Below are 60948 nucleotides of genomic sequence, written 5' to 3'. Positions count from 1 at the left end.
GGGAGTTGCAGGAATGCCTACATGAAGGAACGCCCCCCGAATTGCGAGGTGCAGTTGCACAATATTGGCGGAGTTCGTGGTGAATGTGCTGTGTAGGCCTATGTTGGTTGGAGAAAAAAGTAGTCTACATTAGGTCAATTTACCACTATGTTTAGTAAAACTGTGCAAAGTTTTTACCGGTAGCTTGCAAACAAAAACATTAACATCTAACAGTACTACACCTACAATTGTGCCCTTCTGCTGCTCGTCAGGCAGAGCCCATAAGGACGGGAAATTAACCTAAACCTCTCATGACTGCCGATTAAAGTTCATTTTTATTTTATATCATTCAAATATCAAAGTTATGGTGGCCAATCTTGAGGCTACCCTCACTTATCTGACATGACATGATCAGTTGATGTTTACTGATCATGAAAAGCAGGCAGTTACTTGCTGTATAAATGATGATATAGCAAAATGTGTGCAATTATTTTGTATGGAATAATCGGAAATGTGTAGTTTTAACTATGCTGTTCAAGAGGTGATGATATTACAACCAAATAGTTTATTGTGACGTTATATTGATAAGGACCTACATGCAATGTGCTTTACACTGAGGTAATCTATTCTCATTGTATAATTTACAAAACCCAAACCCTTTCTGTCAATCTGACGTGTTCCTAGTGCACCCACATGAAAATAGACTCCAATAAGCTTTTAAGCCAATAAATACACAGTAACAGCCATGAATACTGCCGCTATATAGGCCAGCAGGCTAGATGAGGTGTTCCTCAGGTGGCCAAGGTGTGCACAGGTAGGCTTACATGTTGTTCTGAAGTGATTCAGCAGTGCTTGAATTAAAATGACTAATTCATGGCATGACATAACGGTGTGGTGTAAAGCTTTCATCATGTGTTTTGATGCTTCTGTAGTATATAATAGTGGGCAGACCAAAAACACAAACACACACATACACACATACACACACACACACATACACACACACACACACACACACACACACACACACACACACACACACACACACACACACACACACACACACACACACACACACACACACACACACACACACACACACACATACACACACACACACACACACACACACACACACACACACACACACACACACACAACCTGTAGTTTGTAGGTGCCACTTTCATCTCCACACACTATTTTCCTTACATGTTATCATTAGCAACTCTTTAGCAGGATGAATCAGTGTGGCAGGTGGCTCAGCATCCATAGCATCGTGTGACCTTCCATAGGGCGCTACTATCTCTCACTATCCCCTACACGAATGTCTCATCTCCAGTGGTTAGTGTTATTTGGATGCTTTCGAGAGACAGTAGCGTTCGGATCAAGGGCAATTTTCATGTCCAACGCAATCAAGAGGAATGAAAAGGCGTTAAGCCCTACCGCACATTCCGTGGTTGTGGCTGGCGGTGCTTGGTGCTTTGAACATTTCCGTGGTTTTAGCTGGCGGTGCTTGGCACTTTGAATGTTTCCCGCTTCTATCCAGTTCGTGTGAAGTCGTTTGCCTGCAATAATTGGGAATTCCAGAGCAGAATGCTTTTCACCTAAATTAAGTTCATCTCGGGATACTGGTATTTTTCCTCGCATGACTTTTAACTTATTCTGTTCAAGTAACCAAATATAATAGTTTTATTTCAACATTTATTCCATTTTTATTAAGCTATAATATTTCATACACAAAATAAAAACCCTTTTTCTAAAAATAAAAAATAATTATATTATAGAATATACAAAATAAAAATTGAATAGAATACAAATATATATGCTGTATGCCTATTTACAATAGGTTTTATTCAACATAATTTTCATCTCCAGTTGTAGACTAAATAGCTGTCTATTTTATAGCCTGGACAGCCAATAGTGGACAATATTCTCAACCATCTTCTGGATATGTGCCCAGGTGATGTCTCCCAGAGTTTGCACATAAAAAGGCATCGGTTTCCTCTTTAACTTGATTTAATGGCCCGTCTGTGGAAAAAACAAACATGGAAAATATGCGTACTATCTTACCAAAACTCATTTTCCACCACCATTTTCAGATTTTCTGACAACTTCCGGATGTTGCACACTGCGTGACTGTTATTTAACCCTGGCTGAACATGGTCAGAGGTACTGTATAATGACGAGATGGTCTCCGCCCTAACAATGGGAGTTGTCCCGAAGGCAGGCGGTCTGCTTATCGTGGACAGATTTTTACGGGTGTAAACCCTCTTGCATCACGTCTTCCTCTCTGATGTGGTCCTCAACATCAGGAAGTAGCATCAGCCACCCTAGGATGATGGTGAAAATGGTGTTTTATTAAGACAGACCTACTTGTGGATTGCCCCCTAGACATTTCATTTTATATTAAGAATAGGCATACAGAAACATTTTCGAGCTGTTTGTGGCAGTCTGACAAGTGTGGGACAATTAACAATTTGCACCCGGTGACAAAACAATAGTGGGTGTTTTAATCGATAAGTTGTTCAACAAGCTGTAAGAACTCATGCTCCGAAGGAATATTTTTAAAACACGTCCGTGAGCTAAATTTGGATAAATACATGTCTGTTCATATTGTGTAAACTGGCTAGAATGATAGATTTAGGCCTAAAAAAAAGTTGACTTCATTTGTAATTAGCTAAATAAATGCTAGGCTATGGTTGAACTCATTGATTTGTAGGCCTACATTTTGTTTTATCTCAGATCACAGTTAACTACTGCTTGCAACTTATGTCAAGGAGTCTGTCAATAAGACAGACGATGTCCATATCTTGATGCTTATATGGCTGCGTTTAATTAAGCAGGCAGTCAAATGATGTTTTCTTCTTCGCACTAATTGGTCCTTTAACCAATCAGATCAGCTCTGAAAAAGATCTGGTAAGAAAATATCTGATGTGATTGGTCAAAAGACCAATTAGTGTAAAAACAATCAGAATAGGTCTGGCTGTTTAAACACAGCCTATATGGCTTAGGCATTGACCAAATAGGCTGCACTTGCACAGGCAGCACAATTCAGTACCTCTATTTGATATTTTCCCTAATGTGTAAACAGCAAATAAAAACATGGAATCTGATCTTTTGGATATATACCACCTCCATATGTGGATCTGCATCCTGGTACAAACCCGATCCTCCATATGCGACTTCTGTCTGGAAACCTTCTGGGTGGGGGGGGGGGGGGGGCACATGACCGACTGTTACCATGACAACCACCCTAACATTTAAAGCAACATGTGGCAGAAAATGAGCATTGCATCTGTGTGCTACTTCAGAGGCTACATTAGTGTACAAATGCACAAATCTGATATGGGTCACATGTAAAATGATTGGATATAGGTAGAAAATCAGAGTTGGATTCTTAGGGTGGCTGTGTAAACAGCCATTTAGACTCTAGATCATGTGTCCGCCCCGTTGGTTTTTCATAGCTGTTTTCCAAACCGTTTCTCATGATTAGCCATAGGCCAAAACAACATGTACATTTCTCTCTTTGTCATATCCTCCAATTCTACTCTCTTTCTTTCAATCTCCCTTGATCATTTATCCTCATCCATATCATCTCTCTTCATCTGTCTCTTCACTCTTTCTTTCTTTCTCTCTATCTCAAACTCTCTCTATATACATATATATTTTCTCCATCACTCTCTTTCTCTCCTTTTATCTGGTTAGTTAGATCTCACTCGGTACAGGTCTCTAATTCCTGTAGATCCTCTTATCCTCAGAACCTCAGATCCCCGGAGCTATTTCTGTTTGGTCCCATCGTAATGCCCAGAGCACCTTCTCTCAAATCTCCCTCAGGCCTAGTGATTGGCTGACTCACACACACACACACACACACACACACACACACACACACACACACACACACACACACACACACACACACACACACACACACACACACACACACACACACACACACACACACACAGCGTCGGACCCCACTCTATTCACAGCATTAGACATCCCGGTTGTGTGACTGACCACAGTCCAGTGTGAAGGAAGCTGACGACAACAGAGGAAGTGCTTCATTGTGACCGTAGGCTCACAGGTAAGGACAGAGCAGTAGATAAATACCTGATTCCAGGGACTTATGAGGCCAGTCTTTGACTCTGCAGCTTGGTATAGATAGATGGATGGACAAACATGTTGTTGATGTTGGACTAACTTCATTCTACTGATTTATTTTCTGGTTAAAGAGACCCTGGTGAGATAGTAATCAATTGATTGATTGATTTAATTGATTAAATATCAAATGTAGCAGGCTGCTCCAGCTGGACACAACATTACATATAGTTAGCTGGTAGAGTAAAACAGAGAAAAACACTATATTATTTGGGGTGTTGGATCCCATATAAAGGAAACTCATTTTTATGTGATTGGTCATTAGATTATTTTTACTTTCTACTATTTTGTATTGTGTTGGAGTTTTTTCCCTCGGGAAATGAGGTGGAGGAAAACAGACAGACAGTGTTGGAGCTCAAATGAAGGAAACTCATGTGCTTATATATGATTTTTATTTGGGCGGCACTTGGATTTTTTGAGTTTGTTTTTATTTTGTATATTTTGGGGGGTTTTCGACCCAGGAGATGAGGTGAGTTAAAGAACGGCATGTATGGTTTAATAATTAAGACAATTATTTATATTTTCGTGGCCAATATTCACAAAGAGCCCGATTCAGACGTCTGTCCTATGCAAGCCTTTCCTACGCACCTCTCAGTAGTTGTTATTCAAACCTACCTTATGCAGGTGTGGTTCCCTTGCACACTGAATAAATGTCATTTAACTGCTAGAAATCCTCCCATTTGCGTTTTCATTCCATATGGTTTTTAGTTTGTTGATTTTTAATCCATCCCTTTAAATTTGGTGCACCTTTAATTAGAATTTTCTCGACAGACTCACTAGAAAATATGGAGCCATCTAAATATATGCATATTCATCTCCTTTTCAGCACCAATTGGAAGATATAAAAATGATCAGACCTTGTATATTATTTAGGGTTAGGAAACTGTTTATGAATAATAACTAAAATAACTTGTTCGGAGAGCCTTTGTGCACAAATATATTGGTGAATCAAAAATACAGTGGTTTGATTCATTCTGACAATTACCATATTCAATTGTTCAATCCATTTAAATATTGTAAGTTTAGAAAAGTGTACAATAGGGGTGGAACAGTATTCTTCAAAATCTACCCTAATAATCCTCACTAATCATGGAAGTGTGATGACAACTGTCCAGTAGTTGTGACCCGTGTACCAGGCTCCAGGTTTAAACTGATACGTATGGCCTGCTTCCATAATGATTCAAATAGGCTACATGTCCCAAATTATTACTTGAAATACGTTAGCCTGATATGATCCACTACTGCTATTGATCCACAGGAACAACCACATGAACGTGACAGAGGAAAGAAAGGTAAGCTAACGATGGAATGGAATGATGCAAAATGTAAGGAAACTAATACTAAAGTGACAGTTATAAATGTAAGGAAACTAACACTAAAGTGACAGTTATAAATGTAAGGAAACTAACACTAAAGTGACAGTTATAAATGTAAGGAAACCAACACTAAAGTGACAGTTATAAATGTATGTAGGTATAAATGACTGTGACTACTGATAGTGGCTAACATCTAACAAGATACAAATTGTAAAAAAATACAGTAAAAAGTCTGGGCATTTAATCAAAACATTGTAGAAATCATAAATCAACTCGGTAAGTTTGGAGCTATACTGTCATTGGTGCATGGCTACAGAAGCATATAGCTTGGGTCTCCACATTTCATGCCAAGTTACAAGGCCAGCATTTCATAAACTTGCTGTGGAAAAGGTGCTATGTGTATATGCTTCAGTTCCTTGCCATATGACTGGTTTCACATTTGTCTCCAGCGATTATAAGGTAAACCAGATCTAAAACAATTGTTATATATATTTACAATCCCCTTATCCAAATGGATTACTCATTTACGTAGGGCTCCCTAGTGGTCTAAGGCACTGCATCTCAGTGTAAGAGGCGTCACTATAGTACCTGGTTCAAATCCAGGCTGCATCACATCCAGCCGTGATTGGGAGTCCCATAGGGTGTCTGGATTTTGCTGCAGTAGGCTGTCATTGTAAATAAGAATTTATTCTTAACTGTCTTGCCTAGTTAAATGAAGGTAAAATTAAACAACTTAACAACTTGTAATTTACAAATTACAGTGCATGTAAAATGGTGTTATTTCAATCAACAGGTTGCCTGACCATATTCATCGTTTCATAGTGTGTAAAGATGGTATAATTATGTCGAGGTTAGAATACGGCATATCTGTAGACACATCTCCGACCACACCTTCCTTCCTTTGATCTCCAACCCCAAATGAATAGAGGGTGAAAAGCATGCTAACCTCACGCTTCAGTTCAAGGTCAGAATATACATAGAGAAAAGTGCATCAAAATGTAGTTCCATTTACGTGAGCTTAACTCGGGTCGGATTTCCCCCAAGAGTCAGATTTGCCGTTTAGATAATAATGGAAACGATTAGATGGACGGGGGGGTATCTGATCCTAGATCAGCACTCGTCCTCTGAGACACTGTTTAAATATGGGCCCAGATCTGATATTTTGCTGTTTGTAATAAAGGACGGTATGTGTTTGTGGTGCTGAACATCAATGGTTTAATAAACTGTTTATCGGTGTACAGTAACCTATTGGTATTAGGTACCATTACATGAACATTTTAGTCATTTGGCAGACGCTCTTATCCAATCTACCATAAATGCATTGGTACACGCACAGACGTTTTCTTTTCAGCTTTAGCAGAAACAATCTATATAATTGTCTGCATCATTTCCAATCCTCCATATATTTTTTTCTGTAAATATACCGTATCTATAATTTTAGATATATACAGTATATTTGTTTTATATAAACTCAGCAAAAGAAAAAGCGTCCCTTTATCAGGACCCTGTCTTTTCAAAGATCATTTGTAAAAATCGAAATAACTTCATTGAACTTCATTGCAAAGGGTTTAAACACTGTTTCCCATACTTGTTAAATGAACCAGGTAGCCTAGTGGTTAGAGTGTTGGACTAGTAACCACAAGGTTGCAAGATCGAATCCCCGAGTTGTCAAGGTAAAAATCTGTCTTTCTGAATAAGGCAGTTTACCCACTGTTCCTAGGCTGTTATTGAAAATAAGAATTTGTTCTTAACTGACTTGCCTAGTTAAATAAAGGTAACAAAACAAACAATTCATGAATGTGCACCTATGCACCTTGTTTAAGACTCTTACAGACGGTAGGCAATTAAGGTCACAGTTATGATAACTTAGGACACTAAAGAGGCCTTTCCCTGACTCTGAAAAACACCAAAAGTACCTGCTCAACTATGTGAATGTGCCCCCCTAGGCATGCTGAAAGGAGGCATGAGGACTGCAAATGTGGCCAGGGCAATAAATTGCAATGTCTGTACTGTGAGACACTTAAGACAGTGAGACAGGGTGGACAGCTGATTGTCCTTGCAGTGGCAAGACCACGTGTAACAACATCTGCACAGGATTGGTACATCCGAACATCACAACGGCGGGACAGGTACAGGATGGCAACGACAACTGCCCGAGTTACACAAGGAATGCGCAATCCCTCCATCAGTGCTCAGACTGTCTGCAATAGGCTGAGCGAGGTTGGACTGAGGGCTTGGAGACCTGTTGTAAGGCAGGTCCTCACCAAACATTACTGGCAACAATGTTGCCTATGGGCACAAACCCACTGTTGCTGGACCAGACAGGACTGGCAAAAAGTGCTCTTCAATGACAAGTCGTGGTTTTGTCTCACCAGGGGTGATGGTCGAATTCGCGTTTAGCGTTGAAGGAATGACAGCCCTGTACTCTGGAGCGGGATCGAGTTGGAAGTGGAGGGTCCGTCATGGTCTGGGGCGGTGTGTCACAGCATCATCGGACTGAGCTTGTTGTCATTACAGGCAATCTCAATCTCAGCCCGGATCTCAATCCCATTGAACACGTCTGGGACCTGTTGGGTCGGATGATGAGGGCTAGGGCCATTCCCCCCCAGAAATGTCCGGGAACTTGCAGGTGCCTTGGGGGAAGAGTGGCATAAGATCTCACAGCAACAACTGGCAAATCTGGTGGAGTCCATGAGGAGGAGATGCACTGCAGTACTTAATGCAGCTGGTGGCGACAACAGATACTGACTGTTACTTTTGATTTTGACCCCCCTTTGTTCAGGGACACATTATTCCATTTCTGTTTGTCACATGTCTGTGGAACTTGTTCAGTTTATGTCTCAGTTGTTGAATCTTGTTATATTCATACAAATATTTACACATGTTAAGTTTGCTGAAAATAAACACAGTTGACAGTGAGAGGACGTTTCTATTTTTGCTGAGTTTATTTTCCTTCTTTATTGTTTTCCCCTAACCCTACCACCCCTCCCCTAATTGGAGTAAACTAATGGACAACAATAGGCTTCCACTTCCAGCTTATACATACTACATACATTTCACGGTCAAGTCCCAGCCTTTAGCTCCCCTCAACTACTCCTATCTATCTCTGAAGAACATCCGGTTTTTATTTCTTTTTGCCATATATTTTTTAAATGTGCTGTGATATTTCACAAAAGTTCAGAACGTTTCTTTTTTCAAAGTTTCTACAGATTTTAAATGAAAGATAAACACCTTTGCTAAGAGTACAATTATATTATTGATCGATTGATTGTGACTTATCAAATCCCCAAGCAGTGCTATTTGCAGAGTTAGCGCCAAGTAAATGTTGCATCTTTTCAGCCATTCCTGAACCTGCGATCAAAAACTAGCTACATTTCGGCATTACCAAAATAAGTGATCTGTCTCTTCGCAGCAAAACCTGCAGAGCTGGAATGGTTGCAATAATTTTGTATAGTCATTTATATTGAAAAACTCTACGTTTTGAATCCGGCGTCGTTTTATGTATCAGTTCATGTGCCATGGAATCGGTACATCAATAATCTCCTCCCAAATATTTTGCAACTTGTATGGTACAGCTGCCAATTTTTTGGTCCTTAACTTAAACTGGTATACTTTTTTATTTATCAGATTTGACTTTAGCGAATGTTGGTCCTTAATGTAGGGCAGACAGACAAGTTCCTTACCACCTCCCATTTCCACTTGCCTCCTCCATTTCTGCGGTAATACTGCAATCAGTTGGTTCTTTACAGATGTTCTTTATAAATGGCTCATCATGCTACATGAGGCTGTGGACTCACTAAAGTTCCAAGGACTTCACTACTCCAATCAGGGAGATGAATCATTTAAGAGGAGTGCATCAGGGCTAATACCTGCATAGCCTGGACCCTTAGAGCTGGGGGTTGGGGGGGTTGCCATGGAGACATCCGTCCTTGTGGTAGGCTGTTGGACAGGCCTACAGGAAGGAGGGATATTGTGTGTGGTGTGCTAAGATCAAAACACTGGAGTCAGTTTAATCCATTGACGTATTGGTTTAGTGTAAGCAACACTGTACGAGCCCAACCGCAAGCTTTACCTCAGTGTCCTCGCACACAAGGGAAGAAGGTGTCGGAATGCCTTGGAAAATCAGTGTAACTCTGGGGTGGGTGATCTGTCAGTTGGAAAATCAGTGTAACTCTGGGGTGGGTGATCTGTCAGTTGGAAAATCAGTGTAACTCTGGGGTGGGTGATCTGTCAGTTGGAAAATCAGTGCAACTCTGGGGTGGGTGATCTGTCAGTTGGAAAATCAGTGTAACTCTGGGGTGGGTGATCTGTCAGTTGGAAAATCAGTGTAACTCTGGGGTGGGTGATCTGTCAGTTGGAAAATCAGTGTAACTCTGGGGTGGGTGATCTGTCAGTTGGAAAATCAGTGTAACTCTGGGGTGGGTGATCTGTCAGTTGGAAAATCAGTGTAACTCTGGGGTGGGTGATCTGTCAGTTGGAAAATCAGTGTAACTCTGGGGTGGGTGATCTGTCAGTTGGAAAATCAGTGTAACTCTGGGGTGCGTGACCTGTCAGTTGGAAAGTCAGTGTAACTCTGGGGTGGGTGATCTGTCAGTTGGAAAATCAGTGTAACTCTGGGGTGCGTGACCTGTCAGTTGGAAAGTCAGTGTAACTCTGTCAGTCACAGGTTAGACTATATGGTGTCCTGGTTAACATCTGGTTAACATCTCTATAGAGAGGTTTATAGGATAGAGAGAGACAAAAGAGAAAAACATATTTAAAACATGATGATTTGGTTAAAGCACTCAGATGGATACATTTAAGTCTAAAAATCTGTCTTGTGGCTGTTGGTTTTCCAGTATTTTTCCAGGAATGGCACCTTAGACCCTTCCTCCTTTCCATTAGCCCCTCCTCCTTTCCATTAGCCCCTCCTCCTTTCCATGACTAACAATCCAGAGAGAATCTAACCCTCACGTGCCAACCACTAACAAGAGGGATCGGATACCAGAGTAATCCACTCAAACCACATTAACTTGATTAGCCTTTCCAGGAAAGCTCTATGGGCATACAGGGCCAGAACCTTTTCAAACACGCTTGATTACATAATGTTATTGGGGGACTAGTCTCTCTTGACAGACTGAGATTTGGTTTTGGGAGCTAAGATTATTTGGGGATCACAGAATTGAAATAGGTAGAGCAGTCATACTGTCTGATACCAATGGCCCTCAGTCCCAAAAAGGATTATATGGTGTCAACATGTACTAGCTCAGCTGTCACTTTTGGCCACGAGCACACTAAACACCCCTCCAAATGGCCGAACTGCAAAATATGATAATCCTGAATGATCTTCAGCTTTATTGTCACAATGTTCCTTTTGTTCAACAAATGATGGTTTAGGTTCTGAGAGAGTTTTAAAACATCCCCTCCCCTCCTGTGTTCTGTTCCCAACAGCTAACTCTCAAACATAATGTCTGGAAACGTCGATGAAGAGGAGGCCAACGTCACCCACACAGGTGAGAATGAGGCTAATGTGTGTGTGTGTGTGAGTGTGTGATTAAAGTGTGGAGGTGGTGTCTTGTACAGTTACAGTTCATCCTTAGAACATTTAGGTCTATCTGAGATCAGACCAATATAAGACAGCGGCAACAGTCTGTCTGCCTTTCCACAGCAAGCCTGATAGGATATATAGCATTATTCCTTTAAATAGGGCCCAGGTCAAATACAGCATACAGCCGAGGAGCGGCCACCCAAACTAGAAAGGGATAAGCAATGTTAGTAGCAGGTTGAAGAGAAACACAGAGCTCTGTGGTGTTCTGGCACTTTGACACACGCTCTAAGCTACTTTCCTACCTGCTCCTACGCAACCAAGGTGCAATTAGAAGACAGCCTTAAGCGTCTAGTTTAGGCCATAATCCATCGGAGGGCGGGCCAACCCATCCAGCACTGCACATTGTACATCTGTCAATCACACACACACACACACACACACCGCACGCACGCACACACACACACACAGACACACGCACGCACGCATGCACACACACACACACACACACACACACACACACACACACACACACACACACACACACACACACACACACACACACACACACACACACACACACACACACACACACAGTGTGCTGTGTTCATCTGAGTCACAGCCCCAAACAAAAATGGCTGACGCCATGTATAAATCCTATTTTGGTGGTCATGGCACATGACATCAAGAATATACTGTCCTGAAATTCTGTGTCAATTCGGCACACCATGTCAAGGCAGTAGGACTACAAACATTACAAACCATTGAGGATGACAAGACAGGAGTCTGGAGCTTACAATAGTTCCATATGACCACAAATGAATGACCATTGTCCTGTTTTTCTTTCAGGCCCAAAGGGAGTGATCAATGATTGGAGGAGGTTTAAGCTTGAGAGCATGGACCAGGAGTCCCTGCCCCCCCAGAAGAGAGAGCTGCTCAGGCAGATGTCCTCCCCACACAGGCCCAAAGACGACGGCAGGGGAAGCCTGAACCGCAAGGTGGGATTAGATTAGGTTACAGCACAGTTTAATGTGTATTTCTATGGTCCAAACGCAGAAACAGAACCACACATGCTGACAAAAGTACTCCTTAAATGAGTTCACTTAAGTGTCCCTTTCCAGTATCTTGGACCGGTCAATTGAACACCCAGGCTAGGTCTCTCTATACAGATGGCTAAGATACTCAAAACAGGTGTGAGTCTAAACAGGTGTGCTGTGTAAACTAACTGACTTCACTGAGCTAAAAACAGGACAAGACATGACTGTCTTTGTAATGTTATTGTACACAGCAAACAAAACAGTGTGACGATCAATAAACTGTAAATCATTCTTTGTTTGTTGTCATGGTTTCAGATGAGTGTACAGGAGTATGAGCTGATTAAGGAGGATGACGAGAAGTGCATGAAGAAGTACCGCAAGCAGTGCATGCAGGAGATGCACGAGCGCCTCAGCTTCGGTCCCAAGTTCGAGGGCGTGTACGAGCTGGAAAGCGGCGAGGCATTTCTGGAGGTCATTGAGAAGGAGCACCGGCTCACCGTGGTGGTGGTGCACATCTACAAGGAGGGGATCAAAGGTTGCGATGCGCTCAACTCCTGCCTGGACTGCCTGGCCACTGAGTACACTAGCGTCAAGTTTTGCAGGATCGACGCCGGGGTGACTGGTGCGGGGGAGCGCTTCACTGATGACGTCCTACCCACCATGCTGGTGTATAAGGCTGGCGAGCTGCTGGGGAACTTCCTGGCCACCAACCAGCACTTCAACGAGGAGTTCTTCGCCACCGACGTGGAGGCTTTCCTCAACGGCTACGGCCTGCTGCCGGAGAAAGATTTAGTCGTTGGGGGAGAGGAGGAGGAGGCAGCCGTGGATGTGGAGGCAGTGGAGTGAAGGGGTTGTGGAAGAGAGGTGTGTGAAGGAGGAGATGGAGGACAGGGGTTTATGGTGGGGTGGAGTGAAGGGGTTGTGGAAGAGAGGTGTGTGGAGGAGGAGATGGAGGACAGGGGTTTATGGTGGGGTGGAGTGAAGGGGTTGTGGAAGAGAGGTGTGTGGAGGAGGAGATGGAGGACAGGGGTTTATGGTGGGGTGGAGGGGTTGTGAAAGAGAGGTGTGTGGAGGAGGAGATGGAGGACAGGGGTTTATGGTGGGGTGGAGGGGTTGTGGAAGAGAGGTGTGTGGAGGAGGAGATGGAGGACAGGGGTTTATGGTGGGGTGGAGTGATAATGGGTTGGTGGGGTTGAAGGAGGGAAGTGTGTGGAGGAGGATATGGTTTTGTGATGGATTGATGCTTGTTTTGTGTAACAGAGTAGCAGACGCACACAGACTGGGTTGACTGCACTAGAGGGGCCTGAGCGTACTGTAGAAGGAGTCCATTCCCTAAATAAGGGATCATTTGAATGTTCATCCAGGGAAGAAACGTCAGCAGCCTGAGTACCTGATGTCGATTAGGGTTTGCATTCCTACTAGAAAAGGACCGTTCCAGTTAAATTATTGTTGGGAGCCAAAGTTGATCTATTATTAGGCTACATGTATGAAAGGGGGAAAACATGATATCACATATTGGGCCGATTCTGATTAGGATTACTCTGGGTCCAGGACACCAGCCTATGGTGTTTCTGGATAATATTTAATATATTATATATATGTTATATTTTCAAGTCTTTAGAATGATCTTTTTTTCAAGGTTAAATTACATATTTATTTTAGGTATTTACAAACACTGTAAGATTCTATAATATTTAATAAAACAAAACATGAATAACATGCAAAAACATAACAAACCAAATGTGTCATTCAATTGCTCATTAATGACTTTTGTAACATTGTTCGAACATTTTGAAAATGATCCATGTGTCAACTAAGACTAACTTGCCAACTGATTTTAGAAAATGCTACATGGCCAGTGCAGTAGTTCCACACACTTATCTGGAAAAGCCATCGACAAGCGGCCTGTTACATGAACCATTTAAACATCACCTCGTGATTCTGTTTCCTGTGTGTCCTTTGGAAGAAGTGACATAAAGTCATCATGGAAACATCCCACTCAGTTGTCTAGGAAACATTGCTGTTTTTTGGGCGGTTGTTGTGGGATTTAGCTGATTCCACTGGCAACGTAGTGCTAGATATTGACACTTGTTTGCATTGAGAAAGACTGGGTAACTGTAATGTAAATTGTGTATTGAAAGGCATCTATATAAGCTGGTATAGAGAACATAAACGCTGGCTTGTCTTCAATAATGACTAAATAATAGTTCAAGCCATTGGTTGAGTTTTAAGTCCAATTGATTCTATGCCAGACATGCAGATTTTGCAGATCACAGCATAACATTTTATCAAGTATGTTCTAATGTGATATAACTCCAGTACTCCAGGCTCTTAATGCAGAGAAGAAGAATAATGAACCCAGAGAATCAGACAGACAGACAGACAGACAGATGAGGAGGCCTCCTCCCTCTCATTGAGTCTCTCTCTCGTCCTGGGTTTAGTTTGAGTGGCAGGCTCTCACACGTTGAACAACCTTGCCACATACATAACTACAGCATAGAAATGACTCTGCTGTGACCCCAGCACAGGTTGAAAAGTTCACTGCACAGAAATGACTCTGCTCTGACCCCAGCACAGGTTGAAAAGTTCACTGCACAGAAATGACTCTGCTCTGACCCCAGCACAGGTTGAAAAGTTCACTGCACAGAAATGACTCTGCTCTGACCCCAGCACAGGTTGAAAAGTTCACTGCACAGAAATGACTCTGCTCTGACCCCAGCACAGGTTGAAAAGTTCACTGCACAGAAATGACTCTGCTCTGACCCCAGCACAGGTTGAAAAGTTCACTGCACAGAAATGACTCTGCTCTGACCCAGCACAGGTTGAAAAGTTCACTGCACAGAAATGACTCTGCTCTGACCCCAGCACAGGTTGAAAAGTTCACTGCACAGAAATGACTCTGCTCTGACCCCAGCACAGGTTGAAAAGTTCACTGCACAGAAATGACTCTGCTCTGACCCCAGCACAGGTTGAAAAGTTCACTGCACAGAAATGACTCTGCTCTGACCCCAGCACAGGTTGAAAAGTTCACTGCACAGAAATGACTCTGCTCTGACCCCAGCACAGGTTGAAAAGTTCACGCATAGAAATGACTCTGCTCTGACCCCAGCACAGGTTGAAAAGTTCACGCATAGAAATGACTCTGCTCTGACCCCAGCACAGGTTGAAAAGTTCACTGCACAGAAATGACTCTGCTCTGACCCCAGCACAGGTTGAAAAGTTCACTGCACAGAAATGACTCTGCTCTGACCCCAGCACAGGTTGAAAAGTTCACTGCACAGAAATGACTCTGCTCTGACCCCAGCACAGGTTGAAAAGTTCACTGCACAGAAATGACTCTGCTCTGACCCCAGCACAGGTTGAAAAGTTCACTGCACAGAAATGACTCTGCTCTGACCCCAGCACAGGTTGAAAAGTTCACTGCACAGAAATGACTCTGCTCTGACCCCAGCACAGGTTGAAAAGTTCACTGCACAGAAATGACTCTGCTCTGACCCCAGCACAGGTTGAAAAGTTCACTGCACAGAAATGACTCTGCTCTGACCCCAGCACAGGTTGAAAAGTTCACGCATAGAAATGACTCTGCTCTGACCCCAGCACAGGTTGAAAAGTTCACGCATAGAAATGACTCTGCTCTGACCCCAGCACAGGTTGAAAAGTTCACTGCACAGAAATGACTCTGCTCTGACCCCAGCACAGGTTGAAAAGTTCACTGCACAGAAATGACTCTGCTCTGACCCCAGCACAGGTTGAAAAGTTCACTGCACAGAAATGACTCTGCTCTGACCCCAGCACAGGTTGAAAAGTTCACTGCACAGAAATGACTCTGCTCTGACCCCAGCACAGGTTGAAAAGTTCACTGCACAGAAATGACTCTGCTCTGACCCCAGCACAGGTTGAAAAGTTCACTGCACAGAAATGACTCTGCTCTGACCCCAGCACAGGTTGAAAAGTTCACTGCACAGAAATGAAAAAAAAAGAAAAACATGAAAGTTCTTCAAGCACCGACGTTCATTATTTACCCACAATTTGATATGTCATAAATTCAATTACGGTGCTTCCTACTCAGTGGAAACTGACAGAAGCACATGCGTGCACATGGAACTGCTGGAAGCGTGCTTCTGGTTGAACTGTGGTCTGAACTGTGGCTGAACCCAGAACTATGGGAACAAAAGAGGGGTTTACTATGATGAAGATAGAAGGTACTGGATTCTGGTGTGCTGTGAGTGTAGAACAAGTTCATAACTAAGAAAGAAAACAAAAGCTCATTGGCCCTTTATTTGAGGTTGGCAGCAGTCTCCACATTCCAACCAGGGACCCAGATGTTCAACAGGTTTGCATGGTGCACCCTTTTCTGTTGAGGAGCCAATACTGTAGCATTTATTCTTATTCATGTAGGCCTATCCTTAGTTTTAACAGTCTGAACCCACTGTGTTAGGAAAACATATCCCAAGAATGCAGAAAATCTGTCACATCTGTCATGTAAAATCAACAATCAAAAACCTGACCTTGATCTTTTGATGTAACTCACACGAGAACGGCTCATAATAATGGTATCAAACACCTGGAAACCATGGAAACCATGTGTTTGATGTATTTGATACCGTTCCACTGATACCGCTCAAGTCATTAGCACAAGCCTGTCCCCCCCAATTAAGGTGCCACCAGCCTCCTGTGTGTCACAGCATGGTGACGAAACATACAGTCAGAACAATGCCAGACATTCCACATTCCAGAATATAATCCACAATGTTATGTTATGATGAGAGGGTCCGTGTGATCACAGTGTTCTCTTCTAGCTGATCAGGCGTTCTAATCGTCTTATAGGATGAAGTCACAAGCCTCTGTGGCTGTTTGGCCTGGCTTCTCCTCTCTCTCTCTCTGGGCGCTGCTGCTAAAGGTGAGCTACAGGTACTGGAGACAATGATGATTGGACAATGATGATCCAATAAAAAAATACATTTAGAGAGACGGGTCCAAATCAAGAGTATTTCCTTACAAACATGAAATTGCAAATACACTGAACACAAATATAAACACAACATTTAAAATGTTGGTCCCATGTTTCATGAGCTGAAATAGTAGATCCCGGAAATGTTCCATATGTAACAAAAAGCTTATTTCTCTCATATTCTGTGAACAAATGTGTTTATATCCCTGTTAGTGAGCATTTGTCCTTTGCCAAGACAATCCATCCACCTGACAGGTGTGACATATCAAGAAGCTGATTAAATAGCATGATCATTACACAGGTGCACCTTGTGCTGGGAACAATAACTCTGAAACTCTGAAAATGGCACTGACAGAGATGGCCGCCTCGCTTCGCGTTCTTAGGAAACTATGCACTATTTTGTTTTTTCATGTATTATTTCTTACATTGTTACCCCAGGAAATCTTTAGTCTTATTACATACATCCCAGGCACCGGCCAGTGAGTGAGTGTTCGTCAGACACCGGCCAGTGAGTGAGTGTTCGTCAGGCACTGGCGAGCGTGTGAGTGTTCGTCGGGCACAGGCCAGTGAGTGAGTGTTCGTCAGGCACCCTCCAGTGAGTGAGCGTTCATCAGGCACCGGCCAGCGAGTGAGTGTTCGTCAGGCCAACAGCAGAATACTGTGAACTGTGACACACTGTCATATTTCCTCTTAGGTTTAAAATACAAGTGATCCTGTTACAGACTACACATGGCCCAGGGTAACCAGGGTAACCTTTAAGGGAGACTGTCTTTCACGTCTCCACAACCAGTGGTGTGTCTAACCCCTATCACGCCTCACTGAAACCTCCCCCTGGAGCTTTCCTTTCATGCAACCTGGTGCTTCTCCTGCCCGTGGTTCCTTAAGCATGTAACAACACAGTCCCACCAGACTGACAACATCTTCTGCTCACTGCGGCGACCGTTGCATCGCATGGGTGGCGGCTGGGACTAGTAGCAAAAATATCCTCTCTGTGTCTGTCTGGAGTCTGGACAGGCCTGTCACCACTTGCCCCATGCTCACAGTAACCACAGAGTTTCGGTATGTGATGTGGCCACAGACAGAATTTTACTGTAGCTGCAAGTCATATATACTGTATAATAGCCTACAGTAAGTGTTGTGTATCTGAGGTGGTTGTTGTTGATGTCAGGGTTCAGGAGTGCAGTGTAAGCCTGTGGCCTGTAGCAGTGTTGAGAGAAAACATCAAGTGCCTCAAGGAAGGGCTAAGACAGATATTAGCCACAAACAAAATAAGATCTATAACGTCCATAAAGTCAACACAGTAGCGCTATACCAATTGCTACATTTTTGTTTAGACAGTGGGCAATGCATGAATTCCCATTATAGATCAAATCAAATGTATTGGTCACATACACATGGTTAGCAGATGTTATTGTGAGTATAATGAAATGCTTGTGCTTCTAGTTCTGACAGTGCAGCAATATCTAACAAGTAATATCTAACCATTCCACAGCATATACCTAATACACGCAAATCTAAGTAAATGAATGGAATAAGAATATATAAATATATGGATGAGTAACGTCAGAGCGCATAGGCTATACAGTATATACATAGGAGATGAGTAATGCAAGATATGTAAACATTATTAAAGTGACTAGTGTTCCATTTACGAAAGTGACCAATGATTTCAAGTCTGTATGTACTGTAGGCAGCAGCCTGTCTGTGATGGTGATGGCTGTTTAACAGTCTGATGGCCTTGAGATAGAAGCTGTTTTTCAGTCTCTCGGTCCCAGCTTTGACGTACCTGTACAGACCTCGCCTTCTGGATGATAGCGTGGTTGTTCTCCTTGATGATCTTTTTGGCCTTCCTGTGACATTGGGTGCTGCAGGTGTCCTGGAGGGCAGGTAGTTTGCCCCCGGTGATGCGTTGTGCAAACCGCACCACCCTCAGAAGAGCCCTGCGTTTGTGGGCGGTGCAATTGTCGTACCAGGCAGTGATATAGCCCAACAGGATGCTCTCAATTGTGCATCTGTAAAGGTTTGTGAGAGTTTTAGTTAACAAGCCAAATTTCTTCAGCCTCCTGAGTTTGAAGAGGCACTGTTGATTACCCGAGACTTCCGAGAATGAGATTAGTTAGCACAAATATTTACCTACAGTAGTTATAATAAGCGCCCCCATCCCTCTCTTTCTGTTTATTGGGTAGGTTGTTTCTCAGTTGGCGCTGTGAGCTTTGATTCATGGCACCAGCTGCAACACTCTAGTTGACCCACACAAAACCCCACTAAGATGACGTCACATCATGAGGCATGACACAGGGCTGAGGACCCGGTCTGGGGCATGACGCTCCCGTTAGAGTGTAAAACTATAGCAGCTGGTGGCTCTGATCTCACGTGAAAATAAATTGCTCCTTCCACGTGACTTTGCTGTCTCACGCCGCAAATATGAATGGGCCCCTCTAACAATAAACCCAGGAAGTGTATTCCTAGACACACTGTCATCTGTTACTGGAATGTGTTAATAGAAATGGAAAAAAACACATCTTAACTTCCATGTCATTGCACAGGCCCCTTTAATTAATGGGAATCCCAGGGATGTTCTGATGCCCTTTGCATGCCAGATCCTGGGATTGAACCGCTTGACTCCGTGGGACACATCGTCACTCTTCTAGGAAGAGACTATAGATGAGACAGGCCACCAGGGAGACTCCTGAAGCCACTGCCACACCTACAAAACAGAGGAGAGGAGTACTGACTAATATGGAGGAGAGGGGAAAAGTAAACGGAAGGCGAGAGAGAGAGGGTATGCTGCATCACAACGTACCCATGGTGATTTTGCGCCTCTGCTGGATCTTGTACACCGGGACCCAGGTGCTGTCCATGCCTTCCTCTGAATCTCCAACCAGAATAAAAAGCCGTTAGACACCCAACTTACTCTGCTTCCTAACTTCTTCCTATCGGCTTCCTACCAGCTTCTTACTGGCTTCCTAACTGCTTCCTACCTGTGCCCTACCTGCAGCCTACCTGCTTCCTACCTGTGCCCTACCTGCTTCCTAAATGTGTCCTAAACTACAGGCAGAAAGGCTGCGAGGAACCACCTTCTCTATTGTAACACATTTCTGATGCCTGGGGGAGATCAATGACTTCAGCTATTTGCCTTTTATATATATAGAAAAAGAAAGGAAATCCATACTGATGCTCAATCATCTGTAAAGCACACAGATGAGACAGGTCACAACCAGATCTGAACACACACTGTAACCGTGTCACAAAGGGCACAGGTATCTTATTGAGAAGTAATGCTATGGGTGGGACAGAAACTGAAACTCGGGAGGAACCTGACAACAGCAGGTAGACACGGGTAGTGGCAAAAGTAAAAAGAATAGAATAGAACAAGAATATAACTATTATCTATGAATATGACGATTTGTTGATAGCCTGCCCTACGTGCATTTTAAAACATGACATGAAGAGGAATAAAGTTGATGACAGATCGACAGGCATGTACGAGGAGGTAACAACATTTACTGCTGTGACATTATCCGACCTGTCTGTAGGCCTACTTAGAATAGTGATCAAGTCACATTTGACACTCACTTTCCAAAATGCAGCCAAGTATATCTTATCGCCCTCAAGGAACATCAAGACATCTATCTGACCAGCAGATTATCTTTTGGCAACTTTATGAGAATTTGGGTTCTATTTCAGACAGCACAGACGGAGCTGAACCAGTACCTAGCCTACCTTGGTGCCACTCCAACCTGCCCTGTACCAACTGCTGGGTGATATGGAGCTGCCCATCAGGGATGGTGAAGCCTGCCCACTCCCTTATCCTCTCCTGGACAGCTGCCTCTGTCTCAGAGGAGAGTATGTAGTCACACAGAGAGATGCCAGTGTCGGGAACCAGGAAGAACACCCGCTTAGCCAAGGGCTGGGAGACCATGAATGCCTTCGCTATAGAGACACACACACATAGACACATGCAAACACACACACACACACACACACACACACACACACACACACACACACACACACACACACACACACACACACACACACACACACACACACACATGCAACCATGCAAACAGACACACACACAGAGACATATACATGGATATCTGCAGGGTCACACATGCACACAGATATATGCATACCTGTTTTATATACGAAGGTCAAAGATTGTTTTTACATATTTTACAATTACTCAAGAGCCTCTGTCATATCGTCATGAATGATGCTGGTTGAGTGTACAGTACAAGAAAAACTACAGTGCCTAACCATCGCCATCTAGTGGCATAGCTGCGGACTAATTATTGAATTTCAAGGCCATTTAAGACCTACTGCACTGGTAACTAACTATTCATGTATCCTACCTGAGTTTTCATCATTTATCAGATGTTCAAAGAAGTTTTTGGCACTGTTGTAGACACTCCTGATGATGTCCCTCTTGATGTACTGTGAGTGACATGGACTCAAGGTCATCAAAAAGTCATCACAGAGATGCAGCTCAAGTGTTTGAAATACTGGTTGCCGGACTTATTGGTGCCCACAGTTGCCTACCATGGTGGTGGTCTTGGCAGTGGTCCTTGCAGGGTTCATGTACGCTCTGCACCCCAGACTCCCCTTCAGTCTCAGGATACAGCTGCATACCTGCACTGATGCAGTGGACGGCCTCTCCCCCAGCTTGCCCCCTGCCTACAAGATAACCCAGAGAGAGAGAGAGAGAGAGAGAGAGAGAGAGAGAGAGAGAGAGAGAGAGAGAGGAGATTGCAACGTGGGTTCACCTGAACCTCTATATGGAGCAGATTTGAGCTCCATTACAATGTAAGAAAAGTACAACAATCCGATTTTTGCAGTATTTTTTTTTTCTTCTCAATATTCATATTCCCACTTACCGTTGGGATGAAGATCTGACCTTGAATCTTTATCCTTTGTGAATTGTTCCTCTAAAGAACATACAGGACATAAACAGTTGTCATTCACAAGGATCGTCAGCAACGACATTGCAATATTCAGTTGCACACCACACCAAACTTGCCTTAGTTGGGGGGTTCAAATCTGTCTTAGCTGGTAGATGTTTGTTGTTGAGGAGACAAACACTGGCCTCAGTCTTCTTTGCCCACCTCATCATCCCATCCTAACACGGATAAGATGTATTGTTACTTTGTCAGTAGAAGTAGTGGTGGAAGACTGAATGTGTAATAAACATATAACAATAATAATGATTAAACTAGGTCTCTGTCCAAAATGGCACCACATTCCCTATATAGTGCACTACTTTTGACTGGGGCCCTAGGTTACCTTCATGGCCTGCATCAGACCGTGGCGGGTCTTGTCCTTGATAGGGAACATCAGGTCGATGTCCATGGGGCAGACTGCAACAGGCCAGAACGCTGTCATCCACTGCAGGTAACTCCATGTCGCAGATTTAGAAGATTTCTGGGAGACAGCACGCAGTAAGTTAACATTTATCAACACTAACCAGGAACGAGAGTTCAGCCTTTTCTCTCCTTCTCTCCCGGTACCCCCTCCCCCCATATAGCCTCGTTATTGTTATGTCATCTTATTGTGATACTGTTTATTTTATTTTTTTACTTTAGTTAATTAAGTAAATCTTTTCTTGAACTGCATTGTTGGTTAAGGGCTTGGAAGTGAGGATTTCCCTGTAATACCTGTTGTATTCGGCACATGTGACAAATACAATTTGATTTGATTTGCAGTGAATTGCGATGTTAGAAGATAATACACAGGCAAATGAATGAATGAGTAAAATGTTGAAAATATCAACTCTGTACTCACACTAGGTTCTTTAATGTTCATAATCCAGCAAGTCACTCTGTGATGAAATTGCTAAGAAAGAGTGTGTTCTCTTTAGTCTTTGTGTTATGTACATGTGTGTCAGTGTGTGTGTGTCTGCGTGTGTGTGTCTGCATATGTGGATGTGTGTGTGTGTCTGTGCGTGTCTGTCTGTGGATGTGTGTCTGCACGTGTGTCTGCGTGTGTGTGTCTGCGTGTGTGTCTGTGGATATGTGTGTGTGTCTCTGTGTGTGTCTGCGTGTGTGGATGTGTGTCTGCGTGTGTCTGCGTGTGTGTCTGCATGTGTGTGAGAGTGTGTGTGTCTGCATGTGTCTGCGTGTGTGTGTGTGTGTGTGTGTGTCTGCATGTGTGGATGTGTGTGTGTGTCTGCGTGTGTGTCTGCATGTGTGTGTGTGTCTGTGTGTGTGAATGTGTGTGTGTGTGTGTGTGTCTGCGTGTGTGTCTGCTTGTGTGTCTGTGTGTGTGGATGAGTGTGTGTGTCTGCGTGTGTGGATGAGTGTGTGGATGAGTGTGTGTGTCATCAGCAGTGGAGACTGAGTAAGAGGATACTTGTTGGTGTTGGAGCAGATATGAAGCATCACTCTGTCATTGGTGTCCTCCTCTGAGAAACCCCAAAGCCTGTCCTCGGATACACGACTCTCCACAGCAGCCATAGTCTAACAGAGAAAATGCAGACAGAATACAGACAAATGGATAAATCATCAGATGGACAATCAAACCAAAAACATCTAAAGAAAGAAAATTAAGAAAAACAAAAGCTTGAAATTTGACAAAGAAGAAATTCCTGCCTCACCCGCCTCATTTTCATATGGCTCTCTTTGGTCTGGTGGGACGGGGAGACCACAAACATGCCCATCACAGACAGTCCTCCAGGCACCATGCGGTTCAGCTTTAACAAAAGGAAAAATGCAGGAGTCATTAACCAAACCATAGACACTTGAATATCATAACACTATAACACCACAGTACAACAGAAGATCATTTCAGAAAAAACAATCCTCCATATTTCTCAGGCATGTTCTCCAATAAATCTCACATGTTCTGCGTGATCTAGGATGTAGTCTTTGTCATCCTCATTCATCAGGCCATCAGGATTGTCCTCCTTTAGTGGGGTCATCGCTGCATGCACCACAAACTCCCCCTGTAGCAAAACAAATGTTGATGAAATAAAATGATATTGCATTGGATAGCCTAACATTAGAAAGACGGACCACATCCCCTTACACACAGTAGGCCTAAATGTCTCACCTGTCCAACTAAAAGTCCAAGGATGTAAGATGTGCTTGCTTTCAGGGCAGCAAAGTATTTCTCCACTGCAGCATCAGCAATGATGCCTTTTAGAATTCCTTTCCCCATTTACACCAAGTTAATCTGCAATTACAAAATGAAGATCAATGAGAACTTTACAGTATAGGACTATAGGTAGACATTGTCAGTGTAATAGAAGAATGCAAGATTATATCATCAAAGAAACCTACGGGGATTTTGTTTCAATTTCAGACGTTTGGGATTCTGTTATCGTCCAGTAAACACCACACTTCGCTGAGTTTCCACCACCTCATCTCCTGAACGGGTGATTCGAGAACATGTATGACGTCATAATGCAGCAATGCATTGTGACAGAAGGAAGTTCAAGCATGTCCTTTTTTTTAGAACGTTATTCATCGTAATTTATCAAAGCACAGTAGTCTGTCTATGTAGTGCATTTATAAACGCCTATTTACCATGTTCAATCAGACAAAACATGACCTTCATACAAAAAAAATCCCCACGTCTGTTTCTCGTTGTATTTTTCTCGCTGACAGATTTAGGGGCGGAGTCATGCCTCTCGCTTCGTCTCTTCCTCGCTCAGGGCGCGGTTTCCCAAAAGCATTTTAGGCAAAATTCATCGTCGTTTAATTACATCTCCGAGCTGTTTCCCAAAACCATCGTTATTAACGTTGCATTTGAAAACGCTCGTAGTCTAATGCTTGCCTCAGACCACTCGTAGAATAAATAATTGCGTCGTTAAATGCTATTTTGACCATCCGCTTCACTTTATATACAGGTTTCAGCTAAACATAGAATCAAATTGTTTATCCGTCTCTCTTTGGCCGCCGATAATTTCAGAACAAAGTTGTCTCCAAATAGCCTACAAAGTTGCCAATGTCTTTGCAGTTTATACAAACAAGTGATGTATAAAACTCTGCTTTAAATTAAAACCTAGTTGACTGCATTAAAATATAAACAGTAGGCTATAGGCCTAATTCAATCATATTGAAATACATTTCATGTTAATCAATTGAGTTCTATTTTGCTACTTGTAGGCTACTGTCTGTAATTTGTCTCAATATATTTCATGATGTGTAGACTAACATATGCACAATGATATGCCAAATCGGTGATTTAGTGCATTTGGGGGGGGTAAGCATTAGACTAAGATTGGTCAATATTTGCAGCCCTATGTGGTAATAGGAGTTGATAAATCGTCAGTAGGCAATTGTGAAATAATTCTAATGATTTTAATGGAGAAAGCTGATCCGAGAGCAGCACTCCCTTGCTTTCCAGCATATTAGTATTGACACATGCTCTGATGACCATTAATATCTGACTGGTGTTTTGGACACTGGAGAGTGGGGTAAGTTGAGCCAATTTTTATATTTTACATTCACTCCTTCAAGAGAAATATAGCATTCTTCCTAACAAAGATATCTAGATATATTTCAGGATGATGTGTATCCCTGGAATTAATCCAAATTCATGTAAACACAACAGTTTTGAAAACATGTGGTCTCTTGAAAACAGGACAGGGTAAGTTGAGTCGCAGGACAGGGTAAGTTGTGTCGCAGGACAGGGTAAGTTGTGTCGCAGGACAGGGTAAGTTGTGTCGCAGGACAGGGTAAGTTGAGTCGCAGGTCAGGGTAAGTTGAGTCGCAGGACAGGGTAGGTTGAGTCGCAGGGTAAGTTGAGTCGCAGGGTAGGTTGTGTCGCAGGACAGGGTAAGGTTGAGTCGCAGGGTAAGTTGAGTCGCAGGGCAGGGTAAGTTGAGTCGCAGGAAGTTGAGGCGCAGGACAGGGTAAGTTGAGTCGCAGGAAGTTGAGGCACAGGACAGGGTAAGTTGTGTCGCAGGACAGGGTAAGTTGTGTCGCAGGACAGGGTAAGTTGTGTCGCAGGACAGGGTAAGTTGTGTCGCAGGACAGGGTAAGTTGTGTCGCAGGACAGGGTAAGTTGAGTCGCAGGGCAGGGTAAGTTGAGTCGCAGGGTAAGTTGAGGACCAGGAAGTTGAGGTGCAGGACAGGGTAGGTTGAGTCGCAGGACAGGGTAAGTTGAGTCGCAGGACATGGTAGGTTGTGTCGCAGGACAGGGTAAGTTGTGTCGCAGGACAGGGTAAGTTGAGTCGCAGGTCAGGGTAAGTTGAGTCGCAGGACAGGGTAGGTTGAGTCGCAGGGTAAGTTGAGTCGCAGGGCAGGGTAGGTTGTGTCACAGGACAGGGTAGGTTGTGTCGCAGGACAGGGTAAGTTGAGTCGCAGGGCAGGGTAAGTTGTGCCGCAGGACAGTTAAGTTGAGGCGCAGGAAGTTGAGGCGCAGGACATGGTAAGTTGAGCTAAATCAAATTTAATGGTCACATACACATGTTGAGTAGATGTTAGCTAAATGCATGTTTTTCTAGCTACAGCAGTGCAGTAATATCTAAAAATTTCACAACAATACACACAAATCCAAAGTAAAGGAATGGAATTAGGAATATTTACACTACCGTTCAAAATTTTGGGGTCACTTAGGAATACAGTGGAGACATTGTTAATGTTGTAAATGACTTGTAGCTGGAAACAGCTGTTTTTTTTATGGAATATCTACATAGGCGTACAGAGGCCCATTATCAGTAACCATCACTCCTGTGTTAGAATGGCACGTTGTGTTAGCAAATCCAAGTTTATAATTTTAAAAGGCTAAATGATCATTAGAAAACCCTTTTGCAATTATGTTAGCACAGCTGAAAACTGTGGTGCTGATTTAAGAAGCAATAAAACTGGCCTTTTTAGACTAGTTGAGTACCTGGAGTATCAGCATTTGTGGGTTTGATTACAGGCTCATAATGGCCAGAAACAACACTGTGTACTCCTCCCTTCACAGAACAGCGCAAATTGGCTCTAACCAGAATAGAAAGAGGAGTGGGAGGCTCCGGTGCACAACTGAGCAAGAGGACAAGTACATTAGTGTGTCTAGTTTGAGAAACAGACGCCTCACATGTCTTCAACTGGCAGCTTCATTAGATAGTACCCACAAAACACCAGACTCAACATCAACAGTCAAGAGGCAACTCCAGGATGCTGTCCTTCTAGGTAGAGTTGCAAAGAAAAAGCCATATCTCAGACTGGCCAATAAAAAGAAAAGATTAAGATGGGCAAAAGAACACAGACACTGGACAGAGGAACTCTGCCTAGACGGCCAGCATCCCAGAGTCACCTCTTGACTGTTGACGTTGAGACTGGACAGAGGAACTCTGCCTAGAAGGCCAGCACCCCGGAGTCGCCTCTTGACTGTTGACGTTGAGACTGGACAGAGGAAGTCTGCCTAGAAGGCCGGCACCCCGGAGTCACCTCTTGACTGTTGACGTTGAGACTGGACAGAGGAACTCTGCCTAGAAGGCCAGCACCCCGGAGTCGCCTCTTGACTGTTGACGTTGAGACTGGACAGAGGAACTCTGCCTAGAAGGCCAGCACCCCGGAGTCGCCTCTTGACTGTTGACGTTGAGACTGGACAGAGGAACTCTGCCTAGAAGGCCAGCACCCCGGAGTCGCCTCTTGACTGTTGACGTTGAGACTGGACAGAGGAACTCTGCCTAGAAGGCCAGCACCCCGGAGTCGCCTCTTGACTGTTGACGTTGAGACTGGACAGAGGAACTCTGCCTAGAAGGCCAGCACCCCGGAGTCGCCTCTTGATTGTTGACGTTGAGACTGGTGTTTTTAGCAAAAAAAGATTGCCAAAAAATCTCTGGTGCCTTTTCGAGAGCTTGGGACCCTAAGGTTCTATTTGCAAAAAGTGGATTCTGAGATAATTGGCATTTAAAGTTTCTGAACCATCATTGGTTTGAATGGTGTTAGTAATTTTTTGTTGTCTTGTATTCTTTTGAACTTAATAACATAAATGAGGGTATTTAGAGTACTATTTAGGTAGAGAACATTGAACAGATCAAGGTTATGTCAATAACTCAATAAATCCTAAATGCAGATAGAACGTTATAGCCCCAAGCTCTCCATTTGCTTGTTTCTTGAGATGTATGGTAGTGTGTGCATTTTTAATAGTCTCTTGTCAAATAGCAATTTTTCGAGGTCCCTCTTTGTGGCACCTGACCACACGACTGAACAGGTGCGACAAAACCAGGGCCTGTAGGACCTACCTTGTTTATAGTGCTGTTAAGAAGGTAAAAACCAGGGCCTGTAGGAACTGCCTTGTTTATAGTGCTGTTAAGAAGGTAAAAACCAGGGCCTGTAGGACCTACCTTGTTTATAGTGCTGTTAAGAAGGTAAAAACCAGGGCCTGTAGGACCTACCTTGTATATAGTGCTGTTAAGAAGGTAAAAACCAGGGCCTGTAGGACCTACCTTGTTTATAGTGCTGTTAAGAAGGTAAAAACCAGGGCCTGTAGGACCTACCTTGTTTATAGTGCTGTTAAGAAGGTAAAAACCAGGGCCTGTAGGACCTACCTTGTTTATAGTGCTGTTAAGAAGGTAAAAACCAGGGCCTGTAGGACCTGCCTTGTTGATAGTGCTGTTAAGAAGGTAAAAACCAGGGACTGTGGGAACTTCCTTGTTGATAGTGCTGTTAAGAAGGTAAAAACCAGGGCCTGTAGGAACTGCCTTGTTGATAGTGTTGTTAAGAAGGTAAAAACCAGGGCCTGTAGGAACTGCCTTGTTGATAGTGCTGTTAAGAAGGTAAAAACCAGGGCCTGTAGGAACTGCCTTGTTGATAGTGCTGTTAAGAAGGTAAAAACCAGGGCCTGTAGGAGCTGCCTTGTTGATAGTGCTGTTAAGAAGGTAAAAACCAGGGCCTGTAGGAACTGCCTTGTTGATAGTGCTGTTAAGAAGGTAAAAACCAGGGCCTGTAGGACCTGCCTTGTTGATAGTGCTGTTAAGAAGGTAAAAACCAGGGCCTGTAGGACCTGCCTTGTTGATAGTGCTGTTAAGAAGGTAAAAACCAGGGCCTGTAGGAACTGCCTTGTTGATAGTGCTGTTAAGAAGGTAGAAACCAGGGCCTGTAGGAACTGCCTTGTTTATAGTGCTGTTAAGAAGGTAGAAACCAGGGCCTGTAGGAACTGCCTTGTTGATAGTGCTGTTAAGAAGGTAAAAACCAGGGCCTGTAGGACCTGCCTTGTTGATAGTGCTGTTAAGAAGGTAAAAACCAGGGCCTGTAGGAACTGCCTTGTTGATAGTGCTGTTAAGAAGGTAGAAACCAGGGCCTGTAGGAACTGCCTTGTTTATAGTGCTGTTAAGAAGGTAGAAACCAGGGCCTGTAGGAACTGCCTTGTTTATAGTGCTGTTAAGAAGGTAGAAACCAGGGCCTGTAGGAACTGCCTTGTTTATAGTGCTGTTAAGAAGGTAGAAACCAGGGCCTGTAGGAACTGCCTTGTTTATAGTGCTGTTAAGGCAGAGTAGCACTTTATTATGGACAGACTTCTTCCCATCTCATCTACTGTTGTATCAAAATGTGATATTTCAGTTTTTTTTTCTATGTTTTTGTTCTGTCAGTATGGGTTATTGTATGTAGATTGATGAGGGAAAAAACTATTTAATCAGTTTTAGAATAAGGCTGTAACGTAACAAAATGTGTAAAAAGTCAAGTGGTCTGAATACTTTTTGAATGCACTTTATGTGCATGTTCATGTCAAAAAGATGAAATGCATTTTTAATAGTCTCTTGTCCCTCCTCCCTCATCAAACATACATTTGGCAAATGTGTGTTGTATTTCTCCTCTTTTTATTGCAGCTTTCTTGCACACTGGACCATGCAGGAGCTTTGCCTCTGATGCTGTGGCTGCATGTCTACCAGCGGGATGAAGAGAGGCAGCAGGGAACATGCTGTCAACTATATGAGGTGGGACTACAGGGCCACGTTGCGTAGCCAAACATTGTCAAACGTCATCCCGGTTGCTTCTTCTTGGTTCCTAGCGAATGTACACCCCCAGGATATTACTCTGGATCCTGTATTATTAGTTCAACTCTGATATTCAACCACATGAGGGCATACCATACCTGCCCATAACAATAAAAAAACATCAGCAACACTGCCCTGTTCATTTAGTAGTTGCCCCCAGTCCAGAGATTGTCATAATGAGGAGTTATTGATCAATAGAGGTCATTGATCAAACTATTGATTAACATTGCATGTGCAGTGTTATGGCCATAAGTCTACAGAAATTATTATACGATAACATAAACCATGTTTTTTTAAACTGCTAAGTCAATTATTTATCAACTGAGAAAACGGCTTCGGTATTATTTGAGAATGATATCATAGAGTATGATGTCACCTCAAGGTCACAGGTCATGAAAGGTGCCTAATGAATCAAGTGTCCATAGTAATATTCATTGTGGCAATTTGGGAGTCCTTATGGCTAATATGACTTTGTAGAGAAAAAACAAACCACCAGGAAACTTAGGGGCATAACTTGCCGCCCATAATGCACAAGGGCCAGGTTCTTTCCCAGCGTCAGAGTAAAGGGAGAGAACATTTAATTATTTATTGATTATATATTTGAAAGATTAACGCACACAATTCATCCTCATTGATAACCTTAAAGAAAGAGACCAATAGGAAAGTCTCTTTCACTCTGTCTTGTTTATGAGGCATCTATCAACTTGGATGTACTTCTGTCCTTAAGCTGTTCGTGTCTATTAATGTTCTGTATTATGTCATGTTTTATGTTTTGTGTTGGACCCCAGGAAGAGTAGCTGCTGCTTTCGCAACAACTAATGGGGATCCTAATAAAATACCCCAAAAATACCAATACAACTTAGCTGCTCTATCTCTCTCTCTTCTTTGTCCCCCTTTCTCTCTTCCTCCATCCCCCTTCTCTCTCACTCTTGCGATCTCTCTCTCTCTCTTCTTTCTCTCTCTCTGCTGCTCGCAATCCCTCTCCCCACTCGTATGAGTGACTGTAATTGGCACTGTGTCTTTTTTAAATGGTGAGGTAACAACAGACGTTGTCATGGTCTTCACTGATCAAAACTATGCTCTCACTCCTCAATGTTGGTTTGGCTGCTGAGTGCTGGAGAGATTCTGTTATGTGGGCTGTTGGCGATGTGCATAATCATTCATTATTAGCGATGTCTTCGATAAGCTAACACCTAAATCCATAGCTCTTACCACGCAGATAAGCCAAGCACGTGTCACTGTGATCTACTTTGTCTTTTTTACCCATACTCCTTCAGTCATACGTCAGGCTAGGCGTGGGTGTTGTACTTTTTTTTTTTTTTTTTTACTCTGGGGGACTGAGCCATTTGTTGACTGTTGTTTCCCAGAACAGACCTTAAGGCAGAGGAGGAACCTAGTGCAAATCAACAGATATTATAGGGGCAATATATTTCTCTGCAGAATTTATGAGACCATCAAAATTAATCATTGCCACTGACAGCTAGATTGCCTAACTCATCCAGAAACCCCGGGAATGTTATCCCCACTCCCCCCCTTAAGTGTTTAGGCGTGAGCTGCAAACTTATTTTGCCCACGCCTGGGCCTCGCCATTCGGTGGCATGGCAATAAGCTATGTTGATTTAATATCTGTTTGCTGCATGCATTTGACTAGGCCGTGTAATCAGCCCACAAGGTGCTGCCCTCATTAATCCCCCCCCCCCCCCGGTGGACAATCATGGTCCTCTCTCTCAGGAGTCACAGCGCCTCGCCATTCGAGGCGAGGCGGGCTCAGCACCTGATCAAGGCCATGCTACTGCATGATTACTATAACTACCGAGAGATAGTCGAGGCTACCTCATAAGGTGCACCTCTGCTCCAAGGGCCGGTTTCCCAGAGCCAAGCGAAGCCTATTCCTGGAAAGAATTCTCAATTCAGATTCTCCATTTTGCAAGCTTTTTAGTCCAAGAGTAGTCTCACTCTTGGTCTGGGAAACTGGTCTCTATGGTGAAGTTGTCGCTGTGTTTTCCTGTTATTAATCTGGTTTGACCTAAGAAGGCAGCAAGGCAATGAAGTGGAAACAAGAAGGATTTGCTTTCGCCTCTCCTGTCCTTTCAGAGCAGTGCAGACGGAGAGGAGACGACAAGGCGACACCAGCAATGAAATACAACCTTCAACATCCCCTATAAAATGCCTTCCCTCCTGTCTTCAACATGTTTGCTTGAGGGAGTAGGCTACGTGTGATCATGGGACAGGGTGGGCAGTGTTGACATTCTAGGAATGAGATACGGGGGGGGGGGGTGGGATTCGAAAAATAAGTTTTAGGCATCTGAAATTAAACTGTTAGATTCCCCTTCTCCTACTTTTTTGACATCTCTGTTAAAAGGTTGGACAGGACTCATTTTCACTGTGATGGGCGATGCTATCAATGGTGACATTTGTTTTAGAGGAAGGTTACTGCAATGTGCCACGTTAGTTTTCTCCTGACGGCTGTCAGTGCTTGTTGCTGTTTTTGGGGGTGAGTGGCGCAGTTGACACACATTGGATTGGTACAATGTTGGGTCAGTGTTTAAAATCCTTAAGTTTACGCCTCTCAATCATTGACAGTGTGGGGGTTCAGACTGAGAGGAGGGATGGGGGGGGGGTTGTATCTTGTCTGGTGTGGGTGTCTCCTAGTTATTCAAGATGGACGGTGTGTGCATGTGTTTGTGTGTGTGTGTGTGTGTGTGTGTGTGTGTGCGTCACTAGCAGAAAGGGCGGACAGACACCGGGTTGTTTGGGCGGTTTGAGGTCTCTGAAGATATTTCACAGCTCCTTGAGCGAAGTTATCCACGAGCCCTTGATACAAGTTGTCAAACAGAATGCTCTGTTGGAAGATGCTGAGGGGACTAGTTTACCGCCGCTGAGCTGTGTCATAGTTACATTTGGACACGCTCCTGCTTTCGTTCTGAAATGATAGGTTATTTTCACAAGGTCAAAACAGGCCCTTTTAATTGATGGATGAATCGATCCCCACCTCACTCTATTAGCTGTTCAGGTGTACGTCTTGTTTTTATTGATGATGCTTAGTATTGATGTGATAGGCTACATGTCCTCTTCTATTGGGCCAAACTGGTCCAATCAGTGATCAGCCACTAATGTTTGCATTATGACATAATGCCATACATTGTTCAGGGAAAAACACCACACTTCTCTGCCATTACCAGCTCATCAGTTCAGTTGCAACTAACCTTCATGATTCATTTTTTATTCAATTCAGTGTCATACACCAATTTCTTGAAGTAGACTATATATACAAAATTATGTGGACACCCTTTGAAATTAGTGGATTGGCTGCCCCAGTCAACTGTAAGTGCTGTTTTTGTGAAGTGAAAACGTTTAGGAGCAACAACGGCTCAGCCACGAAGTGGTAGGCCACACAGGTTCACAGAACACTACCACCGAGTGCTGAAGTGCGTATCGCGTAAAAATTGTCTGTCCTCGGTTGCAACACCCACTACCGAGTTCCAAACTGCCTCTGGATGCAACTTCATCGGGAGCTTCCATGAACAATGATATCGGTTTCCATGGCCGAGCAGCTGGACTCAAGCCTAAGATCACCATGTGCAATGCCAAGTGTTGGCTGGAGTGGTATAAAGCTTGCCACCAATGGACTCTGGAGTAGTGGAAACGCATTCCACTCTGGAGTGATGAATCACGCTTCACCATCTGGGTTTGAATCTGGGTTTGGCGGATGCCAGGACAACGCTACCTGCCCGAATGCAAAGTGTCAAAGTAAAGTTTGGTGGAAGAGAAATAATAGTCTGGCGCTGTTTTTCTTAACGCTACAGCATACAATTACTTTCTAGACGATTCTGTGCTTCCAACTGTGGCAACAGTTTGGGGAAGGCCATTTCCTGTTTCAGCATAACAATGCCCCATTGCACAAAGCGAGGTCCATACAGAAATAGTTTGTCGAGATCGGCGTGGAAGAACTTGACTGGCCTGCACAGAGCCCTGACCTCAACCCCATTGAACACCTTTGGGATGAATTGGAACACCAACTACAAGCCAGTCCTGATCGCCCAACATCAGTGCCCGAGACCTCACTAATGCTCTTTTGGCCAACTCAATATTAATGCCCATGATTTTGCAATGAGATGTTTGACGAGCAGGTGTCCTATAGTGTGTTGTGTGCACAAAACATAAAACAAAATTCAATTTGACAGTTTACACGTATAATCAGGCCAAGTGCAGCTACCATTTAGCCAGAATATACAAGCAATACATCTGTACAGTAGTTTAATCCTGTGTAATTTAGTTTCATATCTGAAGATGGCTGTCTGAAGAAACTGTACTTGTTACATTCTCAATTCAAGATGTGATTTTCTTTGCTACTATTAAATGACTCCCACATAGGTAGGATATCCCTCTCTCCCCATATGAATACCCCCCTCCCCCACCCCATGCAGTTTTATCAGGTGGTTTCAGAACGCCCAGGTGAGTGCCAGCAGGCCCATGTTCCTTTATCTCAAGCAGGAATTACGTTGACCTTGCAGCGATTTAAACTCTTTATCTGCACCTCAATAATCTGCTTCACAGGAAAGCACATCAGCTGAAAAATTACCAGCTGGTTCTCAGAGTGTCTCTGTGGGGTCTAGTTCAGATACAGAGGCTGCAGAGAGACAGGGCTGGAGCTGTAGGTCGCACACCAGGTAGCTATGCTCAGGCCAAGTGCACTGTTTTACCTGACAGACATGGATGGTAATGGAGCAATGCTGTTTGACAATAAGATACACTTCTTATTTCACAGAATTTCTTCTAGTTGAATTACTTCTGCAGCTCTACAAAGCCATGCTAGTTCTCGTGTCATATTTACTGTCAATCTCATTCTCGCCACTACTGCCTTTCCCACTCACCCCTTTCCCACTCACCCTCACCCTCATCCCCATCGTCACTCTCCCTCACCCTCACCCCCACCCCCACCGTCTCTCTCTCTCTCTCTCTGTCTCTCTCTCTCTGTCTCTCTCTCTCTCTCTCTCTCTCTCTCTCTCTCTTGTCCATACACAGCACAACTGTAGGCTTCAATGAGTGGTTGCCATGGAAATGAAATGGCCCAGTCACTCTTGTGCCTTGTGCGTGCCTTGTGTGTGTATGCTTGTGTGAGTGTCAGAGTCGCTAGGCTGTACCTGCCTCTCCTCAGTCAAAGCAGTGAGACCTACATGTGTGATGCTGCCAGGCCATCCTACCTCACCATTCATCCTGTCAAACTGTTGTGACAGCTGGTCAGTCCTGATGCTCTCAACTGCCACACCTCTCTTCTCTCTGCTGTGGATGGAGAAATACAGCAAGGAATATGCAAACTATGTATTCATTCACTTATAACCCTTTCTCATTGAAATGGGTCTCTTATAAAATCCTCTATTTTCCACTTAATGTAGTGTAAGGTTTAAAATACTGCATGTGCGTAATTTCTCATTCCTTTCGAAGTGAGCTTTTCACTGCAGAAATGCCATTCATTCATTTATTCATTAAAATTATTTTTCTCTCCCTGTCATTCTCTCCCACCCCTCTCTTTTGCTACCCCCCCTTCTCTTTCGCTCTCTCACGCCAGTGTTTTTTCCCAAAGCATTCAGAAGGTTTATTTATGGGTTGATGACAGATGGGCTAATTATAATGAAGCAGGAATGATGGCGTGCATGGTGTTCTTCCTACTTCAAACAGTTTTTATTGTACAAAGCATCTTTCAGGTAAATTAATAAACATTTGTAATTGCCATAGTGTTTCAGGAAGGTCTTGGTTATCCCGTGGTAATGGAGGGAGGGAGCCTGCCCTGAGGTAGAACAACATGATGCTCAGGTGAGAAGGATGAGGGAAGACAAAGCATTTCAGCATGTTGAGAGGAAAGGAAACATTTGTCTGTCGAGGGGAATATGAAATCGTCAGTTTGGAATGACAACCTAATCATTTTAAATCTGGGGGCCTATTACCTAATGGTAAGCAAATGAATCAGCTAAAACAGTGAGTTGGCAGACAGCCCACAGTAGTGTGGTCTGTCTATGGTACCTGTTTCATAGTCTATTCATATTGTTTTAGTTTGGAAATGTTTTCTCTGTTCTTAAACCTTATCCTGATTCTGGTCCGACCACTAGTCAAATCCCTCCTGATTCTGGTCCGACCACTAGTCAAATCCCTCCTGATTCTGGTCCGACCTCTAGGCAAATCCCTCCTGATTCGTGTCTGACCACTAGACAAATCCCTCCTGATTCTGGTCCGACCACTAGGCAAATCCCTCCTGATTCGTGTCTGACCACTAGACAAATCCCTCCTGATTCTGGTCTGACCACTAGACAAATCCCTCCTGATTCTGGTCTGACCACTAGACAAATTCCTCCTGATTCTGGTCCGACCACTAGACAAATTCCTCCTGATTCTGGTCCGACCACTAGACAAATCCCTCCTGATTCTGGTCCGACCACTAGACAAATCCCTCCTGATTCTGGCTCGACCACTAGACAAATCCCTCCTGATTCTGGTCCGACCACTAGACAAATCCCTCCTGATTCTGGTCCGACCACTAGACAAATCCCTCCTGATTCTGGTCCGACCTCTAGGCAAATCCCTCCTGATTCTGGTCCGACCACTAGGCAAATCCTTCCTGATTCTGGTCCGACCACTAGACAAATCCCTCCTGATTCTGGTCCGACCACTAGGCAAATCCCTCCTGATTCGTGTCTGACCACTAGACAAATCCCTCCTGATTCGTGTCTGACCACTAGACAAATCCCTCCTGATTCTGGCTCGACCACTAGACAAATCCCTCCCGATTCTGGTCCGACACCTAGGCAAATCCCTCCTGATTCTGGTCCGACCACTAGACAAATCCCTCCTGATTCTGGCTCGACCACTAGACAAATCCCTCCTGATTCTGGTCCGACCACTAGACAAATCCCTCCTGATTCTGGTCCGACACCTAGGCAAATCCCTCCTGATTCTGGCTCGACCACTAGACAAATCCCTCCTGAGTTCTTTCCTCCCCTCTCCTTGCTGAGGCCTTGAAAGAACTCCCTGACTACAGCAAGTCGGTGAGTCAGCGGGCAGACTTTACTTCTGCCAGACGGGAGAGAGAGATTGATACACCGGCTGTCCAGACTAGAGGGTATTATCGCTCAGGCCAGGAAGCAGCCAACCTTGAACCTCTGCATCAGCTCCCTCTGTGAAACGCACCAGTTCATAAACCGTTACGGTTACTGGGTCTCCACTGTTGAAGGAGAGAGCTGGCTGAATGAAAGTCTTGTGAGGTGCTACAGGATGCTTTATGATTCCTATTAAAACTCTCATCCACACATTGGATGAACACACTGGGTAGATGACGCAGAGAGACACTGGTTGAGCTGTCCGTCTCTCTGTCTGGGCTTTAGGCTACAGTTTGGGCTTTGGGAAGCAGTATTAGGCTACGTGTTGTTTGGTGTTTTGCATTTAATCTTGCATACATCTTATGTGTAGTAATTCAGGGAATTCGTTTGGGAAGGATAGAAACAGAAGCACATCCAGTTGTTAGATGATAAAGACCGGATGGATGCCGGCAGGTGGCCTAGTGGTTAGCATTGGGCCAGTAACCGAAAAGTTCAAATCCCTGAGCTGACAAGGTGAAAAACCTGTCATTGTGCCCTTTAGCAAGCTGGTTAACCCCCCACAACAACTGCCAATGTGGCAGCCCCCCACATCACTCCGATTCAGAGGGGTTGGGTTAATAAAAGCGGAAGGCAAGTTTCAGTTTGACCTTGTGTGCAATTAACGAAAAAAATGTATGCAATCCTTTCATTTAATTTATCAGTAGTAGCCAAAGTAGCCAACGCTCAGAAATGATACAAGGAATATTCTGCATACTGTGATCTGCAGTATGCTCCCAACTTTGATTTACCATAGTGTGATCTACAGTATGCTCCCAACTTTGATTTACCATAGTGTGATCTACAGTATGCTCCCAACTTTGATTTACCATAGTGTGATCTACAGTATGCTCCCAACTTTGATTTACCATACTGTGATCTACAGTATGCTCCCAACTTTGATTTACCATACTGTGATCTACAGTATGCTCCCAACTTTGATTTACCATACTGTGATCTACAGTATTCTCCCAACTTTGATTTACCATAGTGTGATCTACAGTATGCTCCCAACTTTGATTTACCATACTGTGATCTACAGTATTCTCCCAACTTTGATTTACCATAGTGTGATCTACAGTATGCTCCCAACTTTGATTTACCATGCTGTGATCTGCAGTATGCTCCCAACTTTGATTTACCATAGTGTGATTTACAGTATGCTCCCAACTTTGATTTACCATACTGTGATTTACAGTATGCTCCCAACTTTGATTTACCATACTGTGATTTACAGTATTTTGACGACACGTCAGCCCTTAGCTCTTCATCATGTTTGAAATTTGTAAATTATTCCTTTCAGTTGGCAAGATGTGATTTACTTGTTAATCTAGTAGGATATTGGCTGTAAACACATTCAGAAGGTATTTACTCATTCTGTGGTTTACACAGCAGTGGTAAACAAAGCAGAATATTTAGATTTAATTGGGCCTATGAGTCAGCATTTGAGCAGTTGAGAATGCTTCATTACTGTGCTGTTGGTTTCCATGGAAAACACAGGCGGCTGCCTGGTCAATATCACATTGTTTTTGTTCATCTGCATCCCCACTACTCTGTTTCTTGGAAATGTTGATAAATAACATGTTTGGATAAATAAGTAACACTTTGTCAGTGATCATACTCTGTCATCAGCTGTCACGACATTTTTGGACATCATGTCATTATAACACTGTCACTAAGAAGGTCTTATGAGACATATCTGTTATGTCATTATTACACTGTTACTAAGTAGGTCTCATGAGACATATCTATTATGTCATGATTACACTGTTACTAAGTAGGTCTTATGAGACATATCTGTTATGTCATTATTACACTGTTACTAAGTAGGTCTTATGAGACATATCTATTATGTCATTATTACACTGTCACTAAGTAGGTCTTATGAGACATATCTATTATGTAATTATTACACTGTTACTAAGTAGGTCTTATGAGACATATCTGTTATGTCATTATTACACTGTCACTAAGTAGGTCTTTTGAGACATATCTATTATGTCATTATTACACTGTCACTAAGTAGGTCTTATGAGACATATCTGTTATGTCATTATTACACTGTTACTAAGTAGGTCTTAAGAGACAAATTGGGTTCAAATAAAGTGTAACTGAATGGAGCACACCTTATAATGGCAGGCTGCACCAATCACATGACAAACAGCAGATGTTCACTGTCTTTTAGCGGTCCGGTTGCAGTTACAATCCCAGTCCTTTTCTTCTATCTTCACTTTGTATGCAGAGATTAGATTACAAAGAACATATTCATTTCTGAGTGCACATGTACTGTAGCCGTCAGGGTAAGTGTGTTAAGCACAGCCCAGTCTTGATAGCCCTAGCTACATGTGCATTCAGAGCATGCTTCTAGACACAGGTAACTGCCAAAATAAAGGAAATGTGAGTAAATGATGGATTACATTTTTATTGAAAGTATTTGCTTTCACACAGGTGTGGATCCTGAGTTAATTAAATAATTAACATCCCATCATGCTTAAGGTCATGTATAAAAATACCCAGTTGCCCATTATATTGGCTACCATGGCTAGAAGAAGAGATCTGAGTCTTTGAAAGAGGGAATTTAGCGTAAGGGGTTTTGTGTATGTATGTATGTGTGTATGTGTCTCAGTCACCAGATCTCAACCCAACTGAATACATATGGGAGATTCTGGAGTGGCTCCTGATACATTTTCCACCACCATCATTAAAGCCCCAAATTATTGAATTTCTCTTGGAATAATGGTGCTGCATCCGTCCTATAGAGTGACAGACACTTGTAGAATCTATGCCAAGGCGAATTGAAGCTGTTCTGTTCGTGAGAGCCCAACTCCCTATTAAGACACTATGTTGGTGTTTCCTTTATTTTGGCAGTTACCTATATGTGCTATTCTTGAAGGCTCTGTTGACATCTGGATGACATGGAGAGCTGTGTTGAGTGTGTAATGGACAGTTATCAGTATTTGTAATTATGTACACTGATGTGCTGACAGGCAGCTTCAAGAGAGAAGTTAGTATTGTAAAATGTAGGTATGACTCTTGCAGACTATTGCTCTCCTCCTTTCTCCATCTCTCTCTGTTTCTCTCTTTCGGTATCTCTCTGTTTCTCTCTTTCTACATCTCTCTGTTTCTCTCTTTCGGTATCTCTCTCTCAATCTGTATCTCTCTGTATCTCTCTCTCTCAGGATCTCATTCTCACTTTCTCTCTCGCTGTATCTCTCTTACTTTCTATTGCTCTGTATCTCTCTCTTCTCTCTGTATCTCTCTGCACTGTGTGAATGATCTCCTGGTGATGTAACCTGGGTAGCGAGAGGGACAGCAGGAAATGAGAGGAAGAGGTGGCTTCATATAGCACTGGAAACATATCTTCCAATTAGGCCATTAGAAAAGTAATTGAACTGCCTCTGCAGTAGTAAACATCGACAGTATATGCCCATTATGCTATGAAATACTAACTATATGGTGTGTTAATTTGAGTTTGTTATCTACAGTTGGTTGGTCTTTTGACAACTACAGAACTTTTGGGAAAATGTAGTTTAGTGCTTACCATTTAAACTCAGACGATGTAAAAGAGCCTTGGTTTTGGAATGCACTTCCCAAAGTACTACATGTACCAAGAAAAGTGTAGCGCTTCAGATTGTGTGCATGAGAAATGACTATTTCGCCCAAAAAACTAAAAACTGCTATATCTTACAGATGCAAAAAGGGTGCCTGGTGGTGTCAGTTCAGAATATATTAGTTATTTAGCTTTGAGCAACAAAAATATGCTGATATCTGCACCAGCCCTTCCTTTCCTCCTTCCTTCCTTCATTGACTCATCATTCTCCTAGGACTTTCTGTTTTAATAAAAAAAATCCACCCCATAATATATTCTATTTATATCTGGTGTATCTAATAGGCTTTGTGCCAGTGATGTTGTGTACATTTTTACATTACCGGAGATAGGCTGTCAATGATTGCTAATTGTGGCTAATCTGGCTCTGATGCTAATCATTGATGTGTTTGACTATGATAACGCTCCTTTCATGCTGATCAGTCATGCCTCCGTTGCTCTCTCTCACACTCTCTGGCTGTCTCTCTCTCCACAGTACAAACATGCTCACCAGTTTTCTGTATACAACTGAACACATTGTTGTAGGCCTAGGAGTTTATTTACATGCTGAATCTCCATTGGTGAGCTAAGACTGAGGGGACGGCCATGTTGTTATAGCTCTGCCCTCAGTAATCAGCTAAAGACTAATCAATCTACCATCTCACTGTCCCTGATTGACCCTAATAGAATATGAGCTGTGGAACCATAGAATATAACTTTATTTGTACATGTGTATACTGGACATTCTGCTTCCTATTCTGCTGGTCCCAGAGAAACAGTGCCTTGTTATGGTGTCACATGCTGGAAAATGGAGATGATGAAAACAATAGCAAGTCTGTTCTGGGGGGGATTTCCTATTTTAGTTTTCCTATTTTGGGCAGCCAGAGAAAGTAAACAAACCCCATTCTGTTGCAGCAGTCACTGACCTGTGGAGTGAGTGTAATTTTGGTTTTGGGCTCTCGAGTTTTGGGCTCCCGAAGTGGCGCAGCGGTCTGCATGTCAGAGGCACTGCATCTCAGGGCTAGAGGCGTCACTACAGAAACCTGGTTCATTTCCAGGCTGTATCACAACCGACCGTGATTGGGTGTCCCATAGGGCAGTGCACAATTGACCCAGCGTCCTTCGGGGTAGGCAGTCTTTGTTAATAAGAATTTGTTTTTAACTGACTTACCTAGTTAAATGAAGGTTACATTAAAAAAAATTAACATTTGGTGCATCATGTACTAGTAACATTTGGTACATCATGTACTAGTAACATTTGGTGCACCATGTACTAGTAACATTTGGTGCATCATGTACTAGTAACATTTGGTGCACCATGTACTAGTAACATTTGGTGCACCATGTACTAGTAACATTTGGTGCATCATGTACTAGTAACATTTGGTGCACCATGTACTAGTAACATTTGGTGCATCATGTACTAGTAACATTTGGTGCATCATGTACTAGTAACATTTGGTGCACCAGGTACTAGTAACATTTGGTGCATCATGTACTAGTAACATTTGGTGCACCATGTACTAGTAACATTTGGTGCATCATGTACTAGTAACATTTGGTGCATCATGTACTAGTAACATTTGGTGCATCATGTACTAGTAACATTTGGTGCATCATGTACTAGTAACATTTGGTGCATCATGTACTAGTAACATTTGGTGCACCATGTACTAGTAACATTTGGTGCATCATGTACTAGTAACATTTGGTGCATCATGTACTAGTAACATTTGGTGCATCATGTACTAGTAACATTTGGTGCATCATGTACTAGTAACATTTGGTGCATCATGTACTAGTAACATTTGGTGCATCATGTACTAGTAACATTTGGTGCACCGTGTACTAGTAACATTTGGTGCACCGTGTACTAGTAACATTTGGTGCATCGTGTACTAGTAACATTTGGTGCATCGTGTACTAGTAACATTTGGTGCATCGTGTACTAGTAACATTTGGTGCACCGTGTACTAGTAACATTTGGTGCACCGTGTACTAGTAACATTTGGTGCATCATGTACTAGTAACATTTGGTGCATCATGTACTAGTAACATTTGGTGCATCATGTACTAGTAACATTTGGTGCATCATGTACTAGTAACATTTGGTGCACCATGTACTAGTAACATTTGGTGCACCATGTACTAGTAACATTTGGTGCATCATGTACTAGTAACATTTGGTGCATCATGTACTAGTAACATTTGCCGCTAGAAGCGCGACACTGAATGCATTGTTTTACCCTGTATTTTTGCCACAAATTTGATGCTGCGTATCCCTTATGTATACTACAACTCCCTTTGTGTGGGAATTCTCTGAAGCCAAGGTTAGGTAACTTACTGATTTGTATTTTAACGTTTTATATGTCTGATAAGATGCCTAGCTGTAAAGAGTTGGAAATGAGACATTTCAAGCACATTGCATTGGGCCTTGAAGCTCATAGATTGTTCAGCCGAGCACGTCCCCGTTCACATCGATGGGGCTGTAGTGGAGACGGTCAAGAGCTTCAAGTACCTCTGTGTCCACATCACTAAGGACATATCATGGTCCAAACACACCAACACAATTGTGAAGAGGACACGACAAAGCCTCTCACCCCCTCAGGAGGCTGAAAAGATTTGGCATAGACCCTCAGATCCTCAAAAAGTTCTGCAGCTGCACCATTGAGAGCATCTTGACTGGCTGCATCACCGCTTGGTATGGCAACTGCTCAGCAAGGTGCTATAGAGGGTAGTGTGTACGGCCCCGTACATCACTGGGGCCGAACTCCCGGCCATCCAGGACCTATATACTAGGCGGTGTCAGAGGAAGGCACAAAAAATTGTCAAAGACTCCAGCCACCCACGTCACAGTCTGTTCTCTCTGCTGTGCACGGCAAGCGGTACCGGAGCTCCAAGTATCGGACCAAAAGGCTCCTGAACAACTATCCCAAAGCCATAAGACTCCTGAACAGTTAAACTGCTACCCAGACTTTCTGCTTTTCACCCCTGACCTTCAGTCAATCACCTAACCAAACGTACATGTACATATTACCTCAATGAATCACCAACCCCAACTACCTCATACTCCAGTACACTGACTCGGTACCGGTAATCCATGTACATATTACCTCAGTACACTGACTCAGTACCAGTAATGCATGTACATATTACCCCAGTACACTGACTCGGTACCGGTACTCCATGTACATATTACCCCAGTACACTGACTCGGTACCGGTACTCCATGTACATATTACCCCAGTACACTGACTCGGTACTGGTACTCCATGTACATATTACCCCAGTACACTGACTCGGTACTGGTACTCCATGTACATATTACCCCAGTACACTGACTCGGTACCGGTACTCCATGTACATATTACCCCAGTACACTGACTCGGTACTGGTACTCCATGTACATATTACCCCAGTACACTGACTCGGTACTGGTACTCCATGTACATATTACCCCAGTACACTGACTCGGTACCGGTACTCCATGTACATATTACCCCAGTACACTGACTCGGTACTGGTACTCCATGTACATATTACCCCAGTACACTGACTCGGTACTGGTACTCCATGTACATAGCCTCATTGTTGTTATTTTCTTTTGATCTATTTGTTGATGTTCATACATTTTAACTGCATTGTTGGGAAAGGGCTCGTAAGTAAAGCATTTCTACACTAGTTGTGTTCGGGGGATGTGACTAATAAAATGTCATTTTGATTTGATTGTGTTAATGGTCAGGATTCCTGTCCTTTCTCCTGACAATTGATAATACCAAAGTAATAATAATGGGAAACAATGGAGGTCACATAGGAATATGTGCATGTCTCAAAAGGTCTGTCAAAGGAACTAAGTGAAAACCAGGCTTTATATCTGCTCTAATTTCAGGCCTGTCACTTTGAGAACCAGGCTTACCTTCTGCTCTAATTTCAGGCCTGTCACTTTGAGAACCAGGCTTACCTTCTGCTCTAATTTCAGGATTGTCACTTTGAGAACCAGGCTTACCTTCTGCTCTAATTTCAGTCCTGTCACTTTGAGAACCAGGTTTACCTACTGTTCTAATTTCAGGCCTGTCACTTTGAGAACCAGACTTCATATACAGTTGAAGTTGGAAGTTTACATACACTTAGGTTGGAGTCATTAAAACTAGTTTTTCAACCACTCCACAAATGTCTTGTTAACAAACTATAGTTTTGGCAAGTCGTTTAGAACATCTACTGTGTGCATAATTTTTCCAACAATTGTTCACAGACAGATTATTTCACTTATAATTCACTGTATCACAATTCCAGCGGGTCAGAAGTTTACATACATTAAGTTGACTGTGCCTTTAAACAGCTTGGAAAATTCCCCAAAATGATGTCATTTGAGGCACAGGGGTGGCAGCACATGTTGTGGGGGTGCTTTGCTGCAGGAGGGACTGGTGATGGCATCATGCGGGAGGAAAATTACGTGGATACTGTATATTGAAGCAACATCTCAGGACATAAGTCAGGATGTTAAAGCTTGGTCGCAAATGGTCTTCCAAATGGACAATGACTCCAAGCATACTTCCAAAGTAGCAAAATGGCATAAGGACAACAAAGTCAAGGTATTTGAGTGGCCATCACTAAGCCCTGACCTCATTCCTATAGAAAATGTGTGGGCAGAACTGAAAAAGCATGTGCGAGCAAGGAGGCCTACAAACCTGACTCAATTACACCAGCTCTGTCAGGAGGAAAGGGCCAAAATTCACCCAACTTATTGTGGGAAGCTTGTGGAAGGCTACCTGAAACGTTTGACCCAAGTTAAACCATTTAAAGGCAATGCTAGGTGTATGTAAACTCCCGACTTCAACTGTATGTTCTAATTTTAGGCCTGTCACTTTGAAAACCAGGCTTTAAATCTGTTCTAATTTCAGGCCTGTCATTTTGAGAACCAGGCTTCAAATCCTTTCCAAGGCCTGTCACTTTGAGAACCAGACTTCATATCTGTTCCAAGGCCTGTCATTTTGAGAACCAGGCTTTAAATCTGTTCTAAGGCCTGTCACTTTGAGAACCAGGCTTTACATTTGTTCTAAGGCCTGTCATTTTGAGGACCAGGTTTTTTATCTGTTATAATTTCAGGATTGTCACTTTGAGAACCAGGCTTAACATCTGCTCTAATTTCAGTCCTGTCACATTGAGAACCAGGCTTAACATCTGCTCTAATTTCAGTCCTGTCACTTTGAGAACCAGGCTTAACATCTGCTCTAATTTCAGTGCTGTCACTCTGAGAACCAGGCTTAACATCTGCTCTAATTTCAGTCCTGTCACTTTGAGAACCAGGCTTAACATCTGCTCTAATTTCAGTGCTGTCACTCTGAGAACCAGGCTTAACATCTGCTCTAATTTCAGTCCTGTCACTTTGAGAACCAGGCTTAACATCTGCTCTAATTTCAGTGCTGTCACTCTGAGAACCAGGCTTAACATCTGCTCTAATTTCAGTCCTGTCACTTTGAGAACCAGGCTTAACATCTGCTCTAATTTCAGGCCTGTCACTTTGAGAACCAGGCTTAACATCTGCTCTAATTTCAGTCCTGTCACTTTGAGAACCAGGCTTAACATCTGCTCTAATTTCAGTCCTGTCACTTTGAGAACCAGGCTTAACATCTGCTCTAATTTCAGTCCTGTCACTTTGAGAACCAGGCTTAACATCTGCTCTAATTTCAGTCCTGTCACATTGAGAACCAGGCTTAACATCTGCTCTAATTTCAGTCCTGTCACATTGAGAACCAGGCTTAACATCTGCTCTAATTTCAGGCCTGTCACTTTGAGAACCAGGCTTAACATCTGCTCTAATTTCAGTCCTGTCACTTTGAGAACCAGGCTTAACATCTGCTCTAATTTCAGTCCTGTCACTTTGAGAACCAGGCTTAACATCTACTCTAATTTCAGTCCTGTCTCTTTGAGAACCAGGCTTAACATCTGCTCTAATTTCAGTCCTGTCACTTTGAGAACCAGGCTTAACATCTGCTCTAATTTCAGTCCTGTCACTTTGAGAACCAGGCTTAACATCTGCTCTAATTTCAGTCCTGTCTCTTTGAGAACCAGGCTTAACATCTGCTCTAATTTCAGTCCTGTCACTTTGAGAACCAGGCTTAACATCTGCTCTAATTTCAGTCCTGTCATTTTGAGAACCAGGCTTCAAATCCTTTCCAAGGCCTGTCACTTTGAGAACCAGACTTCATATCTGTTCCAAGGCCTGTCATTTTGAGAACCAGGCTTTAAATCTGTTCTAAGGCCTGTCACTTTGAGAACCAGGCTTTAAATTTGTTCTAAGGCCTGTCATTTTGAGGACCAGGTTTTTTATCTGTTATAATTTCAGGATTGTCACTTTGAGAACCAGGCTTAACATCTGCTCTAATTTCAGTCCTGTCACATTGAGAACCAGGCTTAACATCTGCTCTAATTTCAGTCCTGTCACTTTGAGAACCAGGCTTAACATCTGCTCTAATTTCAGTGCTGTCACTCTGAGAACCAGGCTTAACATCTGCTCTAATTTCAGTCCTGTCACTTTGAGAACCAGGCTTAACATCTGCTCTAATTTCAGGCCTGTCACTTTGAGAACCAGGCTTAACATCTGCTCTAATTTCAGTCCTGTCACTTTGAGAACCAGGCTTAACATCTGCTCTAATTTCAGTCCTGTCACTTTGAGAACCAGGCTTAACATCTGCTCTAATTTCAGTCCTGTCACTTTGAGAACCAGGCTTAACATCTGCTCTAATTTCAGTCCTGTCACATTGAGAACCAGGCTTAACATCTGCTCTAATTTCAGTCCTGTCACATTGAGAACCATGCTTAACATCTGCTCTAATTTCAGGCCTGTCACTTTGAGAACCAGGCTTAACATCTGCTCTAATTTCAGTCCTGTCACTTTGAGAACCAGGCTTAACATCTGCTCTAATTTCAGTCCCTTCACTTTGAGAACCAGGCTTAACATCTGCTCTAATTTCAGTCCTGTCACTTTGAGAACCAGGCTTAACATCTGCTCTAATTTCAGTCCTGTCACTTTGAGAACCAGGCTTAACATCTACTCTAATTTCAGTCCTGTCTCTTTGAGAACCAGGCTTAACATCTGCTCTAATTTCAGTCCTGTCACTTTGAGAACCAGGCTTAACATCTGCTCTAATTTCAGTCCTGTCACTTTGAGAACCAGGCTTAACATCTGCTCTAATTTCAGTCCTGTGACTTTGAGAACCAGGCTTAACATCTGCTCTAATTTCAGTCCTGTCACTTTGAGAACCAGGCTTAACATCTGCTCTAATTTCAGTCCTGTCTCTTTGAGAACCAGGCTTAACATCTGCTCTAATTTCAGTCCTGTCACTTTGAGAACCAGGCTTAACATCTGCTCTAATTTCAGGATTGTCACTTTGAGAACCAGGCTTAACATCTGCTCTAATTTCAGTCCTGTCACTTTGAGAACCAGGCTTAACATCTGCTCTAATTTCAGTGCTGTCACTTTGAGAACCATGCTTAACATCTGCTCTAATATCAGTCCTGTCACTTTGAGAACCAGGCTTAACATCTGCTCTAATTTCAGTCCTGTCACTTTGAGAACCAGGCTTAACATCTGCTCTAATTTCAGTCCTGTCACTTTGAGAACCAGGCTTAACATCTGCTCTAATTTCAGTCCTGTCACTTTGAGAACCAGGCTTAACATCTGCTCTAATTTCAGTCCTGTCACATTGAGAACCAGGCTTAACATCTGCTCTAATTTCAGTCCTGTCACTTTGAGAACCAGGCTTAACATCTGCTCTAATTTCAGTCCTGTCACTTTGAGAACCAGGCTTAACATCTGCTCTAATTTCAGTGCTGTCACTTTGAGAACCAGGCTTAACATCTGCTCTAATTTCAGTCCTGTCACTTTGAGAACCAGGCTTAACATCTGCTCTAATTTCAGTCCTGTCACTTTGAGAACCAGGCTTAACATCTGCTCTAATTTCAGTCCTGTCACTTTGAGAACCAGGCTTAACATCTGCTCTAATTTCAGTCCTGTCACTTTGAGAACCAGGCTTAACATCTGCTCTAATTTCAGTCCTGTCACTTTGAGAACCAGGCTTAACATCTGCTCTAATTTCAGTCCTGTCACATTGAGAACCAGGCTTAACATCTGCTCTAATTTCAGGCCTGTCACTTTGAGAACCAGGCTTAACATCTGCTCTAATTTCAGTCCTGTCACTTTGAGAACCAGGCTTAACATCTGCTCTAATTTCAGTCCTGTCACATTGAGAACCAGGCTTAACATCTGCTCTAATTTCAGGCCTGTCACTTTGAGAACCAGGCTTAACATCTGCTCTAATTTCAGGCCTGTCACTTTGAGAACCAGGCTTAACATCTGCTCTAATTTCAGTCCTGTCACATTGAGAACCAGGCTTAACATCTGCTCTAATTTCAGTCCTGTCACTTTGAGAACCAGGCTTAACATCTGCTCTAATTTCAGTCCTGTCACTTTGAGAACCAGGCTTAACATCTGCTCTAATTTCAGTCCTGTCACTTTGAGAACCAGGCTTAACATCTGCTCTAATTTCAGTCCTGTCACTTTGAGAACCAGGCTTAACATCTGCTCTAATTTCAGTCCCTTCACATTGAGAACCAGGCTTAACATCTGCTCTAATTTCAGTCCTGTCACTTTGAGAACCAGGCTTAACATCTGCTCTAATTTCAGTCCTGTCACATTGAGAACCAGGCTTAACATCTGCTCTAATTTCAGTCCTGTCACTTTGAGAACCAGGCTTAACATCTGCTCTAATTTCTCTCACTCCCTTTTTTGAATCCAGAATTTTGTTTTAATGAAACTTGGACATTACAAGTTAGTCCACGACATCAATCGCTACTTTTAGACAAGGTGTGTGTGTGTGTGTGTGTGTGTAGGCACATTCAGCATAACTTCAAAGCCCTCATGGTTAAGTGAAGACGCATACCAAACAAATTGATTATAATTGGAAGTCGACCCTCAATTTCCTTCGTGCACGTTGTTCAAAAACACAGTTTTCGTGCGTTCCCCGACTTTTGATAATAAGTTATAATTGTTCTCTAGAGATTATATAATGTAATCCTGCCATTGATAAACATTTTCTCCTGTCTAGCTATATGGGAGAGTGGTGTAAGTTGATACCTTTTTTACATTTATCATCACTCTGTCAAGGGAAATTATTATTTGTTTTGTTCTGAACAGAACGATTCTTTTTTAAAGTCCGTTTAACTGTTCCCGACCAGCAAAATGTCATTTTTTTACATTTTCCTCAACATTAAATGAAAATGACTGGTAGTCAATGTAATGTGTAGAGCAGCTTCCTATTGAGTGGGCTAGCTATGGACATGCATTGGACAAATAAGTGTTGTGTATGGTATGACATGTGACTGACATTTTGCGGGTGAGGAAAGTGCGAGGCATGAAGTGCTGTGTATCTTGTTGTTATGACATTATCTGAATTAGGTACACAGAATTATAACTACAGAGGAACGGCCTCTAGGAAGGAACTTTGAATCTCTTTGAACTTCAGAGAGTTGGCTTTACTAACGTTGGACCAGAGCTAGCCTTTGATCATGACTAGAGCTGTGCCGCTCATGAAATGTAGTCAGACGGTTATTGTCATGCAAAAGAAAAAGACTGCCTGTCTCACTGTAATTGACCATTAATTAACATAATTAAACACGGTGACATGCACAGAAGCCGCATACAAGCCACTGATGCACGCCTTTGGAACATCTATAATAAATCAATGTAATATAAATCCATGGTTTATTTTAGGCAGGTCTAAAGAAACATGATATGAAGAAAATGTATTTCAGAAGAACAGAATATGAGTTGACCTACTGTATGTTATCTGGCTATGCACCACGCCATAGGCTCTAGGATTATACATTTAGCTGACAAGATATGATATGCTTATAATCACCTTGTCATTTTTTTATATTATATAATTGTATAGTAAGAAGAACATAATTGAACTTAAAATAGAAAGGATATTTTTCCAATTCTGGAGGAGCGTGCCCATATGAAGTGGCTATGTTGAGCGTAAAAGTGAGGATTTGAAACAGGTCCTATGTGCCAGATTTAGAGTTATTTGGTAACTTTAGTAGTGTATGATACAAACCTTAGAATGCCTTAGAAATCAAAGCATGTATGGGCTGCATGATGCGACTATAGGCTACTGATGATTTGAGAAAGTTGCTACAAAAGCTGGCGATCTGTTTCTGCACATGCTGTTCTCGCACCTCTAGTGATCATATGTTCACCCCTCAGACTATTCTCAATTTAACTTTGTCTTAACTAATATGTATACAAAAATCCAAAAGGCACTCGCACATCTGAGCAATCTAATTTGCAGGTGCATGGCAAGAATTGAACAAGATGAAGGAAACCGCACACTGCTCTTGATAGTATCACCGATCTTTAATAAGCTCATGGAGTACCGGTGGGCGATACGTACGCTTATTAAAGATCGGTGATATTATCAAGAGCAGTGTGCGGTATCTTTTTTCCTTCATCTTAACTAATATGTCAAATTAGTTTCCATTTAGAATGCCCTGTTATCAAATGGGCAGGAACAGGGGCAAGACAAAAAAGACATGTCATCTGTATGCACTGGAATAGATGCTGGAGGCTACTGGGGTTACTTCCTGTCAGGTAGGCTACTGGGGTTACTTCCTGTCAGGTAGGCTACTGGGGTTACTTCCTGTACGGTAGGCTACTGGGGTTACTTCCTGTCTGGTAGGCTACTGGGGTTACTTCCTGTACGGTAGGCTACTGGGGTTACTTCCTGTCAGGTAGGCTACTGGGGTTACTTCCTGTCAGGTAGGCTACTGGGGTTAATTCCTGTCAGGTAGGCTACTGGGGTTACTGCATGTTAGGTAGGATACTGGGCTTACTTCCTGTCTGGCAGGCTCCTGGGGTTACTTCATGTCAGGCATGAGATATGCTAGCACTTCACAGGGACTAGCAATACCTCATTGGGACTAGCACGTCACATAGACTAGCACCTCACAGGGACATGCACCACCTCATTGGGACAGTCACCTCACAGGTACTAGCACCTCACAGGTACTAGCACCTCACAGGGACTAGCACCTCACAGGGACTAGCACCTCACAGGGACTATCAATATCTCATTGGGACTAGCACCTCACAGGGACTAGCACCTCACAGGGACTAGCACCTCACAGGGACTAGCATCTCACAGGGACTAGCATTTAATTGTCAGATTTCCAGACTTGCCTGCCATCTGCAAAGTGCCTTGTCACAATCCCTTGCCTTTGTCATATATCTGGATTGATGCAGATGGCTGCAACCCTCTCCATGGTGTTCCATACATCAATCAGTTTCCACCAGCAAGGCCTTGTAGGGCGTTTAGAGCCAAGATTAAAGCTACAGGATGGGGTTGGAGAGAGAGAGGTGGAAAGAGAGAAAAAGTGTGAGGTACAGAGAGAGTGTGTATGTTCGTGTATTTGTGTGTGAGAAATCAAATCAAATTATATTTATCGAATACAACTGGTGAGGACTTTACAGTGAAATGCTTGCTTTACGAACCTTTTTCCAAAGATTCAGAGTTTAAAAATAATAATAGAAAATGTGTAGTAACTAACGCAAGAGGAATAAAATTAAATACAAGAGAATGGAGCTATATACAGGGAGTGAGTACCGGTACAAGGTTTTTGAGGTAGATACTGTATTTTTTTTAACCTTTTTTTTAAACTAGTCAAGTCAGTTAAGAACAAATTCTTATTTTCAATGACGGCCTAGGAACACTGGGTTAACTACCTGTTCAGGGGCAGAACGACAAATTTGTACCTTGTCAGCTCGGGGATTTGAACTTGCAACCTTCCAGTTACTAGTCCAACGCTCTAACCACTAGGCTACCCTGCCGCCCCAACATGAAGAAGAGTACATGAAGAGATGGAGAGATAAAGAGACTTGCTGTCAAAGGGAAATACTGTTGATTTCCTTGCTGGGGTGGAGGTCTTCAGAGGGAGGAAATAGCTCAAATGAGTCTTATATGTTGAGACGGAAGTGGTGTAACGGCGTTACGAATGTACTGTGAGATCACTCCACAGCTAGCCTAGGTGTCGTGGATGGAGCCATCCAATTGGTACCTTTTTTTTAAACTAGTCAAGTCAGTTAAGAACACATTCTTATTTTCAATGACGGCCTAGGAACAGTGGGTTAACTGCCTGTTCAGGGGCAGAACGACAGATTTGTACCTTGTCAGCTCGGGGGTTTGAACTCACAACCTTCCGGTTACTAGTCCAACGCTCTAACCACTAGGCTACCCTGCCGCCCCAGGGTAGCCTAGTTATGAGCTGAATCAGTGGGAAGTGGTACCGGCTAAGCAAGCAACTGTAGGCTACTGTCTGTAACAGTGGCACGTAACAATTTCCCATGGAAAATGCATTCATTATATTATTTTGACTGACCAAACTCACAGAAAGAGCATATTGCCTGGATAATCTCCTTTTGAACTGTCAATATTGAGAATAGTGCGATAGTGCGTTTAATCCCTGTGCTTTCTTTTACTTTAAATGGTAATCCCTGAGGTACCTTCCTCAGTGCTGTAAGAGACAGGGACATTGTTCCTTTTTCCAATTTGCACAGCATCTGTGACACCTCTGAGATTGTGCAGGATAAAGTGTTTTGTCAGGCTTGTATTTTACCAACATGTAATACAATCACCGTGCGCTAATGCACTCCTGGCCTGCAATTTGTCCTCGTTTGTCATGGCTGATGGTGGAACCGTAAACACCCCGCTGAAACGTGACTCTGGCGGAGAAGCTGTGTCGGTGTTGCACCCCACACTGCTCACCAAAGGAGGAAGTAGACAAACGTGGGAGAGGATAATTAGTACCCCAGGTATTGATTTTGAGAGGATTAATGTACTTTAAAAAAAAGTTTGCTATTTCTGTTGACCCTGGATGGTGTAGCAGTACAATGGTCAAGACCTTTCAACCTATGTACTGCATGTGCACATGACTGTGGTCAAAGGCTATCTGGTCTATATATGATATACTATGGGGATGTTTTCTAACCCTCTTAGGCCTCACTCCCTCCTATCTGAGATATCTACTGCAGCCTTCATCCTCCACATACAACACCCGTTCTGCCAATCACATTCTGTTACAGGTCCCCAAAGCACACACATCTCTGGGTCGCTCCTCTTTTCAGTTCACTGCAGCTAGCGACTTGAACGAGCTGCAACAAACACTCAAACTGGACAGTTTTATCTCAATCTCTTCATTCAAAAAATGAAACTCTTACTGACAGTTGTGGCTGCTTTGTGTGATGTGTTGTTGTCTCTACCTTCTTGACGTTTGTGCTGTTGTCTGTACCCAATAATGTTTGTACCATGTTTTGTGCTGCTACCATGTTGTTATGTTGTGTTGCTACCATGCTGTGTTGTCATCTGTTGCTGCCTTGCTATGTTGTTGTCTTAGGTCTCTCTTTAAGTTGTGTTGTCTCTCTTGTTGTGATGTGTGTTTTGTCCTATATTTATATTGTATTTATTTTAATCCCAGGCCCCCGTCCCCGCAGGAGGCCTTTTGGTAGGTCGTCATTGTAAATAAGAATTTGTTCTAAACTGACTTGCTTCGTTAAATAAATAAAAATGTTAAATCAAATATCTGAAGAGCGTTATGTGCCTATTAATTAAACTGGTACAACTGCAGCCTACCAATGTTGAGTACCAGTGTTATAACAGTATTAGATGTTATATCATATACAGTAAATACAATATGATACGATACCTACAGCTCTTTGATTGGTTTTGTTTTCCACAAAATGGCTGACATCAACTCACCCTTGACTTATCTTGTACTCAACAACAAACCTCAGTTTGCCCCTACATGGCTGAAGAGAAGAGGAGTTGATAGTGTGGTAAAATGGGTTTATTTGAGAGCTGGCAGGTGGATGTCTAGCCGCTCCTCCTGTCCTGCATGGCCCATTCAGGATTTTTGTCACCCTCCAATTAGGTTTATAAATAGATTTTGTCTCGAAGCTGTCCCCTCCCCATCATTGAATACTTGAGGCTTGGTTGGAATCTACCATCTGTTAGAAGATGTTATTCAGCTCTGTGTCTCAGGACAGACAAGCTCAGGAAATTGACAACAAAAAAATGACAATTTATTAACAGACCGTTGCTGTCTTCTATATCATAAAAAAAACATGTTGCTGTTTAAAGACGTGGTATGCATGTTACATGTAGATCTATTCAATTAAATGATTACAACATAGGCCTAAATGACTGAGATGTAGCTATTGGCTTGTTGATGTGAGAAACATTCTCTGTTATAATGTCATGAGCTTCTAAAAACGAATGAAACTGGTGTTATAAAATGTACAGTTTTTTTTTAATAGAGAACATACCATGAACAGGCTTAGTTGCAATTCATCTTAGTACATTTAGGCCTATCAGGGTGAGGTCTACTACAGCTCTGCCGGGTTAAGGTCAGGATATCTGTCTCCTCCTCAAGTGTATTTTAGTTCTCTGGTTTCTGTGGTAGTGCTGAGCTGCGCTGGTAGATTCCAGGCTGAGGCCGTAGCCCCCACTTCATCATGGCCGACATCTCAATCCGTTTCCCCGCTTCACTTTTACCACGTTTACAGCAGCACAGGTTTTCAATACCGATCAGTCACGGCCTCTTTCCTGTTCATTCATCACTAGCTCCTTCCTTCTATTCTTCTCTTTCCCCCTCTCTCCCTCTCCCTCCTCCTCTCCCCCACCGTTTCTGCCCTCTCTCCTTCCTCCTCTCTCCCTCTCCCTCCTCATCTCCCCCAACTGTTTCGGCCCTCTCTCCTTCCTCCTCTCCCTCTCTCCCTCCTCATCTCCCCCAACCGTTTCTGCCCTTTGTCCCTCCTCCTCTCCACCTCTCTCCCTCCTCCTCTCCCCCAACCTTTTCTGCCCTCTCTCCTTCCTCCTCTCACCCTCTCCCTCCTCTCCACTTCTCTCCCTTCTCCTTTCCACCTCTATCCCACCTCCTCTCTCCCTCCTTCGCTCCCCCAACCCCTTCTGCCCTTCCTCCCTCCTCCTCTCCCCATTTTCTGCTCTCATCCCTCTCGCCTCTCTCTTCCCCTCCCCTCTTCTCTCTCTCCCTCTCTGCCTCTCATCATATTTTTCCGGAGGCACCGGATGCTGGTAATCTGGGCTGTGTGATTGCCAAGGCCACGGATGAATGGAAGCAGACCTGGGTCCCAATATCCTCTTGAGCCATGACTTTCATTCTCATTAATTGAGGCTGATGAATACTTTAGGCCAGTTGAGTGTTTAATGAATTGCACAGCACTGGAATTACATTCTTTCTCAGACGAGGATGGTCTTTCTTGTCTCTTGTGCCGGCTTAAAGGACGGCTGCTTTAAATCGTTGGTCAGGCAGATCACAGGGAAAGATGTTTGTCAGATGTCTTTCTGGTGCCGTACTGTACTTTCTTTACAACGGTATATCAGGTGATCAGAAGTCTGGTTAGTACATATAATTACCAAAATAATTATATTTACAAAATAATACATCTATTTATTGTTCTCCAAATGTGTGTTTTTTGTTTCAGTCAGTAAACATTGTCTGATTGATTGCATTTTATCAGCATAGATTTACGGATCAACTAATAAAAGGGGTTTAAAATATAATGTATCGTTATTACATTGCTTTGTGAACTTTGACCGTAGCACCATAAACAAAATTACTCAAAAATGTATGGCTGATTTAAAACCAGACGGACAGATGTGCAATGAAGTCTGCCGGTTAAATAGCTCCAGCTCGCTATGCATTAATTTAAGTAGATTATTGTGTTCGTATGGGAGCCATTCCAAGTCGTCAACCAATTCAACCAGTTATGTGTGCTCTTTTAACTGCTAACCCTGAGCAGTGGAGCATGTAGACATCTAATACGTAGCCTAACTATTGCACGGTACAGAACATCTCTCAGTCCTGGCCCATCTGGAGTAAACACTGTGTCTTCAGTACTAATAAAATGGAACTGTTATGACTTGGACTTTTACCTCTTCCTCTCGGGGTAAGAGAATGAGAGAATACAGTATGGCACTAATTTCTTTCTCCCTCATCAGTGTTTTCACACATCCCCCGTCGGATTCGGATCCTGGAGTGTTTTGACACTGTCAAATGGATGGCGACTACGAAATGGTCAAATAAAGAGTTGTCGTATATTGGTGAATGGAAGAGGCAGCCTTAATTAACTATGGTGTTAGTTACCCAACAACAAACGCAAAAGAAACCTCAAGAATTGAATACATTTAATTGTTATTTAATTCATTGCACATTTACTGAAGTGCAGACTCCCCATATTTACTAATGTAAAGCTTTAGAAAATACAATCTCAGTCATTTCCGACAGTTCTGATTCTGAGTGCTTTCACCTTGGTTGTAAATACAAATATATGGCATATTGACAGGTAACCCCTTTTAATTCGTATTTGATGATCATTCTGTAAAGTAAACATTGAGAAAAAGGACAGCATTACATGTCCACATCATAAATATATTCATTATTTTTTTGTAGGTAGTGGTAGTAGTTATTAATAACGTGATAGATGTCTGTCTTTCCCCCTTTCCCATCCCACGTAAATACTCTTTATGTCATTAATTAGGTCTTTGATAGATTTGGCCCAACAGTTAAAGTGAACTATCTGTTGCATAACAAAACCCCATCAACCACTAGCCTTCTCTCTTTCGCATTGTGCATGCTTCATATTGCACATAAACACTTCACTGCCCTTTTTTAAAAAGAGTTTTCAACAGGTTTACAATACATAACATCTCTCTCAAATAAAAAAATAGTTTTAATCGACCGTACACAATACCAAAAACACAGTGCTCTTTCCCAGGTAGTGTATAGTGCTGAGCTCTCTTTTACATGCCCTTTCAAGACCCAGCCCTTCCTCTAGTCCACTTCCTTCCCATGTCCTGTCCATACCCTTTCCACATGAAGTAGAGGCATCCTCACTGAGGTCTCTCTGCGTGGTACTTCCTGTGTCTATACTTCCCATTCTTCTCCTTGGCCATGTTGATACAGGCGTTGTGCTTGTTGCTCTGCAGGTGGTTCCAGTATTTCACCAGTTCGTTGGGCTGGAACTGGTGGGAGGTGATGAGGTGGCTGTACTTACAGCTGGAGTAGGATACCCTCCAGTGGTTGAAGAGGAACTCGTTGGGCGGCGGCGTGGGGTCGATGCGCAGCTTGGCCAGGCAGATGCCAACGTAAACGTCCTCCAGGTGCAGCCTCCGTATGCTCAGAGATGCCTGGTAGATCCTCTCCGCCATGTCTCCGGAGAACACGTACCCTGTCCCCGAGCAGAAGATGGGGTACCTCTCACTAGGGTACAGCTCAGGAGGCATGTACCACTTGCTGTCCTTGTTTCGGTTGGGCGCGTAGCCCCTCATCAGATAGCCAGTGAAGTAGCTCTGTCTGGGCGGGAGCTCTGGCTTCAGCAGCTTCTGGATGAGATACTCCGTGTTGACAAACATGTCACTGTCAGTCTTCATGACATACCGCGCTTGGGGGCAGTGGCTGGCCACCCAGTTAATGCCCATCAGGGTTTTGATGGTGAGGTTGTAGTATGTGTCCTGGTAGTCCTGCTGGATGATGTCATTGTGGACCCGGCTCTCCTCCTCGATGGCTGTCTGGGTGTACGAGTCTGAGCTACGCCCCAAACCCAGCAGGAAGAGTCGGACGAAGGTCAGGCCCATGGCCACGCTCTCGTTGCCCCATGTCTGCCGGATGGCATTCCTGGCGTCTGCCTGGCCTGGCTCTGCAGCGATAAGCAGCACCAGGAATGGTGTTCTGTCTCTGCACTTGAAGGGCTGGTTGAGGATGTAGCGATAGGGCTGGGCATTGAGCCTCCCTCCCACGCCCATTTCCTGCTGTAAACTGTTGTTGGCACTCATTGAGTTCTCCAGTCCCGTCACGCCCATCATGGCTCCTCCACCACCTCCACCCTCAGCCTGCTGGGAGCTGATGTTGAGATGCGGCTTGAGAGGCACGTAGCCCGTCTCCTTCCACAGGCTCCGCAGACTCAGGCTCTGGTTTGCTTCGGCCCTGGCCGTGCGGAAGCCCCTGACGGTGTAGGCCAGGGGGTTGTCCCGGGGCCCGGTCCGGCCCGGCAACCAGTCCTGGTGGCTGAAAAAAAGGAAGAGTGTGAAGAGGAGGGCCAGGGACAGGAGGCCCGCCACGTGGGTCCGGAAGAGCGAGCGCTTCACGGTCCAGGTCATCTTGATGGGGCAGTAGTGCCAACGTCTCCACTGCATGGTGAATCGGCAGGCGGAGGGAACAGGGGGCTGCTGCTGCTCTGGATGGCACGGCGGCGGTCACATTCGATCACGTCAAACATGTGTTTGCCAATAGCCAGAGGGTTATCTGAGCTGGCAGACACGTGGGAGTGAACCTCCTGGCAGAGCTTGTATGGGATGTACTGTACAAGGCCTCCTAGCAGAGCTAGTACGGGATGTACTGTACAAGGCCTCCTGGCAGAGCTAGCAAGGAGATACTTGAGGCCCCTCGCGGAGCCAGCAGTGGGATGCTTGGGTCCCGTGGCAGAGCTAGGACAGTGCTGACTTTGTGGCCATGGAGGCAGGACCCAGGCTCTTCACTGACTCTGCAGACACACCCAGGATCATGCTCCAGGTCTGGGCTCCTTCAGATCAGAGATTGGAGTCACCTCCTCAGTGGATCACCTCTCTTATCTGGGAAGAAAGAACAGAGAAACAGGCTTGGCAAATGTTCAGAATTGTCAATTGTTTAAGTTGTAGAGATCTGACTATATTCCCATGAGGAAGAGCAAAGCTTATTTAAAATCATTCTGCTTTGATGTTGTGTTGTATCTCTGCATTTTCCATCTATTCTTAGTGATGGATGATCAAAGTCATTCAGAATGATTTGTCTATTCAAATATAAAACACCTCTGCTGCACTGCATGAGTAATGTACAGTATAATGTTATGGCATTCACCATGGTAACTGCCTTGTTTGTTGTTTATTTCTGTAGATTCCTGAGAGCAACAAAACCTGACACTCACTTCCACATGGCTTGTCTGCATTCTAACCACCCTGCCTGGGGTAGATTGTTAATGGATAGTGTGTTAAGACAGATTGAATAATGTGAGATCTTACGTACACAATAACTATGACGAAAGATACTTGTCAACATCCTATTTTTCTTGACTCAAACTATAACGATAACGTTAAATGTGAGGAGACGAGAATTTCAAGTGAAACTAATGGACATTTCATATGACGGTCCTTTTCATCTGTTTGGTCCAATCAGAAGCACGCAGAATCTCCCACACAGCTCCCAGGCGGTCACTTCAGTCACTCGGCAATCATTTGAACTGATGCGAAGCCAGGAAACTTTACTTGTAGCTAACCTCAACTAGAAACAATGTTTACTCTTTCTCTTACTTTCATGTAGGAGATTTTTTCTTTGATCACATAAGAAGCTCTATATTCCTATGTGTGCTGTTATTCATTCATCTGTGCTGTCATTCATTCATCTGTGTTGTTATTCATTCATCTGTGTTGTTATTCATTCATCTGTGTTGTTATTCATTCATCTGTGTTGCCGCTCTTGCCCTGCTGTCCGCAAATGCGAGTTGGAGTTGCTTTTTTCCTATGGGAAAAACGAATGCTATTTGTTAAATATTAGGAGTACAGTAATACTAATTCTCTCCTTTTCAAGGAAAACACTCATCTACCCCCTGGTTATGATAGGGAGAAAATCAGAGCTTGTATTTCCTGTAGCCAAGGCTTTACCTATATGGTTAATTATGTCTGGCATGGTTACAATCTGCCACTATATCAATGTTATCAGCTAAGGTATATGAGGAGATAGTAGGCTTAGACGGACAAGGCTATCTGAATATGTACGATGGAAGTTATAGGTAGCCTAACTATTATTTATTAATGCACTGTTATGTGACTAAAATGGCTATGACTAAAACTAGACCAAAATTGTCCACGAGTTTTAGTCGACTGATAATAACTAAAACTAACTAACAAAGGATTTATTACTAAAATGTGACTAAGACTAAAAGATATTTTAAGACAAACTAAATCTAAAATAGATGCCAAGACGACTGCAATGGCCGATAGGGTGTAGATGCTAGTGGGGAAGACAGACAGACGTGTGTGTGTGTGTGTGTGTGTGTGTGTGTGTGTGTGTGTGTGTGTGTGTGTGTGTGTGTGTGTGTGCTCGCGCGCGCGCGTACATGTGAGTGTGAGCGTACGTGTGAGCGTACGTGTGAGCGGACGTGTGAGTGTGAGCGGACGTGTGAGTGTGAGCGTACGTGTGAGCGGATGTGTGAGTGGATGTGTGAGTGG

General features: G+C 43.3%; 3 protein-coding genes across 4 annotated transcripts in view; 1 reads left to right on the top strand and 2 right to left on the bottom strand.

The window, feature by feature from the left end:
• The first annotated feature begins 3958 nt into the window (after positions 1-3958).
• Positions 3959-13753, top strand: pdcb (phosducin b). Of its 2 annotated transcripts, none has more exons than XM_031785569.1 (4): positions 3959-4066; positions 10887-10948; positions 11830-11978; positions 12333-13753. In XM_031785569.1, exons 2-4 carry the CDS (start codon positions 10903-10905, stop codon positions 12861-12863), a joined length of 726 nt encoding a protein of 241 aa, XP_031641429.1. In that variant the 5' UTR covers positions 3959-4066; positions 10887-10902; the 3' UTR covers positions 12864-13753. The 2 variants fall into 2 exon arrangements, with proteins under 2 accessions (XP_031641429.1, XP_020355303.1); XM_020499714.2 differs by lacking the exon at positions 3959-4066 and adding an exon at positions 4356-4609 and having other exon boundaries at positions 12333-13747.
• Positions 13754-16280: 2527 nt separating this feature from the next.
• Positions 16281-24481, bottom strand: LOC109901624 (odr-4 GPCR localization factor homolog). Its single transcript, XM_020497628.2, has 14 exons — positions 24249-24481; positions 24019-24141; positions 23807-23911; positions 23564-23659; positions 23320-23426; positions 22753-22789; positions 22255-22392; positions 21992-22090; positions 21849-21899; positions 21514-21648; positions 21327-21408; positions 20692-20901; positions 19772-19843; positions 16281-19675 (listed from the first exon to the last, which is right to left on the bottom strand). The coding sequence occupies exons 2-14, from the start codon at positions 24124-24126 to the stop codon at positions 19608-19610; spliced, it is 1308 nt and encodes a 435-aa protein (XP_020353217.1). The 5' UTR covers positions 24127-24141; positions 24249-24481; the 3' UTR covers positions 16281-19607.
• A 32378-nt stretch (positions 24482-56859) lies between these two features.
• Positions 56860-60948, bottom strand: part of LOC109902884 (beta-1,3-galactosyltransferase 2) — a 14203-nt gene continuing 10114 nt past the window's right edge. Inside the window, exon 2 of the mRNA XM_020499572.2 lies at positions 56860-59316. Coding sequence (XP_020355161.1) covers positions 57580-58881 — 1302 coding nt within the window. The 5' untranslated portion in view covers positions 58882-59316 and the 3' untranslated portion in view covers positions 56860-57579. The remainder of the gene's footprint in view (positions 59317-60948) is intronic.

Source organism: Oncorhynchus kisutch, linkage group LG13, assembly GCF_002021735.2.
Source record: "Oncorhynchus kisutch isolate 150728-3 linkage group LG13, Okis_V2, whole genome shotgun sequence".
Lineage (NCBI taxonomy): Eukaryota > Metazoa > Chordata > Actinopteri > Salmoniformes > Salmonidae > Oncorhynchus > Oncorhynchus kisutch.
This window is presented reverse-complemented; position numbering and strand designations above follow the sequence as displayed.

Coding starts and splice junctions, on each gene's coding strand:
- pdcb (XM_031785569.1), top strand. CDS start 10,903: ATGTCTGGAAACGTCGATGAAGAGGAGGCCAACGTCACCCACACAG. Junction 10,949..11,829: donor GGCCAACGTCACCCACACAG/GTGAGAATGAGG, acceptor TTTTTCTTTCAG/GCCCAAAGGGAGTGATCAAT. Junction 11,979..12,332: donor GGGGAAGCCTGAACCGCAAG/GTGGGATTAGAT, acceptor TCATGGTTTCAG/ATGAGTGTACAGGAGTATGA.
- LOC109901624 (XM_020497628.2), bottom strand. CDS start 24,126: ATGGGGAAAGGAATTCTAAAAGGCATCATTGCTGATGCTGCAGTGGAG. Junction 22,790..23,319: donor ATCTGCTCCAACACCAACAA/GTATCCTCTTAC, acceptor ATTTCATCACAG/AGTGACTTGCTGGATTATGA. Junction 19,844..20,691: donor CAGGTTGGAGTGGCACCAAG/GTAGGCTAGGTA, acceptor TTCTGGTTGGAG/ATTCAGAGGAAGGCATGGAC.